Source organism: Podarcis muralis, chromosome 10 (genome assembly GCF_964188315.1).
Source record: "Podarcis muralis chromosome 10, rPodMur119.hap1.1, whole genome shotgun sequence".
Taxonomy (NCBI): domain Eukaryota; kingdom Metazoa; phylum Chordata; class Lepidosauria; order Squamata; family Lacertidae; genus Podarcis; species Podarcis muralis.
The window spans coordinates 30692184-30763270 of record NC_135664.1 but is presented as its reverse complement, the minus strand read 5'-3'; the positions used below and the strand labels follow the sequence as shown (position 1 = coordinate 30763270).

Genomic DNA, 71087 nt, shown 5'->3' with positions numbered 1-71087 from the left:
CCCTGGTGCATTATTGAAAAAATGTATGAGTTGATTTATTTAACTATTGACCATGCACATTATCTCTAAATTTGCTGGTTGTAAAACCTGGTAAACTCATAAAGAACTGCCTGGTAGTTTGACAAAAGGAATAAAATAGATGTAGTCAAAGTTCTTCCAGAAATTTTCTAAAAAGAAGGGGTGAACTGCCCAGCTTGCAGTTCCTTCATATGCTTCTTCAAGACTCGTGGCAATATCCTTTCCCCCAAAAAGCCTGGACGTGGGGTGAGCTGTCTCTCCAGTGTATGTGCAAAACAGAGAAGTCTAACACGACTCAGCATTCATTATGACCAAAAATGATTTAGCATTTCAGAATAAAAACTCCAGAAGCCTTTGCCCAATATTTCAGGTTCCACAGGCTATGCAAGATCAATCAAACAACCATACAAAAGAGGAAGCCATAATTAAACTTGCAGAATTACAGTACAAATGCAAAAAAAAACCCCCAAAAACCCACTAGTGATAAATATTTGTAGGGCAACAGGCAAAAAACAATACACTTCATGCGACAAACACCTGAATACATAGCAATGTCTTTAACCTTTGCTTGGAAAATTCAACTGCAGGGGAAAGACTAGATGCTGCCTGGCATGGGGGCGTTACATAAACAAAGTGCCACCACCAAGAACATGCTGCCGCATGTCCCCACATTTAAAACATTATGAATTTTGTAATTTTAGAGCAACATGATATTATGTAGCAATCAAAAATCACTTACTGAGCAACCTATGTGTGAAAATGTGATTTCAGGCAATAAGAAAAGTATTAATGTATGCACTAATATTTATGTAAAGAAAATGGTTTTTTTTGGTAGAAGGCTGATCGCCGAAGAATTGATGCTTTTGAATTATGGTGCTGAAGGAGACTCTTGAGAGTCCCATGGACTGCAAGAAGATCAAACGCATCCATTCTTAAGGAAATCAGACCTGAGTGCTCACTGGAAGGACAGATCGTGAAGTTGAGGCTCCAATACTTTGGCCACCTCATGAGAAGAGAAGACTCCCTGGAAAAGACCCTGATGTTGTGAAAGATGGAGGGCACAAGGAGAAGGGGACGACAGAGGATGAGATGGTTGGATAGTGTTCTCGAAGCTACAAACATGAGCCTGACCAAACTGCGGGAGGCGGTGGAAGACAGGAGTGCCTGGCGTGCTCTGGTCCATGGGGTCACGAAGAGTCGGACACGACTAAACACATTCCTTGCCCTGGAATGGACTTACCCATTTTAAGGTGAGGGTTGTCATTCTGCAAACACCTTGTTCACCAGGTGTACTTATTTTGCTCTGCTTGGCACGGGAGAGTATTAAAATAGGACTTTGTAAACATCAACCACAGCAACCACAGACTGAGCATCATCATTCAAACTACAGTGGTACCTCAGGTTAAGTACTTAATTTGTTCCAGAGGTCCGTTGAAACTGTACTTAACTGAAACTGTACTTAACCTGAAGCACCACTTTAGCTAATGGGGCCTTCCGCTGCCGCCGCACAATTTCTGTTCTCATCCTGAAGCAAAGTTCTTAACCTGAAGCACTATTTCTGGGTTAGCGGAGTCTGTAACCTGAAGCGTATGTAACCTGAAGCGTATGTAACACGAGGTACCACTGTAGTAGTTAAGGACACAAGTTATCAGAACTGAATGTACCTCATCCTAGTGATGCCTGCATAATTTTAGAAAGTCATTTCCCAACCCTGCCGTTGTTATATCTTGATTGTTCTAGCCATATACCTAACAGCAGAACAGAATGTAAATCTCCCCTAGGAGAGTGTACCGCAAAGGAAGTGGACTTCAGAACATCCTGAAGAAAATGCAGTATCACATCTGACCCCAATGCCATCCTAGAGACTTAAGGAATTCTATTCCCCAGTTGGGACTGCAATAAACTATAGCAGAGTGCAGAAGGTCAGCTTACTTAAGATGATTCATATCAGAGACTCCACTTCCTGAATAGTTATGGAATATCCCAAGGTAGTCCTGCAAAGTTTGGTGAACAGTAGATGACCTCTTTTGCCCCAGCTTGCCCTATATAGGGAAGTTTTTAATGTTTGATGCTTTATTGTGCTTTTATATTTATTGGAAGTTGCCCAGAGTGGCTGGGGCGGCCCACTCAGATGGGCAGGGCACAAATGTTGTTGTTGTTGTTGTTGTTATTGTTATATATCAGGAGTCAGCAAACTTTTTCAGCCGTGGGCTGGTCCGTCCCTCAGACCATGTGGTGGGCTGGACTGTATTTTGAAAAATATATATGAATGAATTCCTATGCCCCACAAATAACCCACAAATAAACCAGAGATGCATTTCAAATAAAAACACACATTCTACTCATGTAAAGACACCAGGCAGCCCCCACAAATAACCCAGAGATGCATTTTAAATAAAAGGGCACATTCTACTCATGTAAAAACATGCTGCTTCCCAGACCGTCCGCGGGCTGGATTGAGAAGGTGATTGGGCCGCATCCGGCCCACGGGCCTTAGGTTGCCTACCCCTGTTATATATGTGAGGTAGTACATTAGGAAAAAGCTGAATATAAGCTCTTAACATGGTGTCACAAGTAACTTTTTGTCAGCCTTTCACAGAATGTTATCCTTTTCTACAAATTGCTACTTGAAATTATGATTTCGTAGTTCAATATTGTTAATAATCTAATTAAATCACAATAGCCCGTTTATGGCAAGAAAGTTAACTCTTAAAGAGCTAACTTTCCCCCTTTGCTATTTTCCATCTGTTTTGGGTAATAACTAAAGTTTTCATCTGACTGGTAGTCTCGGGTTGTCCTTCCTTCATTAGTTCAACAAGATTCACAAATTAACGGAGAGTTTGCACCATGTAGTTAAAACGCTGCAAGTAAATTGAAAAATTCTCTAGGTGTTTCATTGTAACTGCAGTTTCACCTTTTAATAGATTTATAAAATCAGTGGAGGTGAGAAGCAAGAAAAGCAACCACCATAAACCCTGTAAGCCAATTTCTTCTTGTAGGCAACAAGCACAATAGTATAATTAAGGGTTGTGGCTCAAAGTGCAACTGGCCAATAAAACAGACTGTATTTCTAATGAATGGATAACCAGATTTTGCATGTTACAGCCATCAAAATTCAACAGTCTGTTCTTACCATGAGAATCCTACTTCACTTTCTAGGATACTGTGTGACTTGTTGAACCTTTGACTACTGATTCAGTCCTCACCACACAGGTGCTTAGATTACCTCAGCTTTGTTAGGGTTACATAGCTCACTGGCAGCGTCCTAAACATAAGCTCACAGCTGGGGTATCTTCCACTCCAGGGGAGGGGAACCTACAAAGGGCTTGTGAAGACAAAATAGGAAAATCTCATGGAAGACATTTCAAGATCCTTGTGGGAAGGGGGCTCAAACTGTGGTATAAATTATTATTATCTCTCCCCAAATTGCGCATTGTCAGTCTTACAGAAAGCATTAAGTTTTTGTCAGTGAATGCCTTCTGAATAGCGTTCTTGTTCCCAAGCAATTTGTAAGGTAAATGAAAATATAAAATTGTCTCTTCGTGACAAAAGGGGGGGGGGGGAGAGATGCCATTGAATGTTTTGAGCCAATTTTATGAGCATCTTCTGAACACCTGGAAAATTGGCTCAAATGCACAGTTATGTTACCTCTCATCAACCTCACTCCTTCAGAAAAGAAAGAAAGAAACAGCACACGGCTGTCAGAAAATAAGAGATCTATTTGGAAATTGACCATATTCTGTCAGTGTTACCTTCCAAAACAGAAATGTGTGTTGCTGTCAGTGACTTCCTTTAATTAAGGAAAGTAGCTATTACTAATATCCAAATGGACAGTTTTCTGAGGTCTGGCTAGATGATGTGGTAAATTTATTCAGCAAGGAGAACCACTGATCTTTAAATTCTTGACCTTGTAAGACCTTCCCTCCTGAATCTGCCCCTTTAATGTTCATGTCAAAAACAGGCATAGGCAAACTCGGCCCTCCAGATGTTTTAGGACTACAATTCCCATCACCCCTGACCACTTGTCCTGTTAGCTAGGGATCATGGGAGTTGTAGTCCCAAAATATCTGGAGGGCCGAGTTTGCCTATGCCTGGTCAAAAACTTCTTGCTGAACTGACATTAGCATTGTACAGTGGTACCTAGGTACAGTGAGTTACAAACACTTTGGGTTACAAACGCTTCAGGTTACATACTCCACTAACCCATATACAGTACATCTACCCATGTATATCTACAGGCTGAAGCATCTTAATGTCTTAATAGTAATTTTAATTGCAATCTTGCATTTAAAAATAAATAAACATGGTTTTGATCAGGGCTTTTTTTGAGCTGGAACTTGCTGGAACTCAGATGGGTGCTATTGCCATTACAGTGGTACCTTGGTTTGCATACGTCTTGGTTTGCATACGTTTTGGATTACAAACATGTCAAACTTGGAAGTGCGTGTCCCAGTTTGCAATGTTTTTTTGGATTACAACCCTTTTTTGGGGGGGAGGGATTACGAAATTTTTTTGGGGGAGGCCCCATTGGTGAAAGCGCGCCTTGGGTTACAACCTGTTTGGGTTTACAAATGGACCTCCGGAACGGATTGTGATTGTAAACCAAGGTACCGCTGTATAAGAGAACAGTGGAAGCATTCATGGTGTGTTCCAGCCAGTGGCGTAGCGTGGGGGGTGCAGGGGGGGCCGGCCGCACCGGGCGCAACATCTGGGGGTTAGGGTTAGGGGGCGCAAATCCAGGGGTTAGGGGGCGCAAATCCACAGGTTAGGGGGCGCAAATTACTTGCCTTGCCCCGGGTGCTGACAACCCACGCTACGCCACTGGTTCCAGCACCTCTTTTTCTACGAAAGTTGCAGTGGCTTTGATATTTCCATACTGGCAACAGAGAGCATGCCTAGCTTTCTGAAAAAAATACCAATGGATTTCTTTCATGGCAATTTTTCCTGCAGCTGCACTGCTAGGTTAAATTTAGCAAACCACATTATGTAGCTATGGAATTTCTTGTGCTGAAATAATTGCCTATTTGCCATCTTTATAATTTTTAGTATAACACAATTTGACTGTAATTGGATTCAAGTTTCCACAAATCAACATTCTGGGCATGGCTATCTGGCTTGCAGATCTTCAATTCCTGCTAATTGTGCTGACTTTCGACAACTACATTTGGTTACTTTACTGCATTACACATAAAAATAGATATAATATTCAGTGCACCATTGAGTAAACTCAGTGATTTGCCATTTCTAGTTAAGCCCATTATTACAATATACTATAGGAATGCATCCCCTTGTTATTAAGACAATTGCTACTTCTCCTGCTATCCATGATTGGCATTTTCCAGAAATAATTTCTCTCTCTCTCTGTTTAGGTTTCCCTATCATCAAAGTTCCCTGGCTTTCAGTGGTTTACAGGGATTAAAACACAATAACAATAAAGGAAAATATAAAATCACAAGTTGCATTAAAACAGAAGGTTTGCACCAACAAACTGGTTTAAAATTGAGGGCAGAGGAATACAATTGACAGAGCTAAACCAGTATAAATCTGTAACTTCATTTAAGAGGCCTGGAGAAATGAAAATGTGTTTTCCTGGTGCAGAAAGATATTAAAGGGGGCATCAGATGAGCCTCTCTGGAAAGGACATTCCAAAATCAAAAAGCCACCAATGAAAAGACCTTTTCAGGGTGGGAACACTTGGGGGGGGGGGGGCTCATCCAGACAACCTGTTTGTTGAGCAACAATCCTGATTTGCTTGCAGAAAACTTGTGTGGAGATATATCTGGTCTTTATTGACCATTTCTTAAGTTTTGTCTGTGGGGAGGTTACATGGCAATGATATTCATCGTGAATTGCTTGCAGGGTGTCTATATATTTTCCCAGTGCTTTTTTTCTGGAGAAATGCATGAGTATTCATACCCCTAAACATTTTGTGAACCTAATAGGAGAAGAAACTAATTTAAACAAACAAACAAAAAAACCCCAACCCACACATTTCTTCTCTAGCAGGGTGAATGGCTAGTTCCATTGAATAACATGGTGAATCGTCAATTCCGTTGCTACCCCTGATGGCGGCCTCATTTCCTGTCACAGTGTTTCCCGAGTCTCAGACAGAATGAGAATACCCCTAAACATTTTTAAAGAAAAAAATGCACTGTATTTTCTCGTTAATCATTTGTTCCTTCCCACACTTTTCAATTCATTTCTAAACCACAAATAGTCTTTATCACTTTTTTAAAGGTGCATTTGTTGCATTTGGGCAACAGAGCCCATTAATCCACAGTAATCCTGCAGAAATCTAAAACTCCTGTATGCACTTGAATTTCTCCTGCAAAATAGTGGCAGTCTGGCAGCACCCCAAGGCGTCTTTTCAACTGCCACACACTCTTTCCCTACTTGATGCCCATTCTACATATGTGTATAACAAGAAGGCTGATCGCCAAAGAATTGATGCCTTTGAATTATGGTGCTGGAGGAGACTCCCATGGACTGCAAGAAGATCAAACGTATCCATTCTTAAGGAAATCAGCCCTGAGTGCTCACTGGAAGGGCAGATCGTGAAGCTGAGGCTCCAATACTTTGGCCACCTCATGAGAAGAGAAGACTCCCTGGAAAAGACCCTGATTTGGAGAAAGATTGAGGACACAAGGAGAAGGGGACAACAGAGGACGAGATGGTTGGACAGTGTTCTCAAAGCTACCAACATGGGTTTGACCAAACTGCAGAAGGTAGTTGAAGACAGGAGTGCCTGGCATGCTCTGGTCCATGGCGTCATGAAGAGTCGAACATGAGTAAATGACTAAACAACAACAACAGCTTCAGTCCAAGTTCACAGGGCGGCCCACCTTTTCATACCAAGTGTGAAAAGTCCTGTGGGTTGTACACTACTTTTGACCCTCACACCTCCTCCCCAAAAGCCCAGCACCTCACTTACCTGACTTTGGGAAGGCAGTGTGAGCGTGGGTGTGTATGTGTGCATCAAATGAATCACTCTGGTCATCTAGGAGCATGTTGCTATAGGATGCTGAGTGTTGCTGATCCTTAATTATGGTGCCCTCTCATTCACACACTCCTATACAGATAGCTTTTTTATTTTGATGTTTTTTTATTAAAGGAAATACAACAAAATACACAGTTATTTTTCACTTCACATCTGAAACAAATGAAAAGCAAATTCTGAGTATAAACAATGATAATCTGAAAGGATCATATTAATGACAACTGAAAATAGCGTACCGCCAGAGAGGTAGTAATTATTTATTACTCATTCCTGTTTTATTTCTATAGGGAACTGGGGGGCAGTTTGGGGTTATATTTTAACAGTTCACACATTGCTAAGAAAATGAAGAGCTGAATATGTGTTGCTTTTGATATTTATGTTGAAAAACCAAGTATTGCCATGTCTAAATATTTATATATATATTTCTTCATTTGGTCTCTGTGTAAACATAGTTTTTTAGTCAGGTTGGTTTTTTGTTTTACTTTTCAATGGACCATATTTTATTTACCATCCTTCTTTTGTTACCATCTCTATGTGTTTCCACAATCTTGTAATGACAATTACTGCAGTTGTTGAGCAAGTTTTTTTTTACATTGTGGCTGGAACCATCCTTGTTTGGTTCATCCCATATACCCCAAAAGGATAACTTGGCAACTGGTACTAAATTTCGTTTTGCAATCTGTTTAATTACAACAAATGAAACCTCCCAAAATTGTGCAGTCCCACTAGAGATGGAAGTAGGTGCTTTTTGCTTTTTTGCATTTCAGCAGAGAGGGGAGAGGTTTTTTGTTTGTTGGTGTACAATATCTTTACATGCATTTTGTACCACCTAAACACAATTTGTAACGTTGATTCCTTAATCGGGCTGAGACCGGATCTACAGACATTGCGGACCAGATTTTCCTCTTGTAAATAGTTTTCCCAACAGGCTTATAGACCATTTGGGTCACCTAATTCCAGTCCAGCTAATATTTTGTTCAGTTGAGCTATCTGTCCCCTGGTATTTGCATAAAATGTTAAAAACAAGCGCTGAAAAGCAGTTATTATTATTTATTAAATCTGTATACTACCCTAAACTGTTGATCTCAGGGCGGTTGTTGACAACAATAACAAAAGACCCCCTTTTGCTTCCTGTACTATGTGGTCCTTCATTATCATAATGTGCTTAATTATGGCCCACACTCAGTATAACATGCAGCTTCATTACAGTCCATGAATGTAAAAGTCACTGAGTCCCTTAGCTGAGCAATTCAAGAAGCCTACTGACCTGCTCTTACTTTTTTAAAAAATGGGTGAAAAAGTCTGAAGGTTCCTTTGGGAAGAAGGGTGGGATAGAAAGGGTTCCTCCCCCCCCCCCCCGAAATTCACTATACACCCAATCCATATTTTTAAGGCTCTTCTCAAGGAACAAAGCAGCCTGAACAAGTACTCCATTCCATGACTCCTTTTCAATACTCACTCAATTTTTTGTTCCATCCTGTTTAAATATCAGGAGCATTTTGGACAGCTGGTCTGTCACAACAATGTAGCCAGATAGTTGGGGGTACCCCAACCACTGTCCCCTTTAAAAAGGTAAAGGTACCCCTGCCCATACGGGCCAGCCTTGACAGACTCTGGGGTTGTGCGCTCATCTCACTCTAGAGGCTGGGAGCCAGCGCTGTCCGGAGACACTTCCGGGTCACGTGGCCAGCGTGACAAAGCTGCATCTGGCGAGCCAGAGCCACACACGGAAACGCCGTTTACCTTCCCGCTGGTAAGTGGTCCCTATTTATCTACTTGCACCCGGGGGTGCTTTCGAACTGCTAGGTTGGCAGGCGCTGGGACCGAGCAACAGGAGCGCACCCCACCGCGGGGATTCGAACCGCCGACCTTTCGATCGGCAAGCCCTAGGCGCTGAGGCTTTTACCCACAGCGCCACCCGCGTCCCTTACTGTCCCCTTTAGTTCTATATAAATAATTCTTTCTTAATTGAGCTCAGCCCCTGAAAACCTCCCTTGATTAATTTTTGTGAGGGTGGTAATATTTTAGATGGATTAGGGGTTGGCGAAATGTAGAATAATGATAAAAGAGCAGGCACGCCAGACTTAACATTTTCACAGCCACCATTTCCCCAAGTAATGAGAAGTTAAATCTATTCCATTATGTCAGGTTTTTGTTTTGTTTTTAAAAAAAGGAAAACAAAGGCAAGCCTGGAATGGTTTGTTTACGTTCTTTGCTACATTAACTCCTAAATAACAGAAGTGCTTGGCATCTTATATCATTTTTACTTACACTTTGAAATTTAGGGTTGAGATTAAACATCATTATACTGCATTTGAGTTTTTTTTTATTTCAAGGCCTGCAACATTTTCATTTTTCTCAAATTCATGTTACAGATGGGAAGTGTCGGTTAAAAGGTCTGATAGCATGGCGGCCATGTTGTCTGTGAAGAAGAGAGTTATTAGGTGTTATTTTCCGTTTATCGCAAACTCTTTCATGTTATAACCATGGAAAGCAGCTCTAAGGCCAAAACAAATAATACGGGGAGTAGGGTACATCCCTGTTTCTCCCTCTGGATATGATGATAGGATTAGAGCCATAGCCATTAATTCTGATTAATGATGTGGAGGGTTGATATGTAGGTTGGATAGCATGGGTCAGTTTGGGGCCTAGATTTAGGTTAGTAATCTGCAAAAGAAATCTCCATTCCATACAAAGGCCTTAAGGCACCGAGGGATAAAATTCCAAGCAGAGCTATTTTTCTAGAGAAAGAGGTGCCAGAACTCACCTCCCTTGTTGTGGTTCGAGGGCCCGACCCCCGCGAAGTGAAATGAAGACACAAGGACACGTGATATAAGGTTAATGGGCTAGAAAAGGCCACAACTTTATTGATTACAGCAATGAAAAGGTATTGGCTTAGGCATTGGATTGAAACAAGTGGGTTTATTCACCAGGGGTTCATCACCTGTTGATGCTAATCCAACTATAGGCTCACCCCTGCTGTCACCGAGGGTCGTGCCATGGCCTCCCGCCAAGCAGGCATCGGACAGAATACACGACCGCCAGATTCCTTTAATGGAATACCCCTAAAAATTGAAGGCATAGGCGATGGCCACACCTAGCACTTCGACACACCACAACACATTATTCCAATGCCTAACCTACCCACCAATACCACGAAAGTTGTGACGATTGCTACGAGGTAGGCGAAAAAAACAAAAAGCCTATTGCCAAATGGAAAAACTCCTACCAGGCCCCCCGGGCAACCAGGGCGACCAACCTAAGGTCCATAGCAAGGCCAATGACCTAAGCCCTGACTAAAAGGGAGTGGAGGGTGGGTGACTCGTGACGGGACGACGACGAGGAATGAGGCCAGGGAAAGGCTGGCGCTGCAGCGAAAGGCTGCTGAACACGCCCCCACCACGGCACCTGGTTGGGTGGCCACCGGGGGGGGGGGGGCTTGAGCACCAGCCAGGTGAGCTGGAGGCAGGGGGCAACACCCCCTGCTGGGCGGTGCTCGGGCTCCCGCCCACAACCACTCCCCTCTCTTTCAGGGAGGAGAGTCTTTCTCTTATAATGGCAATGGCGCCCACCTGACAGAACTGAGTTCTGGCAAGTTCTGGCTGAAAAACAACAACCCTGATACTCAGGGATACTCCGTGTTCCTTCTGTGGTGGATTACATTTAAATTAAATGTAATCTAACCGGAGCTGCAATAGTTCTACCCCGTGTCCCCCCCCGGGGGTACACAGGGGTACGCATACCCCTAAACATTTTGTGAATCTAAGTTTGGCCTCATTGAGGGGCAGTATTTCAATATGAATAGGAAAATGAGAGTACCCCTAAACATATATTTTTTAAAGCACTGGTTCTACCTAGCAGAAGGCTGGACTGATCTTGATCAATCTATTGTGGAATGAAAACTGTAAACCTATCCACTATAAAATGTAGCAAAAAAATTATAGCCTACATTAAGCAATGTAATCTAGTTGTTCAATATCTGTATCTGGTTTAGTGATTAAAAACTATTCTAGCCAATTTTTCATCAGTGGAGTCTCTCCCGCCAAACTGTGACTCTTCCCCGGCAGTAAGTGCTCATATTTTAACAATAAGTCTTAGTCCTGGATTCACAGCAGTTTTAGCTATGGAGATTAAATAAGCATTTTGTTGTTGTTATTTCAAGTTTGAAAGGCTTGTCCCATTTATCTGTGAGCGCTGCAATGAGCTGTTGGAAGTGTGCCATAAAACCTTGCACACTGAGGGGCCCTCCCCTAAGGACTGAGGAGTTTTTGAGGGAGAAGTAAGCACCATTTTGGAATGAGTAGCTACTTCCCCATCTTCCTTTGCTTAGCCTAAAGCAGGGGTCAGCAAGGTTTATCTTGCCTGGGCCAGATAGGTCCCGCAGAGATCCCTCTGTGGGCCGGATCGCGCGATCGCCTGCGATTTCCGTCATCTGAGTCTGCGCAGACGCGATTTCCGGCGCCACGGAAGCAGGTCCCCGCGCCACACTGTGTTGCGCCGGTTTAGTGCAGTGCGAGAGCGGGCAACTCGGTTCGGGGACGGCTCATGGGCCGGTCAAACGACTTCCGTGGGCTGCTTCTGGCCATAGCTGTCAAGTATACCGTATTTGAAGGGACAGTCCCTTATTCCAGCACCATGTCCCGCTGCTGTCCCTTATTGATGGATGTCCCTTAAATGTCCTTTAAAGGATGTCCCTTAAATTTCAAAGGAAGCAGCTCCTCTCCCTCCCTCCCTGCCGGCCAGGGAGGAGGGAGGCTCCAACTGTGTTGCTTGGCTGTGTTGCTCACCCAATAAGAAGTCTAAGAACGACTTGGGGGTGGAGCTTGCATGCCTTGTGTGTGGCTAGTTAATGCAAGCTGAGGAGGTTTTTGAATGCTGGACGCCATTTTGTTGCACGTGCTGCTGCAAACTTTGCAGTGCAAAGCCAGGCCGGGGAGCCATCTTAAGTTGAGGCTTCATAGGCCTTGTGGTGCATGTGATTCAGATTCTATTCAGTTGAACCTCTGGTTACAAAGTTGGTTGGACAGTGTTCTCGAAGCTACCAGCATGAGTTTGACCAGACTGCAGGAGGACAGGAAGACTGGAGTGCCTGGAACAGGTGAGGCTGCAAGTCCCTTATTTTGGCTGCTGGTCCCTTATTTTCAAATCTGTAAATTGACAGCTATGCTTCTGGCCCATGGGCCTTAGGTTGCTGACCCCGGCCTAAAGTAAGCAGAACAGCAAGTGGCCTTTCTTGGTTTGCTATAGGACAAGGGTTACTTCCACATTGCTCCTCCTTGATTTGGGACCATTTTAAATTGTGGGTGGTAGGTTCCAAGGTATGTTTTCCCCCACTGGTTTCTGAGACCTGGGATTAAGCCTCTGTTTTCTTGTTCCTCATGATGACAAAGATAGGTATGCAGATAAGCCATAGAGAATAATATCCTATTACAGTGGTACATTGGGTTACATACGCTTCAGGTTACATATGCTTCAGGTTACAGACTCTGCTAACCCAGAAATAATACCTCAGGTTAAGAACTTTGCTTTAGGATGAGAACAGAAATCGTGCTCCGGCGGCGCAGTGGCAGCAGGAGGCCCCATTAGCTAAAGTGGTGCTTCAGGTTAAGAACAGTTTCAGGTTAAGAACGGACCTCTGGAACGAATTAAGTACTTAACCCGAGGTACCACTGTACTTTCTTACATCTGCATGACAATAATATGTGATGTGTATGTCTAGTTTACGTGTGTGTGTGTGTGTGGCTGCTGCCTCCCTCAAGGAAAGATCCTGCAGGGAAATGCACAGAACAAAAGAGAACCAAAAACTGAACGCTTGTGCAATGTTTGGCTGTGTATCTATAGGTTATATCCACGGAACATGCTTCCCCTGAATAATCCTTTGAATTTACAGGTTTGTGCGAGCAGAGAAAGATCATGAGGCTGCAATGCAAAGTTGTTGACTTTGCAGATTAAAAGTTGTGCTTTATGCCAGTCTTCCTTCTGTAATATTTATTATTGGACCCAAAATCATTACCCATATACTAGTGGAGCCATAAACACCAGTAAAGGAAGCAATGTTTTTGTCAATATAGAGTCTGGAGAGAAGCGTAAGTGCCTTGCAGGGTTCACCTTCATTGAGTGTAGGATTAAAGGCGAACTGAAACATAGGTTCAGGCTTGTTGAGATGGTAGTTCGTGGATATTGGATGCACCTGCAAGGATATAAAGTTTTTCAAATGGTTTTGGGTTGTCCTTAGGCTTTATTTTTACTTTTTAGTAAATTATACATTTCTGTTCAAAAGACCAATATGGAAATTAAGTAAATTTTCACATCCATTAAGTAAATAAGCAAATAGGCTTTTAAGCTGTTATGCATTTATTTCTTTTTATTTCTCCCTTTCCCCATGGGCAGATATAAGCGGGGAGAAAAATCAATATGTTATAAGCAGAAAGCAGCACAATGTCAGGCAAAGATATATTGGAAGAAGTTTCAAGTGCTTTGTGAGGCAATGTATTGATCATTATAATAATAAACCAGACTATAATATCAGTGGAGGCCCATGGCTGATTGTTTCGAATTGGTGGGTAAAACTGGTAAGGAGATACCTATTGAGTGATAGCAATGTGGTACTTTGCTGAAGGACTGTGAAATCTGGAGCCAGCCCTGTTGCTTTAGCTGTTTCCCTCCACTATAGCCATAATTTGTTAACTCAATTTGTGCAGGGAACCCACAAGGGTAGCTTGTGGGTGTTGCTGTTGCTTTTGTTTGCCAATTTGCCAATTAAATGGGCAGATATGATATTCAAGGTAAAGAGGTAATGGGTTGAAAGTTACTTAAGTCTGCAATCCAGTCATAGCTGTCAACCGTCCCTTATTTGGTGGGAAGGTCCCTTATCCCAGCGCTGTGTCCTGCTGCTGTCGCTTATTGATGATGTCCCTTAAATTTCCTGGGTTTCAAAGGAAGCAGCTCCTCTCCCTCCGTCCCTGCTGGCCAGGGAGGAGGGAGGCTCCAACTGTGTAGCTTGGCTGCGTTGCTCACCCAATAAGTCTAAGAACAACTGGGGAGTGGAGCTTGCATGCCTTGTGCTGATCAAATTGGCCGCATTGCCTGGGGACTCGCCTTTGCTCAGCGCTTCCCAGCGGAGAGGTGACGGTGGTTTCCCTTGCTGCATCCCCTTTGCCGGGTTGCTGCGCTGTGGTAACCACCACTTGAGGCTTCATTTGGCTGCTGGCTGGGCTTTCTGCCTTTGGCTCAGAGGGGCTCAGAAGTTGAACATACCTGTGCCTGGAAAATCCCTTATTTTGGCTGCTGATCCCTTATTTTCGAGACTGCTGGTCCCTTATTTTCAAATCTGTAAGTTGACAGCTATGAATCCAGTACACACTTACTCAGGGCAAGCCCCCTGTGAGTATAACATCTCATTCTAATTGTTCAGTGCAAGGAACTTGATGAATTACCTAATTCGGGACATTAAGCAATACAGTATAGTCAAGCTGTTACCACTGCAGGCTATCATGATTACCATATGCAGATGTTATTTAGCTGAAACATTAGGCCTCAAATGATAATTCCCTTTCTTGAATTATGGAGATACAAAATGGAAAAAAGAATGCTTCTGTTGTTAATTCTATTATCGGTACTTCCATTTTCATTTAAAAAGCAATACTTTGCATTTATATAGCGCTTTTGAGTGTTCGGTGCTTCACATATGTTATGCCAGTATGATTTGTGTTACGGAAATGAACCACCTATCTTCATGACCAGAATGTTTCTATTTCTCAGTTTTTGCCAGAATATGAAGACTGAAAATTCATTCAGGGGGAAAAATGGGACCTGCAACAAAATACTACAGTGCAGAGGAACCGGTTCTAGGTTCCAGCCTGCCAGAGAAACCCTCTTCCAGAATGGTCCATTGCATTCCCACTTCCAAGAACATGCATGAATTGGAAATGAAGCAGTTAAGTCCATCCCAAAGCTTTATCAGTTATATTGAAAGTTGGTTCACATATAGCCACCTGAAAACCACCATGAACACACACAGTAATCATGAACGCACAATAAAAAAGAGGGGCCATCAGCTAGTCTCATTCCAAACAATCAGTCACATTTCTGTATTGCAGATTCCTAGCTGTTCCTCCAGAAGCCAGAATGATACCCCGCAATCCTTTTATTTACCTCTATCTTCCCCTTACTGGAAGGGTCTGCTTCTGCTCCCACCTGACAAATCACCAGGTGTCATTCTACAAAAACCTGGTAAAAGATGGTAGCCAAAACAAGTCATATTTTTGGTTGAAGTAGATGGGGAAATTTATGGAGGAAATTGCGCAACATCTCACTGTCTCAAGGCATTCCACCCAGAGTTCCTTCAAGACCATGAAAGAACACGGAGAGATGGAACTTTGTTTCTTCCAGGAACCAAAATGCCAAATATGTCCGCACTTACAAAGCACAGGGGAAACACGCACACAAAAAGACCCTCTGATATATGCAGGGTCAATTTATTCATATTCAATGAAGCTGATGTGTTTCAAGCAACTGCAGCCTCACTATCCAGGGGAAATGAAAAGGAATATAAAATAGCACACTTGTTATATATAACATCCCAAAAGAGACACAGAGGTGCTTATGGCTCACAAAGAAGGAATAGCAAATGCAAAGCTTTAGCTGCCTGCTTCTTTTTTTAAAAAATGTGGAAAAAGAAACCCAAGGAAGATGTTATTCCCATCCCACTGAATCTTCTTTTAATGACTCATGGTCAGATTAATATTTTTCTCACATTTGAATCTGCCATAAAAACGCACACACACACAAACAACCTAATTGCTATTACTGCTCTGGATAGCTTTCAGCAAAGAACAATCTATCATTTGCCTTCAGAAACAACTGGATTTTGGTTGCACCTTGGGGGATATTGTTTCAGAGTCTTAAAGTGCAATGCCTTTAAATTGGTTTATGTGACCTTCTTTTAATCTTAATAATATTCTTATTGAGGATGTTTTGAAAGGGCATATAGCTGTGATTGTACCTGTGTGCTCCATGGAAAACTTCATTGCAGGCTAATATTTTGCCCTGCCTCATGTTGTCCACAATTGCAGTTCACAAAGGGTGATGGGAAACAGGAGAAAGAGGTAGGTAGCCGTCTTGGTCTGCCGTAGTCGAAACAAAATAAAAAAAATCCTTCCAGTAGCACCTTAAAGGTAAAGGGACCCCTGACCATTAGGTCCAGTCGTGACCGACTCTGGGGTTGTGACGTTCATCTCGCTTTATTGGCCGAGGGAGCCGGCGTACAGCTTCCGGGTCATGTGGCCAGCATGACTGAGCTACTTCTGGTGAACCAGAGCACAGCGCATAGAAATGCCGTTTACCTTCCTGCTGGAGCAGTTCCTATTTATCTACTTGCACTTTGATGTGCTTTTGAACTGCTAGGTTGGCAGGAGCTGGGACCGAGCAACGGGAGCTCATCCCGTCACAGGGATTCGAACCGCCGACCTTCTGATTGGCAAGTCCTAGGCTCTGTGGTTTAACCCACAGCACCACCCGCGTCCCAAGTAGAGACCAACTATGTTTGTTATTGGTATGAGCTTTCGTGTGCATGCACGTTATCTGAAGAAGTGTGCCTGCACACAAAAGCTCATACCAATAACAAACTTAGTTGGTCTCTAAGGTCTTTTGCTTCTTATCCGTAGACTACATGAAAATACTCGGATCCGTGTCAGATGCGACCGTTATGGGAACCTATCAAAGGAAATCCAAAGTTTCCATGGTGTCAAGCAAGGCTGTGTTCTTGCCCCTATTCTATTTAACTTCTATATAAACTCCTTAGTCGGAAAGATGGAGGAAGCAAGTACTCATTCCCCAAACCTAAATAATATACCAATCCCAGTCCTTTTGTACGCAGATGATGCGGCACTTATTTCCTTCTCTTGTGTGGGTCTAAGAAAACTTTTACGAGCTCTTACAGAGTATTGCGAAGCTGAACACCTAATAATAAATTACACTAAATCAAAAATTATGGTGTTCTCCAAGAGAAAACTCCGACATAAATGGAAAATTAATAACCAACCTATTGAGCAAGTAACATCTTTTAGATATCTTGGAATAATTTTTGATGAGAAGGGATCTTGGTGCCATCAGATTAAGAATTCCATTGTAAATGCGCAAAGATCTTTCAGAGCTATCATAAGATTCTTTTACAGAAAAGGAGGTCAATATGTTCCTGCTGCCTCCCAGGTCTTTGTTGCAAAAATACTTCCACAATTGATGTATGGCACCCAGATATTTAATTGTCAAAAACTCAAGTCCCTGGAATCTGTACAAACTAAATTTTACCGCTCCCTACTAGGGTTACCTACCTGTGTCTCCAACACTGCCATTAGGCTGGAGGTAGGTCAACTCCCTATTAATGCCAGGATATGGATCCTGAAGATTCACTTCTGGCTAAAACTCATATTTTTCCCAGTGGGAGTGGCTCCATTGACTCTACTAGACCCGTTCCAGTCTAAATGGAGATTGTCGCTTTATGAAAAATTGAAGGGCCTGGGGCTTTCCCCACAAGAACTTATAGCCTCAGGTTTTGAAAAGGCTAAAATGATGGTGAGCCAGCGAATAGGAGATGTAGAGCTTCAGGACCATATGAGCAAGATAGATAAATATCCAGCTATCCAAGATTATGAAAAAGGGTTTAATCTAACCCCATATTTGCTGGATCTACAAATCGCAAAATATAGGCGGGCGTTTACCCTTACCAGATTTGATGTACTGCCATCTGCCTTACTAAAGGGCAGATACGAGGGCACACCCTATGCTGAACGAGTTTGCCCATGTGGTCTGAAGGAGGTGGAAACGGCTTCACATGTGTTGTTACACTGCGACCTTTACGGGGATATCAGGTCACTGTTTATCTCCCCTATCGCTCAGAAATTTCCAGGTCGATCTGAATCTCAGCGGTTGAAAATCTTACTAGGAGATAAAAACCCAGAAGTAACACTGAAAGTGGCCAAGTTTTCTGCGGCCGCGATCAAGCGGAGGGCATTAGTTGTAAAAAAGCAAAAGATCTGACCCCTGGACAAGCCCCCCCCCTTTTTAAGTCTATACATATACTGTAGTGCATATATGAGTATATGTGTGTGTGTGTGTGTGTGTGTGTGTGTGCATATATGTATTGTTTTTATGTATAATTTTACAACTTTTAATTGACACCATCATTCCCTCGTAAACTACTGTTGCCTTTTATGTTTTTTTCTTTTCTTCTGGTCTATGACCGTAATAAATTTATTCATTCATTCATTCATTCACCCTAATGCAGACTCTCCAAGTGCCTCTATTTTCTAGGGACGGTCCCAGATTTACAGAAGCCATCCTGGTTTCTGGTTTGATCCTGGAACGTCCTGCTTTTCATTAGGACATCCCTATTTTCATTGGAGAAATGTTGAAGGGTATGGAATAGGACATCCCCGAGGCTTCCTCCCCCCCCCCCAGCTGGAACTCACCAGAACTCACTTCCGGCACCTCTCAGGTGGGCACCATTGCCATTCTAAGAAAACAAGGGAGGTGTTCATAGTGAGTTCTGGCACCTCTTTTTCTAGAAAAAAAAAGCACTATCCACCTCTATTTTCATCAAAGAGATGTCGGAGGGTACAGATAGGATGTCCCTATTTTCATTGGGACTACAAACACAAGCACCCAATGCCACTGGAGGAGTTACCAACATAGGTAAACATGGAGGGAACCTGCTCTCCCCCCCCGCCCCCTTTGGCATGTATGAATATTGTGTCTTTTCTGAATTCTATTGCTCCAACGCTGATCCCTTCCAACAGTGGGGAGAAGGGTTCTGCACACACAAGGGAGGTCCACACACAAACAAGCTCTCCCTTGGCAAGGGCCAGGCACACCCAGTGGCGTAGCGTGGGGGGTGCAGGGGGGGCGGCCGCACCGGGCGCAACATCTGGGGTTAGGGCAAATCCACGGGTTAGGGGGCGCAAATCCACGGGTTAGGGGGCGCAAATTACTTGTCTTGCCCCAGGTGCTGACAACCCATGCTACGCCACTGGGCACACCAACCCAACCATCTCCACCACTGGCCCAACATTGCATTGGCAGCAACTCCACTCTCCTAGCAGTGAGATAGATTAGGCTATGCCCAAAGCAAAGTCCACAATGGTTTGGCTTAGTTATGAATCTAAAATAATACCTTGCATGTCTTGGTACAGGTTTGTTTGTTTTTTAAAGAAAAAAATCCTACAGTGGAAATGGTTGTGAGAAATCATGCATTACTTCAGGTTCAAAGACATGACGGAATAATTCTGACCAAAAGAAAATTGCACTGGGAGATGTTTGGGCAACAGTAAAATCATTATGATCTGAACATCTGTCAAATTATTATTATTCGTATCTGTAGAGCTTCAAGCGTACAAATTTATTTTCAACTGCAATCCCCCCCCAATGAAATATGTGAGGTGGTATAGCAGCAAGCAGATAATTTGAGTACTCAGAGGCAGTTTAGGAGTGGCCCTAAAGTCCTGTTGGGGCATTATCCTTCATATGATCTTATGTGGAGAAACAGAGCAGAGCTGTAGGCACTGGCTTCCCCCAATGGGCCATGCATTGGGTGGGCCTGAAGAGAGGGCTTTCTGTTCTATGTGCATAAGATATCTTCTGTGATTCAGAATCATGCACAATCAGCATTCCACATCATGAGGGGAAGCCAACATGCACAGGGCAGGTTCCTCTGTACAGATGTCCCCACCCCCAACACTTAAATGATTGGGGCAGGCGGGGTAAGGATAATGTCCAAACAGAAATATAGTCTACCATCTCTTCAAACTATGCAGAAAACAAGAGGAGAAGGATCATGTGTCTGAAGACCATATAAGATGGAGAAATGATATTTTTCAATGAAGTCAACAAGGGTTCCAAGGAGGAGGAGGAGGAGGAGGAGAAGGGGAAGAAGAAGAAGAAGAAGAAGAAGAAGAAGAAGAAGAAGAAGAAGAAGAAGAAGAGGAGGAGGAGGAGGAGGAAAATGGAGGAGACGACTTTCCTATCAGGCCATACCTTGATCACAAGAACCTGAAGAGTGGGCCTCTTCCTGACTTTCCTCAGTACCCATCTACCCATTACACGCGAATCCACCATACGATGGGAATAGAATCTTCTGTGTGGACAGTAAGCTTTGGGGCCCTCCAGGATATCCTGGGGCTTCAAAGCTCCTGATTTGAATCCTTCAGATAACTGCCAAATATGTGATTCAGTAATTTTCTAGGCTCTAGTGGCTTAAGCATGATCAAAATGGTTGACAGTACTGATGAGTTCTAAGTCTAATGTCACAAAGATTCAAATGAGGTGCAAGGACATCCACTCTTATCACATTGTAGAAATCGAATCCTTGTTTCCTCAAGGAGAAAAGGCTTGGAAACACAGCGGTGAGAGATACAGGGATGAGGATAAATCTGTTGAGTTTTGCTTCTTGTCCTATTACAGGCCCATTGAAATAGGACTGCTGGGAAAGACTGCAAACTTCCACCATTTAAGCTGTAATAAAGCAACACAGTTCTGTTTCTTAAGTTTCTGATTCTTTTTCTATCAAGTAGCAGTACAGAGTGTAATTTTGTTTGCATGCCCTCCTGAAAGTTATATTTTTAGAACTCATTTCTTAAGGTTCCTGATTTATCGAAAAGGTCTTTAATTTGTCTTTTGTGGAACTGTGGAGCAAAACAAGAGTCTCAAAGGTCTAAAACAACCTTTTTGTCAAATGGCAATAAATCTTCCTTATATGCACCACTGTGTAAAACAAATATGAAGCCTCTGCTTGAAAATTGATTGTAATCTGGTGTGTTAGCAATCTTCCACTTCTAAGTTGATTACTGCCAGTTTCTCCCTCTTTCTTAAAAACAAGTTTGCATGGATAATTTCGTCTGTGCCTATCAGTTTTCTGTGCATCAGCAGATGTCCTATATGGCTAAGACCCGCTTATGGTGCAGAATACATTCTACTTATAGGGGTGAGATCTTCCACATAGCCTGTTCTGGCCCAAGATGTTTGGGTGGCTCTTACATTTGGGGGTCACCATGTTGGCCTCCACTGGGCTAGAGGGTTAAGCACAAGTCTATCCCAGATGGGCTTCTTAGTGCAGCATTTGTAGTATCAGAGTCATACTTTGCAATGGAAGGCTATCTAATGCCGCAATATAGGGTACATGGCTGAGCGACAGATAGTGAGCATGACAACGCTGAACAAACAATGAACAGAGAAAACTGTCTCATCCCTCACTCCCCATCCTGGCTAGAGGGTGTTTTCGTGTTGGCCATCACTATCTTCTCTTCCTCATGATGTCTTTTAGATATGGATAATATATTCTTTGGGTGAGGAGGAAAGACACATGAAGCGCGTATTTAGAGTTGCTTCGGTAGAGTCTGCTATTCTGCTCATTAGTCATGAGACGTCTGAAGTGTCGGGTCTCAATTTTGACATTTTGCATAAAAGGGAGGAAGAATAGAAGGAACATCATTACCAGAATTAAATAAATGCTGTGCCGTGAAAGAAAAAAATGATGCGTATCACATCTTACCTACTATTAGTTTTATTGCAGTCAGAACTGCTTCATTGTTTGAAATTACCACGAAGCATGTTCTCCGAAGAAGCTCCCAGTGCTTTAAAATTGTATTTTGAAATAGACCTTCCAAGGCTTAGCTCTGACTTTGTGCTGTAAGTCACTTACACATATTTTTGCAACTATCCAATACAATTCACCAATTGAGAAGTAACTGGAGGTAATCTCAGTGGTGTCAGAAAGAGGGCACACAGTCTTCTCAGCCATTTTATTACAGTGGTACCTCAGGTTGAGAACTTAATTTGTTCCGGAGGTCCATTCTTCATCTGAAACTGTTCTTAGCCTGAGGTACCACTTTAGCTAATGGGGCCTCCCGCTGCTGCCGCGCCACCACACAATTTCTGTTCTCATCCTGAAGCAAAGTTCTTAACCTGAGGTACTATTTCTGGGTTAGCGAAGTCTGTAACCTGAAGCATCTGTAACCCGAGGTATCACTGTATTAGGATTATTCCCCCCTGAGAAGTACCGGTATTTCATAAATGGCAGAAAAGATTTCTGTCATTCCACATTATAATCTAATATCTTAACAGATGATGTTCTGAAAAAAATATTCTACCCTCTAGCCCTTTTTTGGTAGAACATATCTTTGTGAGCCAAACCCTAAGCTCACAAATTAAGTAAACAAGTGTTCGTACCATCCTCACAGAATGGAATCCTTGCCACAGTTGCTGAAATCCTATTACATCTGCTGTGCATGAACATCATTCACAGCAGCATTCTCCTAGCTTGGTGCCTTCGTGTTTTGGATTGTCTCCTATGATCCCTGACTATTGGCCATGCAAGTTATAGCTGAAAGGGTTGTAGCCCATCCTCTGGCAGACTTTTGCTCCTGAACCCCCTGGCTGTTTTCCTCTGTTGGAGATCAGAGCTATGTGTGCCACACCCACACCCCTAAACTCACCTGCTGCCTTCAGGTATACTGGAAGATGTCATTCCATTGTTGAATCAACTGGCAGTCCAGTCAGTTTATGTTCATGGAATCAGGTCCTTTGACCGAAGCAGCAAAATACCTTTGGCCAGCCCTGGCGTTAGAGTAGGGAAGGCCAACCAAGAGAAACTCCTTTTGGTATACTTAAGCATTTTGAAAAATAGCCATACCCACCACTATGTGTAGCCACAAACTGATTTTAAAACTTTCACATGTAGTCCAGTTGAATTATAAGCTATTGGTTATAAAGCTGGAAATTAGTCTACAGAGAGAGTAAGGGACCAACTCTATTACACACAAAAATCCCGCCAAATGTCTATGGAGTTCCCACAACTATTCCATTCGATGAGACCAGAGGGTGTGGTGCCCACAGCACTTGCTCAAAAATCCAAACGTTCCCATGGGCCTAAAAAGGCTGGTGACACCTTGGGATAAGTCACTGACTGGATGATATGGTGTATTGACAAAACAAGCAAAATTAAAAAGGTGATAATCTGAAATAAGCATCAATTAAAGTTCATTGAGTTGCCCAATGCATTTAATAAAATCACAACTATATTTGGTGGGGAAATCATTTTATTTATAAGTTCTGGTGGTGAAGATTCCAGAAGATCCATGCCACCATGCCATTTATACAGATACATTTCTAATGATCTGAACAATTTGGTCTCATGCATGTAACACTTATATTGTATTAGTTTTTCATGTACTGTATTCTGAGGTATGGAGACCACTGGAATAATCCTGTGACTAGCAAATATATATGGATCAACCCTAAGATTCTCTCCCCACGCTTCTTGCGATGCAGATACAGTATCTGTATCACTATATCACTTGACTTTGCCATGGTCCTGTTGGGAGCTGCCAAACTCTCTTTGTGGCCTTAACTTACCCCATGTTGTTACCTGTACTTAAGCCAGCTGAGCTTTCACTAACATGCGTAGAGGACTATAAACTACATCTTAGAAGCTATGAAATAGCTGCGTAACTATATACAGGACTTTAAAAGTTTAAGAGCCATTTGGCTGACAGCTGTGTTTGTTGCTGTTCAAATAGTGCAGTCTACTAAAGTGGTTTTTATGCCCCTTTCCCCTGTTAAGCAAGTGGGTGTATTTAAAATTACCAACTTTAGTGTTTATCATTTGTTTTGGACTATTATTTTGAAAGCGACCTGGATATTTGTGTTGCCTACCACTTACAAAATGTGTGGGGTGTGAGAGACAGAGAGTAGACATTAAACAGAGAGTGTATTTTTCTAATCCAAAACAAGGCAGGGTAAACATTAATTATTCTTCCAGCTCTCTGTTCATGCACAATTTCAAACTTGTGCAGCGTCATGCCAAAAGCAAATAAAACATTGAAAATGGAGATTAATTCTTGTTGCCTTAACATCTCAAGCAGAACAAACTTGTTTCAAGAAACCAGACCTGTCTGATAAAGAAATGAATGAATAAGGTAAATAACCTGGATGGTCCAGTCAAAGGTGACCATGGGGTTGTGGGACTCATCTTGCTTTCAGGCCGAGGAAGATGGTGTTTGTCCACAGACAGCTTTCCGGGTCTTGTGGCCAGCATGAATAAACCACTTCTGGAGCAATGAAACAGTGTGACGGAAAACAGAGTGCACGGAAACGCTGTTTACCTTTCTGCCTCGGCGGTACCTATTTATCTACTTGCACTGGTATGCTTTTGAACTGCTAGGTTGGCAGGAGCCAGAACAGAGCAATGGGAGCTCACTCCGTCACGGGGATTCGAACTGCCAACCTTCCAATCGGCAAGCTTAAGAGGCTCAGTGGTTTAGAGCACAGCACCACCCACGTCCAATAGACACATCTAATACTACTTTAGAGGTGTGTCTCTTTTCTCCTCTCTCTGTCTTGTGTTTCTTGTAAACTGCTTAGAGGTTTTACTACAATCAAGAACAGAAATTTTGTAAAATAAATGAACATATATCCCATGTTTACTCCAAAGATCTTCAGTTGGCATACATTATTTCCACCCCTCCCCATTTTATCCTCAAAACTACCCTGTGAGGTAGGTTAGGCTGGGAAGAGAGTGGCTGGCCCCCAAGTCACCCTAGTGAGCCTTATGGCTGAGTGGGGATTTGAACTCTGGTCTCCAAGGTCCCAACTGAACGTTCTCACCGCTTCTCCACACTGGCTCTCCTATTCTGCTGCCTCTGTTGCAAATCTTCATAGAACTTGGGTTGGCTGTAGCTATAGAGGTATTCATAGGCATCTCATTCTCCATTCTGTGAATATAGAACCATAGAATTGTAGAGTTGGAAGGGACCACGAGGGTCATCTAATTCAATGCATGAATTGTTTTCCCAGTGTGGGGCTCAAACCCACAACTCTGAGATTGAGAGTCTCATGCCCTACCAACTGAGATGTCCCAGGGACAGTGTGACTGTGTCTGCTGGTTGTGTTTGTCACACACCATTGCACCTGCTAGGTACATCCCCTGGCAGTCGTGTCCTAGGCGTAAAGAGTTTTTCTCACTAACACCCAGTGTGTGGCTGATAGGAGCATGGCAAGTGAGCATATTGGCATGGGCAGGGAGTGACAAGGTTACCTATCACAAATTCAATGACAAGGTGATGGGGGTATCATATGAATGCCGTAGTGTCACGATAGAATAAAGCAAACTTCAAATCATGGTAACCGGTGCTGCCCTGTTTGGTGTTACTCTTGTTATAAGGGTAAAGGGACCCCTGACCATTAGGTCCAGTCGTGGCCGACTCTGGAGTTGCGGCGCTCATCTTGTTTTATTGGCCTAGGGAGCCGGCGTACAGCTTTCGGCCAGCATTGTGGCCAGCATGACTAAGCCGCTTCTGGCGAACCAGAGCAGCACACGGAAACACTGTTTACCTTCCCGCCGGAGTGGTACCTATTTATCTACTTGCACTTTGACATGCTTTCAAAGTGCTAGCTTGGCAGCAGCAGGGGCCGAGCAACGGGAGCTCACCCCGTCGCGGGGATTCGAACTGCCAACCTTCTGATCGGCAAGTCCTAGGCTTTGTGGTTTAACCCACAGTCCCTCTACTCTTAAAGTGGTGTTTTTTCCTGGCATCATGAGGTCAGTCTGCAATGTCAACCTGATGCCTCTTCTATTCTGTGCAATACTTTTGGATAGTTCTTTTCATACTGGTTTGACATGAACATCCCTTTCCTTTTCTATTCATAATTGTCTGACTGCAGCTTTTCAGCACCAGAGCTGGAGAAGATAAGAAGGCGCTGACTATACACAAGTTTTGTGTTGTATTCTGGCAAAGTGAATTAATGTTCTTTTCAGTACAAGCCAGCCTACAGACTCTCATTTCTCCTTCCTGGGGGACAGCATTATGGGTCAATTTTATAGAACCCTGCTAACAAATCTGTTTACTTATTACTACCTGCATGGAATCTGAATTTAATAGTTAAGGTTCAATGGGCACCCCCAAAATCTCTAGCAGTTAAGTGAAGTGCTAGATTCAGTCATGAGTTCAAGGCACAGCCACTGGGTAGTGATTATTTACTTGTATAAAATAAGTGTGTTTTGCTCATATTTAGAGCAGTATTGCCAGGTCAAAATCCTTGTCGGCTTCACAATTCCTTCATGACACTTTTGCTTTGGCTCTCAAACTTGTCTTTAAAGATCTCTGCTCAGAACCTTCCTATTCAATAGGGTTCTCAGTTTCGTTTTTAGCCATAGTAGCAGGACCCCTACATGTTGCTCAGATTGAGCAGGCAAATGTATTCTGATCACAGCATCTAATATATCAGGGGGAAAGAGTTCAGCACTTTCAAGATGGATATGAAGGATACATCAATGCTCAACTTGTGCTCAACTTGAATATTTTATGGAACTCTTTTGTCAACATCAGAGACAAATGGACGGCCAGCTCTTAAACGCATTTGTGAAAACTGCTGTAATATTAGCTTTGATCACATTGTGTAATGTAACTTATAACACATTGCAAAATGGCTTTCTTGGTGCTGCAGTCTGTTAAGAAGCCAAAGCTGTAAGGTTCAATCAATTCATTTACAATCACTATATTTCCCCGTTCTCAGCTGTCATGCTTCTAATTTGAAAAGCATTATTTCCAGTGATGAAAGCGGTTTTATTATCTAAAAGGTACAGAAGGGGGGAATGAGGCCCCCAGAATATTAAATGAATCACTATATTGCTGGCCTCATTTGTCAGAGAATGAATTCGTGAAACCAACGACTATAGAACTGTAATCGTTAACATTCATCTTGAATAATAGAGGGAAAAGTTAAAGATCCTATTTTCACTTCCTATTTCATGGAGAATCAAAATTCTTTTCATAAGCAATAACAGTGGGAAAGGAAAAAAAGAAGGATGTATAGATTTCTCAAGCAAGAAGTTATAGCTGAGCTGAGCTTATCCTTAATGCTATATGACATTTGGGAATGGCTGTAGCTCAGTGGTAATGGTAGAGTATCTGCTTTGGTGCAGAAGGTCCCAGGTTCTGTCCCTGGTATCTCCAGACAGGTCTGGGAGGGTCCCCCATCTGAAACCGTGCCAGTCAGTGTAAACCAGGGTTTCCCAAACTTGGGTGTCCAGCTGTGTTTTGGACTACAACTCCCATCATCCCTAGCTAGCAAGACCAGTGGTTAGAGATGATGGGAATTGTAGTCCAAAAGCAGCTGGAGACCCAAGCTTGGGAAACACTGGTGTAGACAATAGTAAAGTAGAGGGATAGTTGGTCTAACTCTGCATAAATCAGCCTCCTATGCTCCTGCGGCATATTTTACAAAGCATGATTTGTGAGTGGGGGAGCAGCAGCTGAGGAGCATCAAGTGGAAGTCATGTGACAGTCATGTGACCATGAGATGGAAGGCAACTCAGAACTGGAATGAAGTTCAGGGATTTCTCCAGGAGACTCAGCTGTTGACCTGTGGTGTGGAGAGCATGAGATTGTTATTTAATTAAATCTCCCATATTCTTCCAGGAGTGAAAAAGGCAAGCATATCTGGGGAAATGCAAGCAACCTTTTGTAAAACAGGTGTAAAAATCGGCATGCCATATGTCAGGAAAATCCTGACCTATCCCAGTTTTGGGTGTAAAAATGGTGTCAGGGAGGAATTTTGCCAAACCAGCAAAATGTCAGGAAAAACCTGGATGAAGAGGTCCAGGTCCAAAACCCAACCAGCTGCTTGTTCTTAGTCACAGAAGGTTGAGTGAAAGTAGAGCCAAGAAAAAGCTGCCATCACTAACCCAAGAAGTATGAGATCCTCAGGTTTCATTTCATTTTGTTTCACTTTTAATTTGCATACTGCCTTTCTATATTACTAAACACAAGGCGGTTTACAAGCCAAAGAAACAACAAAATAGACAGCAAAGATCACACACTGATAACAGTCTGATCCAATACAAAACAGTCATAATAAAAACATAACTCTAAAATAAATAACTTCTATCAAATAAAGCAATATTCAACAATCCATTTAATTAGAGTTATAGTAAATAGTGAAATTAAATATAAGCAAATAATAATTAGAGAGTTTACACTTAACAATTACAATAAAGAATTACTAAACTATAAACAATAAAAACGGCAAGTCACAATGCATAAAATACCACAAAGCTTAAAAAACCATGTAAAAGGATCAAATTGAGAAACAAGGACACACAACCTTATAGATGATATAGATATAGATATAGATATAGATATAGATATAGATACAGTGGTACCTCAGGTTAAGTACTTAATTCGTTCTGGAGGTCCGTTCTTAACCTGAAAGTGTTCTTAACCTGAAGCACCACTTTAGCTAATGGGGCCTCCTGCTGCTGCCGTGCCGCCGGAGCACAATTTCTGTTCTCATTCTGAAGCAAAGTTCTTAACCTGAAGCACTATTTCTGGGTTAGCAGAGTCTGTAACCTGAAGCGTATGTAACTGAAGCGTATGTAACCTGAGGTACCACTGTATAGATAGAGATAGAGATAGAGATAGAGATAGAGATAGAGATAGAGATAGATGATAGAGATAGAGATATAGATATAGATATAGATATAGATGATATAGATATAGATATAGATATAGATATAGATATAGATATAGATATAGATATAGATGATATAGATATAGATATAGATATAGATATAGATATAGATATAGATATAGATATAGATATAGATATAGATATATCTCCCTTAAAGTCCTCAGAACAAAAGCATTTTACTGATACTTCCCAATATTTTCTGTCTCTGAACATACACAGCTCTGCTATGATGTCCAGTTTTCAATCTACTCTGAGTGGCAGAGACATCTTCCCCATCCCAGCTACCTGAGGCCCTTTAACTAGAGATGCTGGGGACAGAAAGGCTTCTTGCACCTTCCACCTGCAGCAGACTTATTACCTCCTTAACCTAATTGTACAAAGGACTACTGCAAAATCAAGCCATTGTTTTCACGATGTTTATGATGAAAATGAATGTTAACAGTACTTACAGACTGGGGGAGTGAATGTGACGACAACAGTAACTGTCCCATAACTATGACAGTAAAGAGAAGGATTGTTGCACAGAGCATTATATGTTTCTTCCAAACTGACAGAAAAATTCAGGGTATGAAATTATACTTTGATTCATTTTGGAAGCATGTGATATCATATTCATTGACACGGATGATTTAAAAATCTGTTCCTTTCTTTAAAATCTCAGTATATAAAGCGAGTGTCCCAAACTTCACCTGTTTAGGTATCTTGGCTGAGTGTAGTAGATTTCAAAAAGTGTTTTATCCTTATCAAGAATAACATTCATCATTGTCAAGAATAATAATGATCCTATTTTTTGGGTGCACGGAGGCCTGTTGCATGGATTCAGCTTACTCAGTGGACAGATTATGTGATTACGTCTGTGCAGCTCTTAATCAATTCAAATACTGACACATTAATTACAGCACAGGGCAAACAAAAATGAAGTGGTTGTTCTTTTTATTCCCATTAAAGAACACTTTCGACATCAAATAAGCCAGGAGCAATGAAGTGAGTTGGAAAGAAGTTATTAATTAATAGCTGTTCGTTAGGTTGTGTTGCCAACCATTATTCCAAGACAAATAAAAATCAGCCCATGTGGTGTCATTAATTATAATTCAATACACCGCTCTTTGCTAATAGATTTGGCTACCTGTGCTTTGAAATGCTGTATGGTTTCCTTATATCATTATTTGTAATGACATTAACTCAACAAGTTGATCGTGTGCTTGTTTAGAGGGTAACATAAAACTGCCTTTCTCCAATGGCGGGAGCAGAGTGTCATGAGTCCCATGGAGATACCTTGGTGGAATTCATCAGATGTGGGGGAAGAGTGAGCTGGGAGAGTCCAAGGGAGGGCCCCGGCAGGCTGGGAGGCAGTGCTCAAGATCCACAGGAGGACTCTGACCACAGGGAGGGGCCCAGCAGGTTGAGAGTTGGACCTGGGGCAAAGCTGAGCTACTCATCAGAAGAATGGCCTTCTTCAGCACCATCAGATACTCTCAAGTTCTGCCTTTCAGCTGACAGACACCATGCCTGCTCCACCTCCGGTGCTGCTCACTGTCCACAAGAGCTATCCTCGTCAGAGGAAGCCCTTAAGGAAAGATCTGGCAGTGAGCAGGCTCAATTGGCTCCACTCCTGTCTCCAAGTGTGCGGAGCTGAAAGCACTGGCATGAACAGATGCTACACGCTCGGCCTACTCGGAGGAGTGCTTACTTGCTTGCCAACCACATGAATGACTGTGTCTGCCTCGCTCTTCAAAAGGAGAGCCGAGAGGACATGTCAATTGTTGGAACAACATGTTAGCTTATTCCTGGTGATGTATTGCAGAGCTCTTGTGCCTTAGAACCTTGTAACCTGCCTTATGTTGGGATGCTGTGTTGGTTTCTGGGATAAAACCTTTAAACCTAACAACCAAGATGAGAGTTCAGAAAGTGGAAGCCAGGATACAGAGAGATGCCAAAACATGTCTGTTGTGAGTAACACACCTGCTTGATTTGTCTCCTTGGATTATGAATAGTCTCTTCTTACAGTTTGAGTTGTACTGCAGTGGCACACAAACTACCAAGAGGAATGACACTTTGTTTTTATAGTAGTGTTGTGGTGATAAATGGCATTATTGAAATTTTATTCTGTGGAAAAATAATAACAAATGGCATGCTGCCATTTTACCATGTCCATTAAAAGCCATCCCAGATAATAACAACAAAGCCCTATATATATTTAGTGAATACTCAGGTTTGGCCTTTGAGGGGGCTTGCAGGAGTTGCAGGAGGAGCCATTGCTGAATTCAAGACCATGATGCCCAGGCTAGCAAAACTGAACTCTTATAGTATACACAGTTTTTGAACAGCGGTAATAGTGGGATCTTTACCCGTGGTGCGAGCTTGGCTTTGTGGCTTATATGACATAACATACAAAATGGCAGACGAATGCTGGTTCTACCATCAGACTTGTCCCTTACCTCAGACTTCAGGCAAGCTATCTTCTTTCAAGAAAAAAGAAAAGAAAGGTGCATATGTTAGTTTACTCATTATCCATTTCTCTCTCCTGTTAAATGTCTGTAGCTGAATAACATCTTTTATATAATATGACCTTTTCGTAGTGATGGCCCAAGATATTTTGGTGCCTGAGACAAAGGGCCATCTACCCATCTTGTCAGCAACCAGAAGCCAACTAGGGACAGTTGAATCAGATGTCTGAACAGCATCCTGTACCATGCCAGCAGGGGCCTGGGGGGGGGCAAAAGGGACACAAGACAGGGTACAGGACCAGGGGCGCCGACTTATAAAAAATATTGGGGGGGCCCATACCGGGGTCCTGCCCCGGGAAGTTTTCTAAATTTTAGATGAATTGCCACTCTCAAAATGGCCGCCGGGAATCACGCGGACCAACCCAAGATGGTGCCCGCCTCCCTTGCGGCCTGCTTGTCTGCGAGAAACCAGGGGCCTAGATGAGAAACGAGGTCAGAAGCGAGGGATAAGTTCCGGGAAAGATGAACACAAGCCCGAGCGAGAGTAACAGCGACGGAGAAGGAAGACCTCCAAACCGCTGCTGCTGGGGGAACGAAAGGGGCGAGCCCCGGGCTGCCCCGACCTTAAGTGAACCTGTGAGGGCCCGCCCTTTGCGGCAGCCGATTGGCTGCCGCCGTGGGCGGTGAATATTAATGAGCTAGGGGGAATCCCTGCTTCTCGCGGGGCTGACGCCAGCCCCGCATGATTGTTGATGGGTCGAGAGCCCGCAATAATTTTCTTAAATTATTGGGGGGGCAGAGCCCCCCCAAACGAATTTTTGAGGGGGCTCGGGCCCCCTCAAGCCCCATGGAGTCGGCGCCTATGTACAGGACCCACAGCTCTGTCCTCAATCTCCCTTGGCATTACTTTCTTCCCTTCAACATCTGCCACCTGAGGCAGTTTCTCCACTCTGCTTATTGGTAGGGTTAAAATAAGGAAACCTCCATATTTAAACAGCTGAGCACTAACTATTTGCTGAGTGACAATAATGTATCATGTACAAGAAAAAGAAAAAAATATTCTGTGCACAACCTATTTAGAAAAGAATATTACAATTTGATCAAGGCCCATGTATTTTCTTCCACTCCAAAGGCATGACTATTGCTTAACATTTTCAATTTAACAGGATTGTTAACAATTGATAAGAGTCAGGATAGATTTGAGTTCTCAGCATATCAAAAGATTTACAAGGAGTAAGAAATCAGTTAAGAAAAAAATTAGATGTCATCAGATGTGCTCCAGATGGAGTGTATGTTTCTTTTTTACATATCTGAAGATTTAAAACAACGACACCTTATATAACATAAGCAGAACCAGATTTATTTATTGTTTTTAGTTTAACCTTTTTTAAACACCTTTAAAAAAATTTCTCAGTGGGAACTGGGAAGGCAAACCTGAACTATATATGGTTTTTATCTTACTATTTTCCAGATGATGTTCTCTAATCTCCCAGAAAGAACATAAAACAATCTGAATCTGATTCAGAGCACAAAGCCATCATCTAGGAATGAGCATCAGAGAGAATTCCTGTAAAAGATTGTGGAAGGAAGCCAGGGGAAAAAAAACTTTTTGCAAAATGTTAAATTTGCTAACTTTCAGTGACAGAACTTTTCCTTCTGGAGTGATTTAATGAAGCTGTGCGAGAGATAAAACTAGAATAAATGTTTTACTAACCAACGTGTGTGCTGAGGAAAGCCAGCAGAACAATTGGAAGTTCTTCCTTTTGCATTCTGGGCTCCAGAAGATGCTACTTATATCTCTGCCTGGAGGCAAAGGAGAGTATTTCTTTTTTATATAGTCCCATTAAGTTACCATTAAGATTGGAATGCTAAAGTAGGGAGTCAAGAGATAAAAGGAACAACTGGCAAGTTTGGCCTTGGAGTTCAAAACAAAGCAGGGCAAAGGCTAATAGAGTTCTGCCAAGAGAACAAGCTGGTCATCACAAACACTCTTTTCCAACAACACAAGAGACGACTCTACACATGGACATCACCAGATGGGCAGCACCGAAATCAGATTGATTATATTCTCTACAGCCAAAGATGGAGAAACTCTATACAGTCAGCAAAAACAAGACCTGGAGCTGACTGTGGCTCAGATCATCAGCTTCTTATAGCAAAATTCAAGCTTAAACTGAAGAAAGTAGGAAAATCCACTGGGCCGGCAAGATACAATCTAAGTCAAATCCCTTATGAATACACAGTGGAAGTGAGGAACAGGTTTAAGGATTTAGATTTGGTGGACAAAGTGCCTGAAGAACTATGGATGGAGGCTCGTAACATTATACAAGAGGCAGCAACTAAAACCATCCCAATGAAAAGGAAATGCAAGAAAGCAAAGTGGCTGTCCAACGAGGCTTTACAAATAGCGGGGGAGGGAAGGCAAGCAAAATGCGAGGGAGATAGTGAAAGATACAGGAAATTGAATGCAGATTTCCAAAAAATAGCAAGGAGAGACAAGAAGGCCTTCTTAAATGAGCAATGCAAAGAAATAGAGGAAAACAATAGAATGGGAAAAACCAGAGATCTGTTCAAGAAAATTGGAGATATGAAAGGAACATTTCGTACAAAGATTTCCATAATAAAAGACAAAAGTGGAAAGGACCTAACAGAAGCAGAAGACATCAAGAAGAGGTGGCAAGAATACACAGAAGAATTATACCAGAAAGAAATGGATGTCTCGTATACCCCAGGTAGTGTGGTTGATGACCTTGAGCCAGACATCCTGGAGAGTGAAGTCAAATGGGCCTTAGAAAGCACTGCTAATAACAAGGCCAGTGGAAGTGATGATATTCCAGCTGAACTATTTAAAATTTTAAAAGATGATGCTGTTAAGGTGCTACACTCAATATGCCAGCAAAATTGGAAAACTCAGCAGTGGCCAGAGGATTGGAGAAGATCAGTAAAGGGAAGTAATATTCAATAAAACAGGCTCCCAGGGTCCACCCTGGCCAGACGCCTCATGTTGCACCTGCCTCTCTCGTCTCCTGTGATCTTTCATTCTTACAGATCAGTCTACATCCCAATCCCAAAGAAGGGCAGTGCCAAAGAATGCTCCAACTACCGACCGCACAATTGTACTCATTTCACACGCTAGCAAGGTTATGCTTAAAATTCTACAAGGCAGGCTTAAGCAGTATGTGGACCGAGAACTCCCAGAAGTGCAGGCTGGATTTAGAAGAGGCAGAGGAACCAGAGACCAAATTGCAAACATGCGCTGGATTATGGAGAAAGCTAGAGAGTTCCAGAAAGACATCTACTTCTGCTTCATTGACTATGCAAAAGCCTTTGACTGTGTCGACCACAGCAAACTATGGCAAGTTCTTAAAGAAATGGGAGTGCCTAATCACCTCATCTGTCTCCTGAGAAATCTCTATGTGGGACAAGAAGCTACAGTTAGAACTGGATATGGAACAACTGATTGGTTCAAAATTGGGAAAGGAGTATGACAAGGCTGTATATTGTCCCCTTGCTTATTTAACTTATATGCAGAATTCATCATGCGAAAGGCTGGGCTGGATGAATCCCAAGCCGGAATTAAGATCGCCAGAAGAAATATCAACAACCTCAGATATGCAGATGACACAACCTTGATGGCAGAAAGTGAGGAGGAATTAAAGAACCTTTTAATGAGGGTAAAAGAGGAGGGCGCAAAATATGGTCTGAAGCTCAACATCAAAAAAACAAAGATCATGGCCACTGGGCCCATCACCTCCTGGCAAATAGAAGGGGAAGAAATGGAGGCAGTGAGAGATTTTACTTTCTTGGGCTCCATTATCACTGCAGATGGTGACAGCAGTCACAAAATTAAAAGACGCCTGCTCCTTGGGAGAAAGGCGATGGCAAACCTAGACAGCATCTTAAAAAGCAGAGACATCACCTTACCAACAAAGGTCCGTATAGTTAAAGCCATGGTTTTCCCAGTAGTGATGTATGGAAGTGAGAGCTGGACCATAAAGAAGGCTGATCGCCGAAGAATTGATGCTTTTGAATTATGGTGCTGGAGGAGACTCTTGAGAGTCCCATGGACTGCAAGAAGATCAAATGTATCCATTCTGAAGGAAATCAGCCCTGAGTGCTCACTGGAAGGACAGATCCTGAAGCTGAGGCTCCAATACTTTGGCCACCTCATGAGAAGAGAAGACTCCCTGGAAAAGACCCTGATGTTGGGAAAGATGGAGGGCACACGGAGAAGGGGACGACAGAGGATGAGATGGTTGGACAGTGTTCTCGAAGCTACCATCATGAGTCTGACCAAACTGCGGGAGGCAGTGGAAGACAGGAGTGCCTGGCATGCTCTGGTCCATGGTGTTACGAAGAGTCGGACACGACTAAACGACTAAACAACAACATTAAGTTACCTCTGCACTTGAGCATTGACTGATGCTGAACCATTGCTTTTTCGTTTCCTACAATTAGCTGCACACAAAATTTAAAATGGAGATGCCACACGGCATACAAGAGCACTATATTATCCAGCAGTGTTTGTTCAATAACTTTTTGCCATTCAGCAAAGTTCCTCTGTGATGTTATTTCAAGCTGCAATCCATGGGAGCAAGCCCTACTGAAGGCATCTGAACTTCTCTATAATTATGCATAGGGACATGGGTGGCGCTGTGGGTTAAACCACAGAGCCTAGGACTTGCTGATCAGAAGGTTGGCGGTTCGAATCCCTGCGATGGGGTGAGCTCCCGTCGCTCGGTCCCTGCTCCTGCCAACCTAGCAGTTCAAAAGCACATCAAAGTGTAAGTAGATAAATATGTACCGCTCTGGTGGAAAGGTAAACGGTGTTTCCGTGCGCTGCTGTGGTTTGCCAGAAGCGGCTTAGTCATGCTGGCCACATGACCTGGAAGCCGTACGCCAGCTCCCTCGGCCAATAAAGCAAGATGAATGCCGCAACTCCAGAGTCAGTCACGACTGGACCTAATGGTCAGGGGTCCCTTTACCTTTACCTATAATTATGCATAGGATGGTGCTAGAAGGTCTCAGTCCTACACACACATTCTTGGGTAACTTTCTCCTGCCTACAAGAGAAAGAAAGGTAAAGGATCTTTTTGCTCCCTTCCTTCCACAATTGCCTCTCAAGGTGGGCCAGTCATGTCCAAGACTACACCTGCCCGTAGCACCCTCTACCTGCAGAAAGGAGTGGTTTTTGGGCGTGCAAAGCAGATTATTAAAATGGAAGCCAAGATGGCATCCAACTCACTTATCCATCCCCAGGGATCAGCATGGTTGGCCTTTCTCTGTCCAGTACCACTCAACTTACGAGGGAGACCAGAGAGATTATCCAACCTACCTGTCTCTTGCCAGAGACTGGCAAAGCCATCTTTTTTCTGTCCAGCCCCACATGTAACATGAACTGAGTGATTAGGTGAGAGGAGGGTTGAAATTCCCTGAGAGTCCAGCACAAAACCACAACAGCCAATTCTATTTAAAAGTTTATGAAGGATTTTAGAAAGAAGGAAGGGGACAAAGGGAAGAGTTAGAAGGTCGATTCAATAGACTCGAAAAAGCTTTTAGTTCAAGTTCACTAATTCTTAGCTGCTTACAAACTTCTGGCTTCTGGTCTCCTCACATGTAAAGATGCATGAATGGTCAATTGGGCAATGTTGATGGACTTGGGAGCACTGTGAGGGACAAAGGACCATTTTGCAACACTCCACTTTTAAGGGGGACTCATGTGGAAACTAATTGACAGCTGGCTTTTTCCTGCCAATCACAATTCACACCAGGTTCATCAGGTGGAGGTCTGACACATTTGGGGAGTTAGAAAGATGGCCATCATGGTGTGAATTGCCACCAGCTTTATCTTATCTGTCCTTCCCACAAGCAAAGAAAGACCGTGTCTCAGAAACAGCAGCCTTTCTGGATCTATAAAACAAATTCATGCACAGGCGTCTTCACATGCAGAGGACACCCCCAGCAAAGTACAGATTTGAAGTTCCTTTTAAGGGCAAGACACTGACCACTCTGTTACCTTCCAGAGTAAAGATGTGCCCCTGTTTTATGAGCCTCCCATAAATCCCACTGTTGACTACATAAAGTGATGTAGTGACGGAGCCATGGCTCTTAAATAATAAGGATTTGTGGGGTGTTTTACTGATGGCTGTTTTTATATAGCATTAAGGAATTTGTTAGGAGATTGACACAGCTAACAGAAAGACATTATGCGATCTAGAAGGAGACATGAGGTAAGAAACGGGAAGTGACGAAGTGTGGACAGATGGGATTAGAGAAGAATGAGCTTTACCGCACACATCCCTCCGTTGCTTACATCTTCTACCGCTGACTTTTGAAGTGCTTTATGAGGAAGTCAAATCTCTTGTGCCAAGAGCTATTTTGGAAATATCAACTAAAATTTAGAAACCCATGTTAACTAATGCCACCCACTGACCCAGTGGGGTTTTAACACTTTCAAACAAACCTGGAACGTATCACTCTGCATGAAGGATGAAGGAATTCCTAAAATACTTTTGTTATTTAACAGGTTGAGGGGACCACAGCTGTTCAAATGCAAAAAGTTCCACTGGGTATGTCCTGGAGTGTGGCCACTGACAGTAAAAATTATTCACACTGATGTAGACATACAGAAGAAGTTATTTTTCTGCCGTAGCCTTGTTTGTATTGCTTTAGTTGTTTAGCGGTATCTGGTCTGCAGGAACTTTGCAACGTTATCCTTTGACTGGGGAAGACCAGCATCCAATCACTCATTCAGTCCCTCTGGAGTCCATTTTTAGTCTCTTGCAACCAATCAGCTGTAAGCTTGCATGCAAGGATGTATCCAATGAGCAATCACCAGGGGCAGCCCAGCCTGTTTTGTCACCTGAGGCAAAATGGGAAGGTGCCGCCTCCCCGGAAGCCTAGCTTACCTTCTGTAGTGCTAACATTAGCTATGCAAAGGTGGAGATAAACATGATGAACAACCATCATTTTAATATCATGTTCATCCTTGCAATCCTTTTTGATATTTATCTTCATAACCACCATAAAAATTCCCAAAGTATTATCAAGTACTATTTCTCTTAAACTTGAGATCCTGTGTATGCTTATTTGGGCATAAATTCCATTCAACTCATTGAGATATACTTCCAAGAAAACGTCTATTAGATTGAACTGTGTTAACTGGTGGGAAATTCTGTTTTTCCATCTTTAAGTCCTGCACCCCAGAACAAAATGAGATTTGAATTGGATGCCAAATATCTTGTGTAAAATGAAGGATGGAACTGATTTTACCTCTGTTCGCCACAATGATTCATTTTGTCTTCTGGTTCCCAGGAAGAAATTATGTCTGAAAAACAAGGTTTTGCAGGAAAGAGCCAAAATAAATTAGAGAGGCTTAATGAGCTCAATCTGATCAATGAATGAAATAAAAGCAATTTGATTAAGTACCATCATATAAGAAGATAGCTGTAGGCACTAAAGGGCTTTTAAATGTAGATTTTTTTTATTTTTTTAAGTGCCTGGAAACTTCCTGCTGAAAAATATGTACAAGTTCATCCAGAGTAATTTATCACTCAAAAGGCCACCAATCCAGATTCCCTTATGGTACTTCCAAATACTATACAAGAATGTGTATATTAGGCAAAATTACATACAAAAAATGTGTGTTAGGAGAAAATTGTCCTAAAATGCTGATACATTTATATGAGGACTTAAAAAAAATTGCTAAGTGATGTGGCAATGCAAATACAGTGGTACCTTGGGTTAAGTACTTAATTCGTTCTGGAGGTCCATTCTTAACCTGAAACTGTTCTTAACCTGAAGCACCCTTTTAGCTAATGGGGCCTCCCACTGGAGCACGATTTCTGTTCTTATCCTGAAGCAAAGTTCTTAACCTGAAGCACTATTTCTGGGTTAACAGAGTCTATAACCTGAAGCGTATGTAACCCGAGGTACCACTGTAACTGAATTTAAGGCAGGAAAAATAAGAAACTGAGACAAACCAAAACTGACAGATTTCCCCATCCCTAATTGCTCATTCCTAGGGGTTTGTTAAACTTTGAGTGAAAGCTTATTTTTTCTGAGCAATTTTTAAACATACTTTAATTTTTATTTTTGGTGGGGAGGTGGGAGCAGCGATTGGTTGTACAATGCTTTGAGTTTTTGGAAAAGTGGAATTAAAGTATTTATTATTATTAATCAATGAATACCCCACACCCCAGAGGGAGTATGGTTCCACCCCCCTCCCCGGACGTGTCAGTGCTGAAATGACCCCCTATTGATTCCCTCTCTGCTTCATCCACAAGCAACAAATTAGGGCAAATGAAGTGCCTTCACTAATGGCAGCTATAGCAAAAGGATCTGAAGAACTCCTCTTGAAGTGGTCCTTTTGGCCTGAAAATGGCCTTGTGCACATCCACTTATGCTCTCTGAATCAGGAAATCCAGCTGTTCCTGCATAGCTATGACCATAGGATAAAAGCCAGTGGCCCAGTGGCTTAATGCCTAATTGCCCAAGCAAAAGCTGTTCTTGTTTGTTCACTTTTAAATAATTAGATTAAGATTTAAGCTATTCATTTAAGCTTTCTAATTAAATGTTGGGTAACTTGCCCAATTTTCAGGGGTGGGAGAGTGTATGAGCAGAATAGGGAATAATACTGAGCCTTATCAATCATCATGCTCAAAAGGGAAATGTACTTTCAACTCTTGCCAAAGCTTTTATGTCTAATTTGAAATTAAAAAAGGACACATAAATAATATTACCTGTCTCCCATTATCCAGTATGTTGGCACGAGCCTGGACAATTAATTACTAGGGAACTTCACTAGCTCTGAAAGCCCCCGTTTAGCCACATATTGATTTCTTGCAGTTGCTCTCTCTAGATAAGATCTCAAACCCCAGCACCTATGGAAACAATAGTATTATTATGGATTTGCAGGGGGCAAGGATCCTCCAACATTCCTGGGTGCCAGGTTCTCCCAATACTTCCTGAAATTAGTAAATGTGGGGATTTAGCAATGCCCCCAAAGATAAGACAAACCAGCTCTTTCAGTTGATTGGCTGAGAGAGGTGCCATTGAAAAACAAAACAGGTGATGTCAGTGTCATTACGCTGACAAAAGGTGGGACGTTCACTGTCAGAAAAGAAGGGGGTGGAGTCTCTACCCCAGCTGTGTGTTACTTAACAAAAGACAACAGCAGAGTTGGGAGGGGGCAGTTGCCAGGGTTACAGGGGGTGTGATGTCACGACCGGGGGAGGGGGGAATGCCCTTTGTGCACAAGGCTTGGGTTGTTGGAGGTTGGGAAGAAGAAGAAGAAGAAGAAGAAGAAGAAGAAGAAGAAGAAGAAGAAGAAGAAGGCTGAGGGCAGATGCCATGTAGGCTGACGGATTGACAAGTTGTGTAGAGGAGACATAAAGATGGTGTTTTGGCTGCTTTTGAATCCAATGCTGTGCGGCTGTGGGGAGTAAGGTCCTCTTGGGATGTGATGCTCAGAACCCTCTCTCCATCCAGACTCAGGTGTAAATATGTGTAAATAATCCATATTTCATAAAAGCACTACAGTCCCTAAACAAACTCTGGTTAAGTGCCAAGTCCACTGGAAATCTCACACTGCATGGCAGATATTAACAATAGGTTACTTACGTTCACCAGTGTGCATGGAAATTACCCTTAAGAAAAGTCCACCTTGTCAGGAGCTTTGAAGGAAAAAAAGTCACTTTGAAAAGAATATGTGAAAATATATACAACAAGCAGTCCCTAAAGACCCCCACCACCAAGAAACATTCCACGCATATGCAGTGTAAATAATACAGGTGTGCATAATAGTTTAGGGTTGATTGCATCAGTTACCGTAGGTGTCTTCTATTCTCCACCTTAACAGATGGTCCCGTGTTGTAATGGTAGATGATTTAATCTAGACTTGTTCAGGCTTATTCTGATTTGTGACCAAGTCACTTCAGTACCACTATTGGTATAATCATATTAGGGTTGTTAAGCCACCTTAATGGTGCTGTTTCAAAAGTGCGTTATTGAGTGAGCTTTGCTTAAAGGTGGCTGCTGTATGTTATGTACTCATAACATTCCATCTATGCATTTGCAATGAAAATAGATATGTGAGATTGAAGTCCCAATAGAACAGGCAGTGCCATTTTCCTGCTGTCGTTTGAAGGCACTTCCCTTCCCATACCTGTTCTACAAGATTGGTGGGGGTGGGGGGTGAAATCAAATGAAGTCTACTTATAGTTGAGCAATTCAGTAACTGGACAGATTATCGGAGCTGTCAGTTCCACTCATATCTGTATTCTCTGGATGGCCGATGGCCCAGCTATCTTGCAGAGTGGATGTTTTTGCTATACCATGCAATACTAATGGAACTAGTTTTTCTCATAATGGGAAAACTTGAGAGACTGAGATGAAACTCATCTTCTACAGATGATAAATACCAGTTCCAGTATTCAGTACAGTGGTACCTCGGGTTGCAGACACTTCAGGTTACAGATGCTTCAGGTTACAGACTCCACTAACCCAGAAATAGTACCTTGGGTTAAGAACTTTGCTTCAGGATGAGAACAGAAATCATGTGGCGGCGGCAGGAGGCCCCATTAGCTAAAGTGGTTAAGAACAGTTTCAGGTTAAGAACGGACCTCCAGAACGAATTACCAGTAAGTTCTTAACCCGAGGTACCATGTATTCTGATAGCTACTCTGCAAGTGAGACCTGATAATGCAGTGTGTACTCTGTTGTGAGGAGACTTGTACGCCTATTCAGTTGAATGTGCCTGCAAGGCCCCTTCAGACCTTCCTGCTCAATGCAGGCAGGGAAGGGGACACTGGAGATGGGGGCAGCATGTTTGTACCCATGCCCCCCCCCCACTCTTTATGCCTTCAGGTGCTATTTGAATGCCTTATTTGAACCTTTAATGTAATTGTCACAGTCTGTATGTTCATTTCCTTCTAACCTCCCTGTTTACATCTTCAGGTAGCTGCAGAAGAGGACCAGGCCATGTTATAGACTGAGGACCGGTCTATAGAGGACTGGACCCATAGAGGACCTGGTATTAGATGTGACAGCAAAACAAAACCTGTTAGGTTCAAAGATGGCATTGCCCTGATTACTGGTTACGAAGCGACAAGCAATAGGGCAGGGCTACTGACTCCATGCCTTGTTATGGGTTTCCGAGAAACATCCTGCTGGCTGCAGTTGGAAACAGGATACTGAGCCAGATGGAGCCTTGGTAGGATCCAGAAAGGCTGTTCTTCTGTTTACTGCTCGCCAGCCTTAAATGTCAGTGTCAATAGACTAGTAGCAGGCACACAGGCTATAAAACTAGCCCAGGGAAGAAATGGAATGAAAGAGAAATGTGTAGCATGCCAAACAATGCGCCTTGACACGCACAGCAGTGGCTCCAAAAACATTTGTCCAGCAGACTATTTGTTTTGATATTTTATTGTTTGAAATGGGGGTGGCTTTCATGCTTTAATTGTGACTTTGCGGGTTTTTATTATAAGCCACCTTAAAGACCTGCCTAAAGCCAGAATAATAGAATGTAAACTAGAACAGTCTTTTAAAAAAAAAAAAAAGGTGAAGGAACCAGAGCACTTGTAAGAGAGGATGGGTGTGAATCTAGGCTCCTGGTCCTGCCTACTAAACCTAGTACTATTATTGCAAACCAGTGCACTAATAATAATAATAATAATAATAATAATAATAATAATAATAATAATATATTATTTATACCCCGCCCATCTGGCTGGGTTTCCCCAGCCACTCTGGGCAGCTTCCAACAGAACACTAAAATACAATAACCTATTAAACATTAAAAGCTTCCCTAAACAGGGCTGCCTTCAGATGTCTTCTAAAAGTTTGGTAGTTATTTTTCTTTTTGACATCTGATGGGAGGGCGTTCCACAGGGCGGGTGCCACTACCGAGAAGGCCCTCTGTCTGGTTCCCTATAACTTGGCTCCTCGGTGTCTGGGCAGAACGATGGAGGTGGAGCACTCCTTCAGGTATACTGGACCGAGGCCGTTTAGGGCTTTAAAGGTCAGCACCAACACTTTGAATTGTGCTCGGAAATGTACTGGGAGCCAATGTAGGTCTTTCCACACAGAAAGGGGCTTGTAAACATTATAGCACAGAAGTGGAGAAATTGTTGGGATACCACACTGAGCAAGAGTCATATGTTCATCAGCAATAGGATGAGCCATTAAGATGAACAAGAAAGGAGAGGAAATCACGACCACCCACACTTTGGTACTGTGAAACTGCCGCTAGTTCAAAATAAAGTTGCCTAGCTGTTGGCTGAGTCTGGTTGTTGAGAACCTAGCTTGCCAGTTCTGAAAGAACACTGACCTCCTGTCCAGAGTTAGCACAATTTCAGCAGAGTGGGGTTGGTGAGGCAGCATTTTCATGCAGACTTAAAAAAACCCCACCACTGGAGATGATGTGGAAATGTAGAGAACTGCACTTAAGGAGGGGGAAATGAGAAATGGAGGAATACTGAAATCAACAGATTTCCAGGCGTGAGTCATGGGCTGGGCCAATGAATCGGGACATATTTATTCTTCGTTTCCTTCTGGCCCTCACTCCTCATGTTCACAACGAGGCCTCCTATCACTCCTTGTTACAAAGCACAGTGGACCCTGTACTGTCACTAAAAAGCAACACTGCACCTCATTTTAAATAAAAAGGTCTTTAAAGCGATCACTCTGGCAATGAGGTGCTATACTTAGCATCCTTGAAGAGCATTCTGGAAATACCTCTGTAGATAACCGTGTCCTGCCAGCAATAATGATAATTATACTAGGTAACATAGCATGTCCCCAATTTTCGGAGCTCCCTATTAGATGATCTCACCGAAAGGTCAGAATAAACAACTACTGTACAATCTCAACCTGCTAATGACTTGCGCTGGTCTGACATCAACAGCTACAATTATTTTCGTAGCAAGAGGGGACTTCGCCTTCTGCGTTTGCCTTCTAGCCTCTTAGAATTACCATTTTAAATACCCAAATGTATGTTTGTGGTTCTGAGTTTCCAGGGCAGAGAGCATGACTGAGCTCAAGATTTATCTGTTTGGGATTGTGTGTTGCACTGCTTACTCAGACATGAGCTTAGTGGGGCTTATTTCCTTCTAAGCCTGCCACTTAGGACTGAAGCCTTTCACGTTGCAAAATCTCAAATATTAAAAACCTAGGTCATGATTTGGATCCAAACTAAGCTAGGTGAACTTGACTCCTATTTAAATCAATGGGACTAAGGAGCCACCCTGGTTTCAATGGGACCCAGTTTCAATCTTCAAATGTTGTTGTTTAGTCATTTAGTCGTGTCCGACTCTTCGTGACCCCATGGACCAGAGCACACCAGGCACTCTTGTCTTCCACTGCCTCCCGCAGTTTGGTCAAACTCATGCTGGTAGCTTCGACAACACTATCCAACCATCTCATCCTCTGTCATCCCCTTCTCCTTGTGCCCTCCATCTTTCCCAGCATCAGGGTCTTTTCCAGGGAGTCTTCTCTTCTCATGAGGTGGCCAAAGTATTGGAGCCTCAGCTTCAGGATCTGTCCTTCCAGTGAGCACTCAGGGCTGATTTCCTTCAGAATGGATAGGTTTGACCTTCTTGCAGTCCATGGGAATCTCAAGAGTCTCCTCCAGCACCATAATTCAAAAGCATCAATTCTTCGGCGACCAGCCTTCTTTATGGTCCAGCTCTCACTTCCATACATCATTACTGGGAAAACCATAGCTTTAACTATACGGAACTTTGTTGGCAAGGTGATGTCTCTGCTTTTTAAGATGCTGTCTAGGTTTGTCTTCAAATCTTCAAATAGCACCTGGCTATTAAAATACCCAAGCACTGGTTCTCTTTTTGGTCAGAAGTTGCCTCCTTTGGTCAAAGCTGCAAATAGACCTATCTGAACTCCACACTTTTCTATGCTTCCCACTACATCATTTTATAAAACACTTAGGCTAGTAAATGCTGCATAACTTACAAAACCACAATGTAACTATCTTTAATGAAATAAGAACTAAGCCTGGGAGCGGGTTAAAACAGATTGTTTTGCAGCCGTGGTTTAACTTCCTTATCAATACATTGTGGTACAGGAGGCATGCAATATATTTGGGGAATTATCTGGAAATATTAATCTGGAAGTGGGAGTGAGAGGCTAATCTACAACTCCAATAAACCCAATGGCTCATCATCCATCAATTCTCTATGCAGATTGCCATCAAATACTCTAATAAGTCGAGGGTTTGGGAAATGTGTGCATTGTGTGTTGCATATTGTTATAAGAAAAACTGTTCCCTTTCCCTTATGGGATATTCCAGAGCCTGTATAGAGTCCTTAAGTGGGTTCCCTATCGGTAGGAGAAAATAACAGAGGCCAACCAGAGTATATTGAGAAACAAAGCGGCTAGTAAGCCTGATCTTTATTCCAGGAACTGTTGCAACAGGGTCCCCACTCACCACACGCAGGAGGGAGGAGAACCCCAAACAACGGTGCGCAAGCCCCTATATAGACTTTTGAAATTGCCCACCCTGTAGCCCAAGACCACCCCCCCCAAAAAAAATCATACATTCATCACAGAAGGAGGTGGTCTCCAGCAGAAATTCGAGAGTGTTGCTTCTCTCCTGTCTGCCAGGATACCTGATAATGCCTTACTTGGTTCCTCAGCTTAACAGATACTTGCCAGACTGTATTTGAAAAGGGAGGTGTAAGCTCTTACAGTCAAAAGACAATTTGAAAGCTTTTCCCATTTCCTTCCTCCTTGCAGAGAAAAATTTGCGGTCAATTTGGGAGAGTCAAAATGGCTTCAGGATTGCTCTCCTGTACTATTTCAGACATGCGGTTTATATACTTATGTATGTGTTTGCCTTGTACATTTATTTTATATTTGAGACCTTAGAATTCTTATAACAATATAAAATATAAGCATTCTTGGTAGGGATTTATTCAAAATGCATGTTTATGCTTTTTTGAGTAACATTCAGTTTAAATTCCTTTTCTGTTTCCTGATGCAGAAATGCAGACCTTACAGTATGACCTTCCATCTATTTGATCCTTGCCCTTCTTGGCTTATAACACCTTGCTGAGGCGCCATGACTACCAGGAGGTAGCAAATGCCTCATTAAAAGAGGCCATGTTCCTCGATGTCTTGAAAGGTGTGCGAAACTAAAGAAACCTCCCATAATGTATCATCTGGACACAAATACTTGCTTTTGGAGGATTAGCTCTTCTTTTCTAAGCAGCTGGCGGTGCCTCATATCAGCATATTCCCGGACGATAGGTTGTGGTGAAAAGTGAACGTAATTTTTTTTAAAGGGTAAACTAATTTTACCAGCTGCCCTGGACTCCTCTTGGAGGAAGGGTGAGATACAAATGGAAATAATAACAATAAGAATCACAATGATTCCATTATCTTATTGTTGACTGAATATTATTGCCTTGTAGATAAATTTGTGTGACCCAATGTGACCCCCAAATCCCAAGCCCTCTAGTACTATTAGTCACAAGGATCTCCAATGTGGTGCCCGTGGGAGAACATGGAGGAGGAGGAGTTTGGACTTGATATCCCGCCTTTCACTCCCCTTAAGGAGTCTCAAAGCGGCTAACAATCTCCTTTCCCTTCCTCCCCCACAACAAACACTCTGAGGTGAGTGAGGCTGAGAGTCTTCAGAGAAGTGTGACTAGCCCAAGGTCACCCAGCAGCTGCATGTGGAGGAGCGGGGAAGCAAACCCGGTTCACCAGATTACAAGACTACCGCTCTTAACCACTATACCACACTGGCTCTCTCAGACATGCACTCTCAGACGTCTTTCCTGGCACCCTCAGGGCACCCTCGCCACCCAAACCCATTCACCACTGAAATTAGGCTTGAAAGCTGCAATATAATAGGTTGTGGGGTATGCTTGGTTGCAGTGTGTGTGTGTGTGTGTGTGTGTGTGTGTGTGTATTTTGCCCATAACAGTTTCTCTGTTTGCAAATGTGCCCATAGGCTTAAATCCTACTAATTCAAAGCTAAACTAGACAACTGTTAGATTTCCCCATGTCCTTTTCCTTTTCAAATAACTAGGCACGATCCTCCCCACAATTTGAATGTGGGACACAGCACAGGAATAGGAGACAGTAACAAAATAATGAGTGGAAGAATGATTGACAGTAGGGAATTCTGTCGTAATAGTAAGTGGAGTCAAGAGTGTAGGAAAGGTGGAAAGAGTTGGCTGAGAAGGAGGCCTAGAAGGTTAGATAATTGGAGAAAATTAGACTTTAATCTTAACTCCACTTGCCTGGAAGTTTACCGGATCACGCTGTCATGTCAGAGAGAAGACTTGAAAGGAAAGAACAAGAGGAATCAAAGAGAATGAGGATGGAAATAAGAAGCAGGGAATTAGGATATCTATTAAAGAAGGGAGTTAGGTATGCTGAGGCTGGATGCCGAAATTATTATTTGTTCTTCTTTCCAAATGACTACTTGCTCTAGTTATTTTCCATTAACTATGCATGTGCACTGGTTTTTAAATCCAAAATTGTGTTCTGGTTCGAAGGGTTGTAAGTTAGCAGGATTCCTCCCTGTGTGCTGGCTTTGAATTGCACAGCAAAATAAATAAGATAAGAGTTCTACTGCTCTCTGTATATCAGTAAAGGTAAAGGGACCCCCTGACCATTAGGTCCAGTCGTGGCCGACTCTGGGGTTGCGGCGCTCATCTCGCTTTATTGGCCGAGGGAGCCGGTGTACAGCTTCCGGGTCACGTGGCCAGCATAACTAGGCCGCTTCTGGCGAACCATAGCAGCACACGGAAACGCCGTTTACCTTCCCGCCAGAGCGGTACCTATTTATCTACCTGCACTTTGACGTACTTTCGAACTGCTAGGTTGGCAGGAGCAGGGTCCGAGTAACGGGAGCTCACCCCGTCGCGGGGATTCGAACCGCCGACCTTCTGATCGGCAAGTCCTAGGCTCTGTGGTTTAACCCACAGCGCCACCCGCATCCCCTGTATATCAGTAGGTGGTGGCAACAAACAGCAGGTTATTTTATTGAATAGTAAAGACTCAGTGCTAGTGGATAAGCTGAATGACTTTCCGAATGACCTCTAGGGGCTAAGGCCTAGTAAGGAGACCTTGGGGACATCACAGGGTGGTTTTAACATTTTGCCACAATTCCCCAGTGCAAATTGTATCCTTGAAGCTTCTCTCAGTATGGATGGGAGACCCAAAGGTGCTTGTGTTGTTTTCTTCCCCCAAGTTGTTCCTTTAACAGATGTGAAGCTATGGGGGAAGAAAGTGAAACCATGCCTTCTTATTTACTCGTTCCAAGTCCTGGTGTGTGCAAGTACACCTTTCCCAAGTGCTCTGCGGTAACTCAAGTGTCCTCTATTTTATAGTAGGTAGAGAGCAGAGAAGTCATGGGCTGCATCCTCTTTTTGCATCTGAAAAGCTAATACAGAAACAGATGCAATCTCCGAGTTGTGTCCTGGCAAACTCTATCCACATTTCTAATCAAGTAAAATTTATAACTTCTGGCAAAGTCCCTAAGTTATACATCTCTGAAAAGTAAGCAGCCCTAGCAGGTTAAAATCAAAACCAAGAGTTGGAATAGCCAAAACAAATTTGAATCCTTCTTTTCCTTTTCTCTTCACAGCTGCTTTTTTATGTTAGCAGGGCTTCTGAAACGTGGACTGCTGTTAAATGCATCTTTTATCTTCTGACTTTTACATTTATTGGAACCATGCATTCACTTTTGATGATGTTTTGCCAGCTATTGGCTCCACTCTCCTAAGATTTTTCAAAGGTTTCATTAGTGCTTAAGTTATATGTTTTATTTGACTTTTCGTGTCAAGCTTCTGGAAAAAAAAACCAACCAGCCATAGAGTGAATTAAAATACTCCTTCACAAATTCTTCCACCTATGAATGGAAGATGTTTTTAAACGTTTCATATAGCTTAGATTCTATATATTCTTTTAACATCTATATTCGCCTGTCTCTCAGTATATACATCTTGCTAAATAAACACAGGAACAAAATACTAGCCAAGCTTCATGGTCCTTTGTTTTCTGTGGTTTAATCAGTTTGAACTGCAGTTCTATGAACCTGGAAGTAAATCCAACTAAACTTATGGAACTTACTTTTGAATAGACATGAATAGGATTACATTGTGAATTAGACTTGCCCACCCATCTGTATGGGCAACTAGCTGCCATTTAATCTACAATGGTTGAAAAAGAGCAGTCACTTTCCATACAATTCAGTCTGCTCATTTTGTGTGCATACTGTTTTCCCCAGACCACAGTGGCAGTCAACATGAGCACCATGTGAAATATTGTCTCCTTGGTTCATTTTCGTCCACTGTTGGCGAATGGCGTCATGTTCCTTAGAGTGCATTAGTAAGCGCATAAGATTCTTCTTTGACATTGAAGGAATCCATTCTACCAGCTCTTGCCAATTTCCCATTTCTTCCTCTGCTAACCAGTACAGTAATTTATAATTTGCTTGTAAGTCATTCCTGTTGAACAACTGGGATGGGGTGGGAGTTAACTCTCAGTATACACACATTTGATTGCGTTGCAGATATTTGGGCGTCCTGTTTGTGACTTTTCTGTAATCTATTTTATTACAGGAATTACTAAGGCTCAACACTCCATTTAAAAGTATTTAAGGTAAATGAAACAGCACTCACAATTAAAAAGCATTTGAAATGTGTTTTAATGACCACCGAAATGAAAATGAGCACAGAGACAGCACTGAACAGATGTGTTCAAATAATTAATGTTAATATTGAGATTGACGTGGTATCTTTAAGTCTTGTGTTAAAGTGGATCTGCAGATAATGAAGTAGTCCAATAGGCTTTAAAATCTTAGAAAACTCATTTGAAATATTTGGAATGAGTTCTTGATTGATTGGCTTCTGTGCTAGAAGTGGTGACCAGACTCAAAGTTATTCTCAAAGAAGTAAATTTACCCCCATTCATACTTACCTCCTTTCATTCTAATAAGGGAAAAAGCTTTTCCAGGGTTACATTGTATCACAGGGTCCTTCATTATAAATTACTTTTCTTATTATACAGATTCCAACAAGACATTATTCAAAAAAACCTGCAGACTGGATGAATAATGTGCATTGTGAAGAATTATACTGAACAACACACGTGTTTTTGCACAATTCCTTATTGATACAAACTATTTCCATATATTATAGCTTTTATGTGGCTTACACGACAGCAAATATTTATTTAGAGAATACATCATATTGTTTCAGTTCAATTATATTGAAACAATGCTTAGTAAGTGATATTGACAGATTTCTGAAATCTAGCTAAGGCTAATCAGACTGCTGAAGTGTGGTATAAAATTTGAAGGGTTTTTTTATTTTAAAAAGTTGTGTGTACAATTAGTTCTCAAATAAATACATTGGGGGGGGGGCAGGGGTAGCCACATGCAAATTCTGTAACAGGCTCAGTGGTGTCTCTGGCCAGAAAGCAGATCACAAGAAACAAAACTAGCAAATAATATATTATGATTTTGTACTATGATATACCCATTACATGGGGACTGGGCTGACTTGTTTCAAAGTGGTTTGTTTTAAAAAATACTATGCATCCTATGAATGCTTCCCCCCTAAAAAAATAAGTTAACTTACAGCTACTTTCCCCTGAAAAATAAGAGAGATCTATCAGGTTGGCAGAAGTACAAGAAAATAAACATAAATAAAACTCCAGATCTCAGGGTGCAGAATCTCTTGGGTGGAACTCTGAACAGGTGTTCCCTAGGATAGAGGAGACACTGCAACAGATTGTTTCAGTTCCCATTTGTCTTAATCTACTTGCCATGGTGTTCATACCTAAACGAGTTGCTAGTGTGAAATTGAGTTCCTCTTGTATAAAATTGTACATGAACAAATACAGGCAGATATTCAGGAAATGTCAGATCCTTTTTTTTTTTTTTTTTTTAAATATATTTATTAAAATTTTCACATAAAACATAGATCAGAAATAACACAATTCATCATTGTCAATTTAACATCTCTCAGTTGTTGCATAGGACTCCCCCACACCTCCCGCATACACTTGCATCATTATTAAATTAATTTCAAACAAATTATCATTTTGCTCATAGTCTTAGTTTGGATTAGCATATAATTCATCCTTAAGTCTAATTTGGTGATAGACAATTGTTTTCTACTCTGGCATCCGGTTCAGCACTCAGCCAAATTACAATATTTTTGTAAATAGATCTTAAATTTCTTCCAGTCTTCTTCCATCCTTTCTTCTCCCTGGTCCCGGATTCTGCCGGTCATCTCGGCTAGCTGCATATAGTCCATCAGCTGCATCTGCCATTCTTCCACAGTGGGTAGCTTCTGAGTTTTCCAGTTCTTGGCAATCAATATTCTTGCTGCTGTTGTTGCATACATAAAAAATGTTCTGTCCTTTTTTAACACACTCTGGTCGACAATACCCAAGAGAAAGGCCTCTGGTTTCTTAGTAAAGGTGTATTTAAACACCCTTTTTAATTCATTGTATATTGTCTCCCAAAAGGCCTTCACTCTAGGGCATGTCCACCAGAGGTGAAAAAATGTTCCTTCATTTTCCTTACATTTCCAACATTTACTATCAGGCGAATGGTATATTTTAGCTAATTTAACAGGGGTCATGTACCATCTATACATCATTTTCATCACATTTTCCTTCAACGCATTACATGCAGTGAAGTTCAGCCCAGAGGTCCACAACCTTTCCCAATCTTCAAACATAATATTGTGCCCAATGTCCTGAGCCCATTTTATCATTGTTGATTTTACCATTTCGTCTTGTGTGTTCCATTTCAGCAGCAAGTTATACATTTTTGAAAGTACTTTAGTCTTAGGTTCTAACAGTTCAGTTTCTAACTTTGACTTTTCCACTTGGAATCCTAACTTTTTGTCATTTTTAAACACTTCTTTAATCTGAGAGGAAATGTCAGATCCTGGTGGGATTCTAACAGCAGGGTTATGAGGATAAACAGAATCTCGGTATTAACACAAGGCAGATATGGCCTGCTATCAATGGGACTGGGTGCTGCAAAGACAGCTGCGGAATGGATGTCTATCCTCTATTAATTCACTTCAGAAAATATTTCAGCTATGCCATTAAACTGTTGGAGTAAATTCAATCGCATGATTTACCTGATTGTTTTCTTGTTTCTTTCAGCAAATATCCCTGGCAGTGTTGCTGTGATGCTGTAGCACAAAACACTACTGCCATTTTTGGTGATAATAACTATGTTCTTTCCAAGACTTGGGTAAGCAATAATGTATTTATACTTAGATGAAGAAAATGGCATCGGGTGTCTGAAACACCACAGTTCCGTGATGGTAAACTCAAAGGATCAAAAGAAGAGGTCTTTAAAGGACAGGAGATTTAAAGAAGAAAGGCTGGAGTAAGAGAGTTGTGTTACACATACAGAAAAGACAATCAAGTCTCTAATGTGATAAAGAACTACTTGGGAGTAAGTCTCCCTGAATTTAATGAGACTTCCTTCTGAGTACAGAACTGAACTGTAACTGAGGGATTGTTGGCCATTTTGAAATATTTCCTAAGTTGCAAAGCAGAATAAATCATTTTATAACATTTTTCCATGTAAGGAAGCACAAGAAGCAGCAATGTGTTTGGAGGCGTGCAGAGGAGCATAGATTTCAGTTAAAACATTAAGAAAGGTTTTAGTAAGGAAACAAGCTGCCAGTCTCATTCACTGGAAGGAAAAAGGCAAATTGGACAAGCATTTATTGGGAATGCTTCAGGGAAAGTAATCTAGGTTTAGGATCAAAAGTGGGACTAGATTATTCCTTTAATAGCTGCAATACTGCAGTGCAGTAGTCAACTAATCATTTTCATAGGCTTTGATTTTATTGAGCTATGTGAATTGCGAAAAGCTTTGTTTGTAATTCAGGTTGTTTCCATGCATACAGATTAGCCTGAAACTATATTTTGTTCCCCCAGTTTATATGGTGAAGCTACGTAAATGACATAATTGTGAGCCCGTTACATTACATTGTTTTGTGTGTGGATATCTCTCTCTGACACTGTGAAGCACAAAAGGTTCCCTGGTTTTCCAAGGAACTCCAAGTTGCGTGTGGAGGTCCCCAAGCCACCCCTCAAAATAATTCACAAATCACACGTAATTTTAGTTTAAGGTTTTTGGCACTATTTTGGCCACAACTTTATTAAAATACAAAATCTGTGAGTGGTTGCTTAGACATTGGTTATGACTATCTGTCCCCCTGCCTGGGACAGAACTGACTTTCCAAACTCCATCGGAAGCCAGTGAAGGGAAAACAATGTTGGGGATCAGTTGAGCTGAGCGTCAGTCCCTCACTGCTCACCCAACCAGCTCCCCAAGGCTTGCGGGCCCTGGTCCCATTTCAGGGATTGGATGAAATTGTGGCAAGCCCCAGGATTCCTTTAACGGAATTCCCTTCCAGCACCATTGGAGGGGCAGGCACAGCCTATCCTGACCCCTCCACCACCAGTTTTTATAACCAATGCCTAACCGCAACCTTACAAGTTATGACGAATTGCTAAGTAGTAGGCAAAAACCAAGTGGCACCAGCCAATCAGCCAAATGGCAAAATTCCTACTAGGCCCCTGCCCCAAGGCAGACGACCCCATGACAGGCAAAGCAAGGTCAACCGGAACACAGGGCGGGCAGGCGATCCGATGCACTCTGCGAAAGAGAAAGCAAAAGCAGTGTGCCCCAATATTTAAAGCCTATGGTCCCACCCACCCAATTTGCCACATGCAATTTGCCCCAGCAACCCAGTCTATGAAGCAGGTTGCATGAAGGCTAGAGTATGAGTGGGGTGAGGCTTGATATGACGTTGATAAGACATGATCTGCAGCACATAGACATGCCTGTTGTGTGGTGGTGAAGGCAGCAAAATTCGTTGACTTTGCTGACTCCATTACATCCTTGAGTATCTGGCAAGCAGAGCTATCCCATGTGGTTGAGAGAAGTGTTGACACGTGTCTCAGTCTGGGACATGGTGCTGGAGACCTGCTGTAACAAGTCTGCCAGGCAATTTGAAGATAAAACAACTCACCTCCATGTTGAGTTGGATGCTTCTGTTACTATGGAGCCAGGTGAGGTTTCCGACACATCTTGCCCTAACTTGTGAGATTGGTTTCACTTGATGAGGCCTAAGGATGTGGACTAGGTTTTCAGTGGTTCAGTCCACAGCATGCTCTCCTGACTTTTACAGCTTCTTCAAGCTAGCCAAGGGGGAGTGGCCGGATTGGGTCCAGGAAGTGGATAATGAATATTTATAATTAAAGCTATGGTTTTCCCAGTAGTGATGTATGAAAGTGAGAGCTGAACCATAAAGATGCCTGATTGCCGAAGAATTGATGCTTTTGAATTATGGTGCTGGAGGAGACTCTTGAGAGTCCCATGGACTGCAAGAAGACCAAACCTATCCATTCTGAAGGAAATCAGCCCTGAGTGGTCACTGGAAGGACAGATCCTGAAGTTGAGGCTCCAATACTTCAATACTCCAACACCTCATGAGAAGAGAAGACTCCCTAGAAAAGACCCTGATGTTGGGAAAGATTGAGGGCACAAGGAGAAGGGGACGACAGAGGACGAGATGGTTGGACAGTGTTCTCGAAGCTACCAACATGAGTCTGACCAAACTGCGGGAGGCAGTGGAAGACAGGAGTGCCTGGTGTGCTCTGGTCCATGGGATCACGAAGAGTTGGACACGACTAAATGACTAAACAACAAAGGGGTTCTTGGCACTCAGAAGGAAATGGTAGTTCAGCCATTCCTAAAGAAGTCCTTGGACCCTGAGGTACTTGACAGATACTATCCAGTCACAAAAAAAACCCCTCTGAAGGGGAAACTTCAGGGAAGTTTTTAGTGTTTGGTGCTGTATTGTGGAAAATAACAGTTAGGGAATCACCAGTCAAATGGAATAAACTGTTGTGTGACTGCAGCCTGATCCATGCAAAGACAAACATGTAATAATAAATCTGAAGTAAAGCTATCCAACTTCTGCAAACAGCTTTATTGAAAGTGCTCCAATTCTTATATATGTTCTCTGCTTGCTAATAAAGAAGTTATTCTCTCTTACCAGGACAGGTCTCTGTTTGCAGTAGAGCACACTGAGGACACTCTTAATAATTGATCATATAGCCTCTCTCTCTAACTGGGATGAATTTGGTAGAGCAAGGGCAAGGCTGATCTCTTCGGAGTTTCTCTTGATGTGCCAGTTCAAAAATTACCATTCATCTTCATCTGAAAAAGAAGCACCTTCAACAAAATTATGTTGTTAAATATCTTAATTGAATCTAGATCAAAACTTTCCAAAATCTCGAATCTTTAGGATTAATTCAAGTAAGCTAGCCAGGTTCAACCAGGGTCAATACATATGTCATTATCTCTGAAAAGATACTCATTAATGTTGATTTAGCTCCCCAAGAGGAAACTCAGCGAGCATCCATTGCAGAATGCTATAATACTTGAGGCTTGGAGCTTGAAGCATGAATTAAGGCTATTAGCCTTTATGCCTCACAATGGGCAAAATCCATTTGCCCTGGAGAACAGTACCGATGCATGAAAGATGATGATTGGATTCCATAGGGTCCTGGTTTTACAACCTTCTCTGCCCATGTGTGTCTATGGGCATATTGGCAGACCACAAAGCCAGATGCTAGGAGAAATGGGAGGTCAGCATGTATCAACGGATTGTGCCAAGAGAAATTAGAACATATTGATCTCTGAGTTCAAGGCAGTGATTGTTATTTTTAAGCTTCCATTGCATCATCAGAAAATCCTGGGGTTCATAGTTTTTTTCTTCCTGGCTGGTTGTTGGTGTGGGCTTTTGTGGGTGGGTGTATGTGCTTCAGAACTATTATTTTTACCCCTATACAAATGCACAATGATTTAATCAACGAGGCTACAATCCTAAATCAATTTATCTGAGTAACCTCCATAATGTATCCTACTTATTTCTGACTACACATGTACAGTATTAAATTGTTAGCTAACCTACCGAAACAAATTTTTCTTTAATACAACCATACAAAATATATTTTTTTCTCTAGAACCCCTATTACTGTCATTATATTGTGATAGATATATAATAATGACTTTATGGTCTGGAAACTGACTTATTTGTCTTATAATGGATTTTGTGTGTTCTGTTAAATTCAACTGATTCTAATATGTAATCTCATCATTAGGCAACAGTCTAAATTGCTGTATTAATGAAAAGAGGTCACAAAAGCCAACAGACCAAAATATGTATCTTAGTTAGAATAATACACATTAGAGGTAATATGGATATTTATCAGTTTTAGGGGGGGGGATAAAGCTAAAATGAGGACTTTGGGTCCAAGGTAATCCCAAAAAACGTAGATCCAACTCAAGATAGAATATTAAGACATTAAAAAAAAAGAATTGCTCATTCCTAGAATTAAATCTAGACTAGAATGTATAGCCTTACACATGAAAGTATTAAAAACAGCATTAGCACATAGTTATATGAATTAATGTATGTAACAAAAAGACCTTTGTTTTCAAAAGCGCCAAACATGTCAACAGCATTTTTGTACACAGAGACATTGAGTACAAATTACATAAACTGAATCTCAAAGTCAAACTTTATGAGATTTTGGAGATCTCAGGTCAGGTCTCCTGTCTCTTTAAGGCTGTAGTCGTATTTCCCGTTGAACCCAACAGGACTTACTTTTTAATAGTCAGGTATAGGACTGTGCTGTGTCAGTGTATGTGTGTGAATTGCATCAGGAGAAATGTGCTGGGAGAGTACCAAAGAGGCACTTAAAAATGGGGTGGTAAGAAATGATGGAGAAAGGATTCAATCACCCTTGCACCACACTCTGTTTTTTATTAAATTTTCCTTTCATCTAATTTGGCCATCATGTTTGGTCAGCAGCAGCACCCCAAGAGAGTTTTTCCTGTGAGAAAGAAAGGTCTAGTCTGTAACAGAGTAAAAGGATATGGTCTTTTTGCAGTCTATTGGAATGGAAAACATACAAATTCTTTACAATCCATAGTATTGTCCTGTCATTCATGTGCTCTGGTACGCGTATGGAAAAAATCTGGATAGGCAATCTAGAGGAAACTTAAAATATACCTTTGCTGAAGCCATTTTTGTAGTAAATACAAAGTCCTAATAGCTTCCTAAATTAGGCACTGAATCTGAATTTTATTAGATGTTCTGCAGTGCATTTAGACAGCTTGCTTGCATTAAAAGCGGGCTCTATGGAGTTTTGAAACTGAATATATTAACACCCAGAAGGATTCAAAAATGGGGATGCAACCTGTTTAAAATGAACAGGGCACTTAATTCACCATCTGTGGTTCTTGTTGTGCTCTATATTTATCTGTGGCCAAATGTGGATATGTCTAAACCTGTACTGGATGGTGAATCCAAAGTGTTGGCATTTCCTAAATGCATTTTTTACAGTGTATTTTGTCAGAAGCAAAATATTCCCCCTGACAATACATGTGTAATATTTACAAATCTGCAAAAAAAAAAGAAGAAAAAAAGGTGCTTCATGAACTATGATTTTATATTGTTTTTGTTTTAATTTGTATGCAACTTTTGATGTGATCTGAAGACAGAGAATGCAGTTAATCACTGTGCAAGTATGTGCCAAATGTGGTTCTAGGGGATTCCAGCTTAAATGAAACAGACTATGTAACGCAACGTCGCAAAAATATAGAAGTAGAAATGTTATAGTATAGAACTCTCGTTAGTTTCTCATATCAGATTTAAAGTCTCACTACAATGCACTTTCCATGATTTTAACAATTAATAAAATCCCACACCTCAGTGTTCAATGAGGCTTACTCTAGGTAACCACAGAGTGGCCACATTACTGGTTTTCCTCAACCTTTCCATCTCTGTTTCTGTGTGATGAGCTGTTTCAAATTCATGTTGAGGAGGATGACTGCAGAACTTGAGAATGGTAGGTATTATGTAAATTATTTGAGCCAGTAGGCGTTTGAGGATTTCCATCACAGCAGTAATGGGTCTGCACTGGTATAAAGGCAGATTCTGTGCAACAGGTAAATGACCCCAGAAGGGAAATGAGAGTGTCATCTTCACTTGCCTTTGCTCTCCAAATGCTCATGGTCCCCCAAACCAAGGGGAGTCCATCCTGCTTTCCTCTACCTTCTTTATTCTCTTCTTCCTTTCCATCCTTCCTTCAAGTATCAGACACCATCTTCCTCTATCTCTACGGCCATGTACACACTCTTTTACACTGCATCTAGTTCTCTCCCACCACTGGTCTGAGGAGCACGCAATGTGAGCCACACACCATCCATATCTATCCCGTTGTTGTTTCTTAGGAAATTCTGCGTTTTGATGCATTTCCCCCCAAAACCAGCTTTGAATCAAACTGAGAAAAAGAATGGCTCTAGCTATGTTTTAAACTGGTAATGTGTACACAGCATATTCAGATATACATTCTCTCCCCGCTCCCCCGCCATTCAAAGCTTGACAAGAACCCTGCTATCACTTCTACGGAAACAGCTCTGTTCTAAAAACTATAAAAAGGCTGGTGGAAAGAGATGCACAAAGTTGGGATCTAAGTGGAAGATAGGAGGAGCATTAAGATTGCCAGCCATAGGAGCCAACTCCTAGGGGCTGAGGTCCCTTCGGGCCCCCAATAAAATATTTGCACCCCCACCCCACCCCAGTTGATGGGCATTGGCATTCAAATGCTGTGTATGCACCGTGTCTTGTGATCAATTATATAGGGTGGGGCCTACCTGGGTCCCTTCAGTATTTTATTCAAGTTAGCACCCCTGCTGCCAGCCTTCACTCACTGCCAGGGCTCCTATGTTTTTAATAGGTGCATGAAGTTCAACAGGTAAAGCAGTGGAGCTGAGTTCCTGCAGTTAGAAGATATAGAAACCTTTCTGCCCAAAGGCAGTGGCCCTGCTTAGTGAGGAAAGAGAGGGTAGGGGGGAAATCCCCCACATCCATTCTCAGCAGCGGGTGGTAGCAACATCAAGTAATAACTTGCGCATCAACTTTCACGTGCTTTTCAATGGAAGGGGCATCTCAACATTTAGAGCGATGACCACACACAGCGAGGTTTTAAGATGGGGAGCTGCCTTTGTCTGTTTAAGATGGGGAGCTGCCTTTGTCAGAGCTCACAGGAGGGGTGCCAACTAGAAATATTGACGGGGGTGGGGGGGGCAGATAAGCCCCGCCCTGCGTAATGGAGAAGACGTCGGGCACGCACACTAGTTGAATGGCCATCTACTGGGGAGGGGGGCTGCCCCCCTCAAATGTTTTGGGGGAGCCGAAAAGACCGCAGCCCCTAGGGGTGGGCTCCTATAATCGTATACACACAAAGGGTTTGAAAAGAAGCAAACACCCAGTGTGACGACGCCAAACGGAACGAGTTCGTGGCCTGTGTCCGCAGAGTGAGGTCCAGAGGGGAGTCCCAGACGGCCGGGCTGGGCGCCAAAGCGACGGACGGGCTGCCTTCGACGGGAGAGCAACGGGGCGCGCAGGGAGAGCGAGGGGGCGGGGTTAGGGCTAATTCCAGAGGAGCGCGGAGGAAAAGCTTGGAGAACGGGAAGCGGGGAAGCAGAAGCGCGCGGTGCGTCTGCAAGCGAGGCGTCCTGAGCGGGAACTCGGGGGAAAAGAGCGCGAGGAGCAGGCGAAGGAGGCTGGCAACTTGGCGCGCTTGACCGACGGCAACCGTGCTGGAGAGAGAGGCGCCACCCCTCTCGCCGCTCCTCTCTGACTGCCTCCAGAAGGAAAAAGTGAGCGGGAAAGGAGCGCGTCGGAAAGGCGGGAAAGCTGAGAGAGCGCGAGCGGGAAGCGTCGCCATGCACTTCGGAGACGGTGCCGGCGGTTCCCCCGCCTGGGGAGCGCCGTCGTCCGCCTGGAACGCGAGCGAGGCGGAGGAATCGGGCGGAAGCGCCGAGCCTCCCCGGTCCGGCGGCGGCGGCGCCAACGGGAGCAGCAGCAACCGCTACGGGCGGGACGAGGAGCTGGCCAAGCTGGAGGTGGCCGTGCTGGCCTTGACGTTCGCCTTGGCGGTGCTGGGCAACTCCTTCGTGCTGCTGGCGCTGCACCGGACCCCTCGCCAGAAGACGTCGCGCATGCACCTCTTCATCCGCCACCTGAGCCTGGCCGACCTGGCGGTGGCTTTCTTCCAGATCCTGCCGCAGCTGTGCTGGGACGTGACGCACCGCTTCCACGGGCCCGACGGGCTGTGCCGCGTGGTCAAGCACTTGCAGGTCTTCGGCATGTTCGCGTCGGCTTACATGCTGGTGGTGATGACGGCCGACCGCTACATCGCCGTGTGCCACCCGCTCAAGACGCTGCAGCAGCCCAGCAAGCGCTCCCGCTGCATGATCGCGGCCGCCTGGGCGCTCAGCTTCGTGCTCAGCCTGCCGCAGTACTTCATCTTCTCGCTGCGCGAGGTGGAGAGCGGCTCGCAGGTCTACGACTGCTGGGCGCAGTTCGTCATGCCCTGGGGGCCGCGCGCCTACATCACCTGGATCACGGGCAGCATCTTCGTGGCGCCCGTCGTCATCCTGGTCACCTGCTACGGCTTCATCTGCTACCACATCTGGAGCAACGTCCGCGACAAGACCCGACGGCGGCAGAGGCGGGAGGCGGCTCCTCCTCGAGGGGGCGCCCTGCGCAAGGGGCTGCTCCTCACGCCCTGTGTCAGCAGCATCAAGAACGTCTCCCGCGCCAAGATCCGCACCGTCAAAATGACCTTCGTGATCGTCTCGGCTTACATCGTCTGCTGGGCGCCGTTCTTCACCGTCCAGATGCGCTCCGTCTGGGAAGACCACTCCAACTGGCATGGTAGGTACTACCTGCTGCGCTGAGTCTCTCTCTCTCTCTCCATCCTTCCCCCGGGAGTCTTCCTCCTCTAGTAGGAATCCAGAGTGACTCCGGATTTCCACTCTACTAGCGCTGCTGCTGGCTTCTCCGCACACAACCTGTTGCTTTCTCTAAGCGATCAGAGTTGAATTTTGCTTTGGCAGCAAGCTCTGAACCCGTTTCTCAACTTTGCACCCCAAGCCTAAGGCAACATATTTCAATTATTTGGAAGTAATATGTGGCCCAGTCCTGCCTATGTTTCACTGGAGCTCACTCCAGAGCAAGTGGGCAATTTATTTCAGGCACACATGCATTCTAAAGTTGCCCACTTAAGACCGACTGCTCTCTGAATGGAGTTTACTTCTTAAGGCAGTATGCTTAGAATTGCAACTTAATGTTTAGAACACAGTAATGTTAATCTCCCACGTTAGATTCAGGCTTACTAAGGAGGAAATGGATTTAGACTAGACATATCAAATATTTAAAACTGAAAATTCACCATTGGACTGTGGTGGACAAGGGCACTGATGTACTGCCAGAAATGTTCTTGCATGAACTGAGCTCCTCTGCCTTCTCCTTGCATTTGGGTTATAGATGCTGGTTTGAGTAAAATGCCTATCGGCAGTGCAACCCTGCACATGTTTGCTTCAGACTAAGACACAACAATGCCTCCCTCCCTCCCTCCGTCCCTCACCTAAGCCTTGGTACAAATTTTCATTTGGAAGTGTTTGGTATTCTAGCAACTGAAAGGAGAATAATGGGTTGTTGGAAGGAATATAAACTTTCTGCATTTCAAAGTCAGGATTGCAATCTATATTTCAGTATCAACAGGTTGAATTTAACTTGCTCACACGCAATCTTGCCCTTTTACGGACAGCACAAGTTATATATTTCTACTCAGAAGTAAGTTAATTTGAGCAAACTCTCGTGTAAATGGATGTACTATTCAGCCTCTATCTGTATTGATTTGGTAGCCCCTGGTGGTAGTATATACAAATAGGGGGCATGGGTAAAAGCCTCAGCGCCTAGGGCTTGCCGATCGAAAGGTCGGCGGTTCGAATCCCCGCGGCGGGGTGCGCTCCCGTTGTTTGGTCCCAGCGCCTGCTAACCTAGCAGTTCGAAAGCACCCCCGGGTGCAAGTAGATAAATAGGGACCGCTTACTAGCGGGAAGGTAAACGGCGTTTCCATGTGCGGCTCTGGCTCGCCAGAGCAGCGATGTCACGCTGGCCACGTGACCCGGAAGTGTCTCCAGACAGCGCTGGCCCCCGGCCTCTTGAGTGAGATGGGCGCACAACCCTAGAGTCTGTCAAGACTGGCCTGTATGGGCAGGGGTACCTTTACCTTTTTTATACTGAAAGAGTAGCAAAAATACACATTCTCATACAGTAATTGTAAATAAAATTCATAATGGGTGTCATTTTAGTACGCACCCTGCGTCTTTAGGCATGAAACTAAATACATTTATTCTAAAGGCATCTCTGAAGGTCCACCAAAGTAAATTATTACTATTTTAAAAAATCATTCTAAGGTGCTCACTGCAGGTTATGACCCCCTCCCCCAAATCACTATGAGGTAGTTTAGGCTTACAGAGAACAATCAGTCTAGTGAGCTTAATGGCTGAGTGATGATTAATTAGATCGTATCATGTGATTATTGAGCTTATTCTATTTGTAAGACCTGACATAGCTATAACAATTCATTTACCTGTGTCAAGTCAACTGTTCCACACAGGACTTCGCTATCAATCATAGGCTTGAAGAGATTCTTTAAAACATTGGTTATGTGATTTGGTCTTCCCTGCCTTTATTTTCTTTCGTGTAGCTGTGAGGAGCTGATGACGGTTTGTCTGCTACATTACAAAAAAAATAAAATGTTTAAAAGAGTCTGAAGTAAACACAAATAACGTCCGGTTCTAGTGGAAAGTACAGAACGTAAAATATTCAGGGGGAAATCTTGCTTGCAATGTAAATTTAAAATCACATAATTATGTAAATAATAATTTGAGACGTTCATGATCTCTAAGCCCCACAGCTTTCTCTAATTTTTTTTTAAGGCTCTGTGATAGCTAGGGTTGTTTGCAGTTAATTGGTCTGATGAACAACAGACAACACAAGCCAAACTTTGCACTTAACTTCACAAGGGACTCAAAATGTATCTGCAGAGTTTTGTTTCCTTTTGCAGAAGCTAAATATCAAAGTATAGCACCAAACAGTTATAATGGATGAATTTGTAATCATACCTCTAGAAGCGATCTGAAAGGTTCTCCTAAGCCATGTTTGCCATAGCATACATATTGAAAAGAATAATACATAAAATTGAAGCCTTATCCATTAGAACCACGATAAGGCAATTAACTTGTCAGATTGTGTGAGACACTCATGACCAAGAAGAGTTGTTGTTGTTGTTTTTTACAAGCTTGCAAAATGTTTATTTTGAAGTGTAGAAAAATGAAAACTCGATAAAAATATATTTTTAAGGTAAAGGTAAAGGTACCCCTGCCCGTACGGGCCAGTCTTGACAGACTCTAGGGTTGTGCGCCCATCTCACTCAAGAGGCCGGGGGCCAGCGCTGTCCGGAGACACTTCCGGGTCACGTGGCCAGCGTGACATCGCTGCTCTGGCGAGCCAGCGCAGAACACGGAAACGCCGTTTACCTTCCCGCTAGAAAGCGGTCCCTATTTATCTACTTGCACCCGGGGGTGCTTTCGAACTGCTAGGTTGGCAGGCGCTGGGACCGAGCAATGGGAGCGCACCCCACCGCGGGGATTCGAACCACCGACCTTTCAATCGGCAAGCCCTAGGCGCTGAGGCTTTTACCCACAGCGCCACCCGCGTCCGCGTTTTTTTTTAACCAACCTCTTATTTTGATATTCGTTTCAGGTTAACAATACATGCAAACCTATACTTGCATACACAAATAGCAGTTATGGGAACAATACTTTGCTTTCTGCTCATTGGACATTGCAGTGCCCCAATGAGTCATATTAACCTAGGTCTGCCATATTTCAAAAAGTAAAAAACCAGAACACCCCAAAATTGTTGACCTTTTTTTCGATTGACTTGCCTAAGATCCAGGACAAAGCGATGCCTTTTGGAAATTCTCCTGGACATAAATTCCACCTTTGAAATCCCAGTAATGGCAACCCCAGATTAACCCAAAATGTCTATTGATCGGTAGTGTGTAAGCAGTAGATAGAATATTTCAGCACAGGTAAGCACAGCATGTTTAAATCCAGTGACAGGTATGTGTGACAGGTAGATAGATGTGTGTGTGTGTTTATGACTATTAAATCAGATCATCTGAAATTCAAAACATAAAAGAGTACAGATTTCAGATTTCCTTTGGCAATTTTCTTTCCTCACTTCTTGGTTGAGCAGTACCAAGCAGAGCTTTTTAAAAGCAACAACAACACCACCCATAATCTGAAGTCCTTTGATTCAGGCTGTTGCAAACAGTTCAATATGCCCTCTGCCATATGTAATATGGGATCCTGAACAGCCTGAGCTCCATAATTTTATTTTTGTGCAATATCAGGACAATGGGTGAGGGTGATGAGAGGCTGCTGGAGGCAGGGCTTGTCAGAAAACCACTGAAGATGATTTTCTGAGAGGTTTCCATTGCCTATCCTAATAAAGGTTGATTTGAAATCACAGGAAGGTCAAGTATCCTACTTGACACCATTTCAACAGAATCAGAGGCAAATGAAATTTTAGTGGCTTCAGGGAGGGAAGAAGCAGCCTGATTATAACGAACAAACTTGCTTCCAGATTAAACGAAGGAAATGCACTCATGCATATCAAATAAGACCACTTGCTTAGTCCTGCTGGCTCCTAAAATATATCGCTGCCCTTTTAAAACGGCAGTTGCTACGTCCGAACACACTTTATATAACAAAGTACACCACAAGATTGATTTTAATTTTGAGAATTTATACCTCATTTACCTGCAGTGACACTTAAGAAAACATTTGCATAATCGCAATGTACCAAGACAATACAATAAACAAGAAAAATCCATCATAAAACCAGATCTTATGAAAACCAATAAATCATAAAAGGAAAGACTTGCCATAAAATTAAAATTGCATCACAGATATGCCCACCCATATTAACATTAAGGAGATCAAGCACTAAAATAAGTTACATTTTTTTTATGTAATGCATCTAGGTGGGAGATCAAAGGGGTTGTATTATTTGCATATATCAAGGCTAGCCAACAGAATGACCTGAAGTTTTTAGGACTACAGCTCCTATTAGTTCCAGCCAGTATGTCCAAAGGTCAGGGATGGTGGGATATATAGTCAGAGAACCTCTGCAGGGCATCTCATCAGCTACTCTAGGTGTAAATATTATACTGCTGAATTTCTCCTTAATTTGGGGGTTTCTGAATTACTGGAATTTTTTTAATAGGAGCCACACTGATTAAATGCTGGAGTTCATGGGTCTACCAGATATATATTCTGAACTCCTGGTGCATAAATGTGAACCAAGTTTATAAAAAATTATAAGAAGAAAATGCACAGTGAGGAAAGGATGATGATTGCACATGCACAAAATCTGTTATCGGTATCATGAAATTATCTTTTATCTGAAGGCAATTTGTGTTGGGAAGATACAAAAGATGATGGAGTCCTGTGCCTTTAATAGTTGGATAGAAGAGGAATTTCAGTAGGTAATAGCTTGCGGGCAAACCACACCTGCTGAAATTCCCCCCCCCCCTTCTGCACAGCTATTAAAGGCAGGGGCGGAGGAAGGGGTGTGTGGCCGCCTCAGGCGTCACCACTGGGGTGTGTGTGACAAAATGCCAGGCAGCATGCCCAAGTCACTGCGTCTCTCCTGGGAGAGACGCAGTGGCTTAGGTGCTTGCAGGCTCCGCGCTGCCCAAACGCTCTGCCCGCTGCCTCCCCCCAGCTGTAGGGCGGCTGAGTGGGAGGAGGCAGGCAGACTCCAGAGGCCCCATGGTGCGCCCCGCCCTTATAGGTGGCTTGCCCCGCCCCTGGGTGCGCCGTCCCAGGTACCCGAGTGGCTTCCTCCGCCACTGATTAAAGGTGCAGGAGTCTGGTCTCTTTTACACCTGGCCTCTGTAGGGCAATTGGAGTGGGCTCTATGAAACTGGTAAAATAATAGCAGAGTGAGACTAGGAGGATATCCCTGTTCTGTTCACAAATGTTGGGACCCACCAGTTAACTGACTCTGCACCAAGTCCTTACCAAGTTTATATCTGTGTCACAGTGGCAGACACACTCTTTTGGGGACAGGTGCATGATTAGTTATTTGTAGAAGAGGACAAAATACGACCCTTGAACAAAATTTCTCTTAATGTCCACAGCCTAAGCCTAGAGATGGCATTACAAGGAATTAATGAGCTGTCTGTTCAGTCCACTGAACAGTTGTGCAGAATGTTTGAGGTTGTTTGTACCAGAGTATAACTAAAGCAGAATTGAGTTTACAAGTAGCTGTCTGGATTAAGTAGAGACAGAGAATATACTGTACAAACAAGATTTTAAGAGGCATTTAACAAAGCACCACAGCCTCTGTTCCAGCAAGTAAGTTTTCAGGCTGGTGTGTAATAATGGTTGCGTTAGTAAAAACATTGCCAACCTGTGGGACCGAACTGGTGTTGAAGGTCAACTGGGAACACCTTACTGGTGAAGCAGGCTGGGTTGCCTCTGCAACATCATGAGCAGCCAGCAGCGTTAGATGTAGTTAACCAGCATCTCACGTTTGCATGGGGGGGGGGGGGCATTATACTAATACTTTCCTGGCAGGAGAGAGACCATGATCACACACCTTCCATTTTGAAGGGGTTCCATTCTAGATAATCTTACATTCCTTTATTTTAAGCACGTCTAATACTTTTTATTGCTATGCAGTGCCTAATCTGCTTTAGCAAGTTAATCCTGGGACTCGGCCACATTAGTCAAAAAACAGCGTTTTGAATGCATTATAAAAATGCAACACCAGATGGTGCTGGCGAACAAAACAAAATTTATTTAGGATTTTCCATAGCGTTCCCCCCCCCCCTTAAGTTATAACAATTTAATTTTTGACTTATTTATATCGGTTTCCCCCCCTGTGTGTAGATCCACCCCTGGATTTAAATTGCATTGATGGCAAATTGCATTGATGGTAAGAATAATTATTACAATAAATCAGAGCAGCCTAATCCTATAGTATCTATGCAGGATATATCTTATGAAACAAAATAAATGCATAAACAAGGAGCTACAGTTGAGGAACATAATGTGTATTCATCTGCTATGGTGAGCATCTTCATATCCACTCTTATTTAGTGATTTTCTCTGTTAATGAAATGGTTAACCACTGAATCAACTAGTCTTGGTATGGCGTATGAAATATGAAATGGAAGTTTTCTGTTTCATTTGAAGGAATAAAACAAGGCCATGCATCGGCCTGGTGTCATTATTTACATATAAAAATATTAAGCTTTTTGTAAAAAAAATATCAGAGAAGCAGTTGGTTAATGGCACAGATATTTGCTAAGTAATTCTCTGCTTTGTATTGACAGAGTCAGAAGACATTTTAATTACTGTCACTGCCCTTTTGGCCTGCTTGAACAGTTGCTGCAACCCATGGATCTACATGTTCTTTAGTGGGCACCTCCTGCACGACTTCATACGGAGCCTCCTGTGCTGTCAAAAAACTGGGCAGAGGCTGAATAAAGAAGATTCCGAGAGCATCAGCAGAAGACATACTACTTTCACCAACAACAGAAGCCCGACAAACAGTTTGGACATGTGCAGAAAATCTCCAGATTTAGCACAGTCCATTAGGTCCATCCCCATTACATCCTGAAGCGTATATTTTAAAAACTGGCGTCCCATTGAGTTCCAGAATAGCACTTTTAGCACTTTAGCCATTCGTTACCATGTGACCCATGAACTAACAAGATGAGGGTAACTTTTTTGAAAAACAACAACGCAAATATGATGGTTTTGCATCAATGTAAATAAAGTTTGTAAGTCAATCTATTAAAAAGTATAGGAATATATATGTTCAATGAAAAAGAAGGGAAACAGTAATGCGTGTAAATATTTTTCTACAAAGCTACAGTATTAACTTCACATTTGTTTGTTTGTTTGTTCTCAGACTCAATTACGTATAAATTAAATGCAGTGTGACTGTAAATGCAGTTGGTACTTCAAAACAGTCAAAAAAATAATTGCCCAGATCCTTGGTTGGAATACAGTCCTGGGCACCGTTTACATGTAGCTCTCAGAAACAAGTGAGCCTGACATATGTAACCTGAGCACAGGACTGCAATGTTGGCGCATTAGGTATAGCTTCATGGTTGGTGCCGTTGAATGGTAGCATTTACAAAACAAAGCAAGTGAAGTCCTGAACTGAAATCTGTAGACGAAATTAATAGTTCTTGGTTGAGGAACATCCTGATACTATACCAATGTAGCCCCACAAAATTAAGGACATTTGACTAAGTGTAGACTAAATCTATGGCTGCCTTTTTACCCAAATCCTGTGAGAAACAATGAGATCTAAGTGAATTGGATTTTTCTAGATGATACAATAGGATGCACATGGAACCTCCAGCTAATACACGCTTTCTCATTTAGTGTCAGGGGAAACACTTTGTAGTGGTGAGAGGGGGAAAGAGTGGTAATATAGGGTGTATACTGGGAAACGGTTGCATGTATTGCATCCACTGTGAGCATCAGAATTCCTTCTCTTTCAAGAAGCCTATAGGCGCTCTCTCTCTCTCTCTGTGTGTGTGTGTGTGTGTGTGTGTGTGTGTGTAGGATTCAATCCCTGCTTATAATGGGCTTTGGAAATGTTCTTAAAGAACTCAAAATGTTGACAGGGTCCACAAAAGAATGGTAATATCTTCCTCAAAAAGTTTCAAGTCAACGTTGCTAATGCTGATTTGCTTCTTGCACCCCTGAACAGACTATACACAGATAGTCCATTCAGAGGGCCTGATAAAAAGCAGGATCATGTGGTTGGCTTGAAGGCACTCATAAGATGGCGGTGCCCTCTGATCTCTTTCTAGATTTTAGTGTGGAACACAGTTTTATTTAGGAAAGCAGCTGAGGCCTGCATGATTGAATTAATATCAGGTGGGGCTGTTCAACTAAGTTTGACTCTGGGTAGACGTGTTGCAATCAATAGACAACTTAGTCACATTCATTCATTTCAGTGGCTCTGTTCTGGTTTAGTTGAATGCCATCCTTGGATTTCATAATGATCCTGTAGAAAATGACCATAATCCACCCAGTGTACCATATGTCACAAGCCATCTTTATATCAAGTGATTTTTGTTAATTTGTTGTTTATTGGTTCTCGCCACATCTTCTGCTTGTAAGAGCAGAAAAGCAATATGCCCTGCCTTTGCGACAAAATCACTCTGCTGGCTTATATTTAGTTAGTGGATCACAAAACAAACCCCAGGCTTTTCTCAGCAATACCACTGCCTATGTAATTATCTCACTGTGCATTTCTTTTCATTTAATTTTATTATCTATGGTAGCACCATATGTTGTCTTCCCCAAAATTGCTTCTTGTTGGTTTCAAAACATAATATCTCAGCAATGACTTTGTATAAATTTCTAAGCATGCACCATTCTAAGAATGCTTGCTCTGCGGCACAAGGTTGAAAATAATTTACAAAAATAAAAAAAATAAAATGAAGTTTTCAAGGAACGGTGCAGGATTAAAAGTCTAACTCTGACTTTTGTGGTATTTTCTCACATTACTAAGCTGCTGTGGAATGTAGTCGAGCTGCGTCATTTTTCTAGTGATATACGTGAACACTCAAATGAAAAGGATGTTTTCATTTTATTTCCGTTTCCCTGTCCTGAATATCACCCTAGCAAAGACTCTCCTACTATGAATTATAGACATATATGCAACAATCAGCAATGCTTTTTCTCTCTTCTAGCTTGATTGAGCTGTTATACTTTGTTTGGCCTTAATGTACAGCTTGTTAAACCTTGTTTGCCCTTTAATGTACAGCTTGTGACATCCATGATTGTGTCTTGCTACTTCTGTTGTCCTTTTGCATTGCTTGTAATTTCTTTGAAATAACTAACCAGAGAGGGTTAGTGGTGGTTTTTTTAAAGGTACATCTGGGACATATATATTAAATTGCCCATGTCCCAGATATGGGTGTATTCCAGGATCTTCATTTAATTTGGTTTTTAGAGTATTCCTTCTATATTCATCTATCTATCTATCATCTATCTATCTATCTATCTATCTATCTATCTATCTATCTATCTATCATCTATCTATCTATCTATCATCTATCTATCTATCTATCTATCTATCTATCTATCTATCTATCTATCTATCATCTATCTATAACATCTATCTATTCATACATTCCTTCAAGGAATTACTACTATGACCTCAGCATTTGGATTTATAGGTTTTTTTCTGGCTGAATGTCATACTGCTATGTAAAACACATGGGAGTTAAAATGTAGGAACAAAGAGGGGAGTTTCCATTTTCAGAAAAGTCAGTAATACAATTTGATACCATTGTGGGCTGCAGGGATGTGATGCAACAGCAAGGAAAGGCTGTTTAAAGTAGCCATGAGTGGTATGCAGCAAAATACCTCCACTAGCACAGAGACTACAGTGGGACTTCCGCTCCCTCTCCTCTTCCCACGTATCACCCTAAATCTGTTCTGGGAATCCTTTCAGGATTCAAATCCTTCCAAGGCAACTTACAAGTAACATTGAAATACATTGAGAAAATTATAGTACTATAAACAATATAAAAACAGAACAAGTTATCAGTTGATGGTAGATGGCCCTGTCAGTGTGTTTGTGTGTGTGCGCGCGCGGGAAAGCCCCAGCTGGAACAGGCGCTGAGGTATTTTCACAGGGTGGTTGTTGTGGGAGAGGTTTCTGTTCTTTCTGTTCTTGACAATCAGCTCTGCTACCTCAGCGAAGGAGCCATCTTAGGCACCTTCTTCTCCCATCTTCTGAAGCCATCATCATTCCAAAAGGTAGGGGGACGCATTGCATTCTGGGACAAAAAGGGTGTCTGCCACAGACAATGGCATCCCCCTCCAAAATGCCCTGAAATGATACGGCATTCTGTGGGTGAAAAATGGCAACTCCTAGCTGTTGATCTCTTAAGAGAAGTTCTGCCTTGTTCTATTGGTGGAAGGAAGGAGGAAAAGAAGGAAGATCCATTGTTCAATGAAATGTATGCCCCCTGAAATTTTAGAATAATTTTGACCCTAGTTTCAGGGAGACCTGAATTTCACAACACACCTCACTGTATTT

At 42.6% G+C, this 71087-nt stretch overlaps 1 protein-coding gene across 1 annotated transcript; it reads left to right on the top strand.

The window, feature by feature from the left end:
- Positions 1–59513: 59513 nt before the first annotated feature.
- AVPR1A (arginine vasopressin receptor 1A) lies at positions 59514–69969 on the top strand. The gene is made up of 2 exons (XM_028747415.2): positions 59514–60797; positions 67345–69969. Exons 1-2 carry the CDS (start codon positions 59804–59806, stop codon positions 67629–67631), a joined length of 1281 nt encoding a protein of 426 aa, XP_028603248.2. The 5' UTR covers positions 59514–59803; the 3' UTR covers positions 67632–69969.
- The last annotated feature ends 1118 nt before the right edge of the window (positions 69970–71087 follow it).

Coding starts and splice junctions, on each gene's coding strand:
- AVPR1A (XM_028747415.2), top strand. CDS start 59,804: ATGCACTTCGGAGACGGTGCCGGCGGTTCCCCCGCCTGGGGAGCGCCG. Junction 60,798..67,344: donor AGACCACTCCAACTGGCATG/GTAGGTACTACC, acceptor TTGTATTGACAG/AGTCAGAAGACATTTTAATT.